The sequence below is a fragment of the Triticum urartu genome, chromosome 4 (genome assembly GCF_003073215.2).
Source record: "Triticum urartu cultivar G1812 chromosome 4, Tu2.1, whole genome shotgun sequence".
Classification (NCBI taxonomy): domain Eukaryota; kingdom Viridiplantae; phylum Streptophyta; class Magnoliopsida; order Poales; family Poaceae; genus Triticum; species Triticum urartu.
Window position 1 is genome coordinate 182,320,525 of NC_053025.1, and position 72,089 is coordinate 182,392,613.

Sequence of the window (72,089 nt, forward strand, 5' to 3'; positions counted from 1 at the left end):
CTCACGTAGAGGGTGGCATCACCGTCAAACTTGAAGTGCAGGGTGCACCGACGGCTCAGGCCACGCGCGCAGGTAAACGTCTGCCAACCGCTGGTCAAGGCCAGGCTCCTGGCTGCGGAGACCTCCAGTGAAGCCCATGAGGCCCGGCTGCAGCAGCCGTCTGCCTGAAGCCAGAGGCCACCCGGGGCGCCAGCCGGGAGCTCGCCGAGGAGGAAGCGAGGAAGTTGAAGCCGGGTGCTAGTCGGCTCCGCCGACCACACAACGAACTCCAGCAGCACCTCTACAGCGCGAAAGCGCGGCCTAGGGGAACGCACGACCGAAGTGCGTCCCCCGGTCGCAGCAGTCCTCCCGTCACCGTGCTGGAAATCGTCTCCACGGCCGCAGGGAGCTGCCGTGGTGGCCACAAGATGTTTGCGAGGGCGCCCTCGACCGCGCTTGGGCGGGGGAGAGGCAGGCTCAACCTGGTGAGCCTTCCCCTTCTCTGCGGCCGAGAACCTCCTCAACGGGGCCATGAAGAAGAAGGAGAAGCAAGGGGGAATGAACTGGAAGGGCGCGCGCTGATCCGTACTTATAACCGGTGAGGGCCAACCGTCGCCCCCACGATCGCAGGTAATCAAGACCCGCTTTGCATGCAGGGACTTGTCCAATCCGTGCAGTTGCCGAGGCGCCATGGGGAAGTGGAGACGCCGACGTCCAATCAACCTCCACGCGACGCCCAAGGCCACAGGCTGTTAGGGCCTGCGGCGCTTCGCACTTGCCCCTTCGCCTCCCTGCATGGCCAAGTCCGGGCGCGCCTTGGGCCCGGGGGCTACTGTCGGTGTTCTGGGAACGGGGGTCCCCAGAGTTGCCTGCCTGCGGCCTGCGGTGTGGCTCGAGGAGGGGCCAGCACGGCCCATCTTCATCAACACAGACCCAAGACCCCCGCGAGGGGTCAAGCCTCACGGGGCGGACGACATAGAGCTTCCTCAGGCATGGCCTCATCAGGCTGGCTCGCGAGGAGGCGGAGAGATCAACGCGGGGTACCTCACGATGTGCCCGTGACACAAGCCATGACGACCAAGGGTGCCAGGCGGGCGCCAGCCCGCGCAGTGTCCTCCTTTCCTCTTTGGTGCAAAGGGAGCAAGCGCAGGCGAGAGCATCAAGCAAAGGCACCCGTTTCGGTGCAATGAGACCAAGACCAGCCCAACGGCAGGGAGGAAGTCATTGTGGAGCCCAAGCCATCGTCACCACCAGAGCCTTTGGCAGGCGAGGACCAACTTTAGTCAGGATAAGTGTACCAGATGTCCCCCTTCGAAATGGCCAATTGTTGGCGCCCTTCCCGCTCAATATTTGGGAAGAGGCCCAGGGCCTTTGCCTATAAAATAGGACTAGCCACCCCCAGGGTAGAGGGAGAGAGAATCGAGAAGAGAGAGAGAGAAGGGTGACTGAACTCCTCCTAGCAGTTCATCCCCCAGCCAAGAACAGACCCTCGCGAGGCTGTTCTTCCTTGTATTGCTCATCATCATCAGCCCACGAGGCAATCCACCATACCACACACTAGAGTATGGTATTACACCACAACGGTGGCCCGAACCAGTATAAACCCTGTGTCTCTTGTGCTGTTCTTTCCATAGCTTAGATCTTAGCGAGGCGGAGGGGTGCAGGTAGGTAGAAGGCGAAATCTCCGCGCGCACCCCAGTGTTCGAACCTCAAGGGTCTGCCGGAACCCGAAGTCCTACACCCTATGACCAGCTCCAGCCAACCAAGCATTTCTCGGGAGTGACTGACGGTTCCACCACACCAATAGGGCAAGTACGCCTGCCTGTCACCTTCAGGGAGCGGAAGAATTACCGCACCGAGCTCATCGACTTCGACGTCGCACACATCTGCCTGCCGTACAACGCCATCCTCGGGTACCCAGCCCTGCCCAAGTTCATGGTGGTCACTCACCACGGCTACAACGTCCTCAAGATGCCAGGAAGCGGGGGAGTCATCACTGTCCCATGTGAAGAAAGGGATGTGGTGTGCTCCCTTGAGCGCGCCTTCCAAGCCGCGGCAATCGACAACCCTGATAGCAGAAGTGAAGGCCCTCTAGAGACCTTCCCCAAGAAGAAGCTACTGCGTCGTGCAGGACCCCAAGAATATGGCGTCGCATCAGGAGCCTCGTCAGAATTGGCTCCCGCTCTAGGGGTGCCTCCCTCCACCGCATAGGAAAGCGCGCCCGGCGCCCTCCTCAGGCAAAGCTCAGGGGCTCTCTTCTGGAGGGCCTCAAACGTTGCCAATCTCACAAGGGAGGTGCTTGGGCACCACTTGGAAGCGTGCTTCACGACACGTGTTCCTCGGGAGAGCACGGGGCAAGGAATGCCCACCACCCAGGAGTTCATCACCAAGACCACCCACGAGCTACAAGACGCAAGAGCCATGCGTGGTGACAGCCGCTAACAGAGTGTGGCTCACCACCCAGGCGAGGGTGCTGAGCTGCGTGCCTGCATCAACATCCCAGGGCTCAACAGGGCCGCATCTCAGGAACGCTTCTGGCCATCACGCGCGGGCCGCTGTGAGGGTCCACCACACAGCTCCGTTCGCATGCCCCTCGGCTTGCCTAACATGGCGTCGGCCCATCAGCGCCATGTGCGGCAAGTCCAGGTGGCTCAGGAGGCCAGGTTCCACGCCGTTCGGGAGGAGATGGGGGCGGCCTTCCGGCAACCTCCTGAGCCCCCAGAGCCTCCCAAGGCTCAGGGTCCCGGTGGCTCATGAGGAGTCATTCCTTCGATGCGTGGCTTCAGCTGCACCAGCTCTACTTCATCTACAGACCCAGGTGATATCTTCCAAGTTCATTTAAGCTGGGAGCGCCCCTCGGGCTGCACTATTCCCAGGCCACGTGGGTCCGTCCATGTGGCATGTATCCCTTTTGCTTATGTTCCTAAGTTCACCTCGTTGGGGGCGACCCTCGGGCTGCATCATCCCCACGCCGCTCGGCAAGACCCGGTGGCATGTACCTTCCTGCGTTTACCTCATGCAATCTACTCTCCATGCTTAACCTGCCAACTACTATCACCTGCCAACTGCTATCACCTGCCAACTGCTATCACCCGCTCGATCATCACCCTCCTCGGGGCCCCTACACAGGCACGGCGCTGGTGCACGGGTCCCTCCCTGCCATGACTGACAAATCTGAGTGGTCGAGCTCTGGCTCGCGGCACGCGCCGTGCACGTCACCTCATCAGGCCCTCAGTGCCTTCACTTCATCCGGACCAACCAGCGGCAGGCAGGCGGCAGTAACGGCAAACCATGTTTCTCCTTATGCCAATTCACAGGACCCCCGCAGGAAGGGTAGCAGGCGGCTCCGCGAGTCTCTTTTTCTCTCATGCGACACGCCTGCGCGTTAAAGGGGGGGTCTCCTGAGCATCGCGACTCAGGAGCTCTTACTAGCTCTCCAGCCCTCACCCACTGGCCTTGACCACGACATCGCGACCTGGCATACCAGCGGCGGCTGAGCTCGCTCGAGGGCCGAGACCTGAGGACGTAGAGCATTAAGAGGAGCTCGGGAGAAGGAAAACTCGCATGGGCCGGCCTAGCTATGTCGCGTGAGTTGACGCGCAGCCCTAGCGCAACATCGGGAATCACCGCGAAGTCATCAAGATAAGTTTCACCCTCAGATCAGCAAAACATTTGGGCCTAATAGTCGCTCACCCCATGCCGCAACCCCGTTGCGGCCAAGTCATCTTCCTTTCTTCCCTTGCCATGGCCGCTTGGGCTCTAAGGGGGACCTCCTAAGCATCGCGCCTCAGGGGCTCTTACTGTACCTCGAGCCGCGCACCTCCTGGCCTTGACCACGACATCACGACCTGGCATAACAGCGACGGCTGTAGCTGCCTTGGGACCGGGACCCGTCAGCGTAGAGCAACAAGCTATCGCGAGGAAAGAAAGGGGAGGCCGAGCCTTAATGGGACGCGCGTTCGTCAAATCTTCATAACAAGGAAAATAGGTACAAAGGCATTGCAGATCCTTACATGCCCCACGGGGTGATTCATGATCCTTCGCAAGAAACAAAAGCTGATGCTAAGGGGGATCCTATCTACATCCTCCCACGGAGGACGCCATCATCAACAGTAGGCCACAGGAGGCTGGCGCCGACCCCATCTAGATCAGCGGCGGCGGCGGCCGGACGCCGCAGCCTTGCCCCGGGCACGACGAGAGCTCGGGGGGACATAGTTGTCGTCACTCGTCTCCGGGGTGTCGTAGAGCTCAGGAGAACTGCTGGACTCCCAAGGGCTGCTGCTTTTGGAGTAGTCGCGGGCGGAGCGCGCATCAGCCTCGCGCTCTTCTTCAGAGTAGCACTCCAGGCGGCAGCCCTCGGCGTCGAGGACCTTGAAGAGAAGCGTGGAGGCGCCGTCGTACTCGAAGTGGATAGCGAGGGCACCCCTCGCGCGATAGATCCATGCAATCTTGCCCCTGTCGCAAGTCATGAAGATTTTGCCAATGGGGACCGCTTCGATCTTCGCTCTGATCACCGAAGCACCACAATCAGCATGCTGCAGCCAGAGCTCGAGAGGCCCCCTCAGCGCATCACATCGGAGAAGAACCGTGGGAAGCGGATCCAGGAGTTCGGAGGCGTCGGCGTCCACAGCACCAGCTCGCGCAAGGAGTCCGCCGCGTGGACGGCCTGCGTCGCCGAGGCGCGGCGACCCCGGGTGCGGTGTGGGTGACGCTGCTCGCCACTTCGTCCTCCTGAGCCTACGGCTTAGGCGTACAAGGGTAGTGGGTACCCCGGTGGAGGCCGCTCGCACAAAGGCCTCGCCACCACCTGCAACGCCGCCTCGTCACGGCGATAGCTTCTCCGACCAGAGTGGCCCCGGGGCATCCAGGGGGGCTTTCCCCTTCTCCTCGGTGGAGAATCTTCTGATGGGCGCCGTTGTAGCAAGCAGTGGAGCGATTAGGAGGAAGCAAGCAAGGAAGAGATGGGCAATGGGGGCTCCGCCCCCCTCTCCATTTATAGCGAGAGAAGGCCAACTGGTGTCTCCCACGATCACAGGTAATGATGGTTTCCCTTGCATGTCGCAGACACTTGTCAAGTCGTGCAGTTGCCGAAACAACATGGGGAAGCGGAGACGCCCACGTCCAATCAACCGCCACGCGTCAACCGAGGCCCCAGGCTTTTGGGGCAAGCGGCGCTTCGAGCTTGACCCTTGGCTTCGCCGTGAAGCCAAGCCCGCGCGCACCTTAGGCCCGGGGGCTACTGTTGGCGTCCTGGGAATGGGGGTCCCCAGACATGCCTGCCTGCGGCCCGCGGCGTGGCTGAGCCAGCAGGCCGTACGACCCATCTTCAACAACAAAGCACCCAAGACCCTCGCGAGGGGCCAAGCCTCGCGAGGCGGACGATGCAAGACCTCCTCTGGAATGGCCTAGCTAGGCAAGCTCACGAGGAGCGGAGAGATCAAGGCGAGGCGAACCTCATGAGGTTCTCGTGATGTGAGTTGTGGCGATCGACACCAGGCGGGCGCCAGCGCGCACAACATCCTTGTTTCCTCTTTGGTGCAAAGGGGGCAAGCGCAGCCGCGGAGTACCGAGGCATCAGGCAAAGGTTGCCATTTCGGTGCAACAAGACCAAGACCAAGGAATGCAAGACGGAGGTCATCATGGAGCCCAGAATAGCGTCACCACCAGAACTTTGTGCAGGCGAAGACTACTCTTGTCAGGATAGCTCGTACTAGCTGTCCCCCTTAAAATTAGCCCGCCATTGTTGGCTCCCTTCCCGCTTGATATTTGAGAAGAGGACCAGGGCCTCTATAAATTGGACTAGCCACCAAAGTGGAGAAGAGGGGGAGAAGAGTGAGAGAGAGGACGAGATCATCTTAGCTCGAGAGAGACCACCTCACACACAAGCTCACCGAGCACAAGAACGCCTTAACCTCAGGAGGCCGTTCTACCCGTGTATTGTTCATCATCAGCCCAAGAGGATATCCACCACCACCACACTGGAGTAGGGTATTACACCACAACGGTGGCCCGAACCAGTATAAACCCTGTGTCCATCTGTGTTGTGAGTTCGTCGAGTTCGTCCATGAGATCCTAGCAAGCTAGAGCGTAGATCAGTTCAAGGGAAAGACTTCACGCGCACCCCAGTGTTCGAACCTTAAGGGTTTGCCGGGATCCCATACCCCGACACTCGAGTGCGGCTATCACGAGCTACAACGACGGTGACAACCAAGATGCTGGCGGTGAGCTCATGGGAATGGTGAGGGCCTAGCTACAACACGCGTGAGATGAAGGGAAAAGAGGGGAAATGCATGGAAGCTCACTAAGGTTCGAACGGCACTGTTGTTAAGGTCGGGGAGGCGCTGGACGAGGTGAATCGATAGCGAGGATCTCTGGGCACTGGGGTTGAAGAAAATGTTGGGGAGGGCGTTGTGGTTCTTCCCCGGTTTCTTGGCTCAGCGTGGATGAAGAAGAGGACGATGCGGAGCTTGGAGACTCATCAGCAGGGAGTGGAATGGCCAGTGGCCATGGCTACGGCGAGCGACGGCTCCGGTTGCGTGCGGTGGTCGCGTGGGTGAGATCTGGGTAGGTGGAGAGTGAGCGAGAGAGAGAGGGGAAAAGATCCAAGGGGTGCGTGGCGATGTCTCGTGTGACGAGGAGGAGCCAAGCAGGCACCTGCCGGCGTGGCACATCACGGAGTCATGCTCGGCCTTGCCTCTGCTAGTAGGTAGAGGTTGAAGACTAAGATGCCCCTGTTGGGCTGGGCTGGTAGGTTGGGCTGCTAGGTAAGGTCAGTTAAGTTTCTGACTTTGTTTTATTTATTTACTTCTATTTTTTTCTTTTTATTTATTCATTTTTCCACTGATTCAAATTCAAAAGAATTTCAGAACATGGCAAAACCTTCTGATATTTTTATGATGCCAGATGGACTTTTCCAACAGCACGTAAAACATATAAAAGTTATTTGAAAATATATCCCATATATTATGAATATAATTCCAAATTCAAATACAATAATGATTTAAATTCAGTGCCCAAAATATTCCTCAAAAAATTTCATTATTTTTGGTTTGGCGCAAAAGCCTTGCCAAAAATATCAAACAATTAATAAGAACATTTTGGAAAACATTGAATGCAATTTTCCAGGGTTCTTTGCCTTTCTTGAAATAAATTTTGAGGCTTCCAAATTTCCTCAATTAAAGTTTCTTGGATTTAAACATGATGCATGATGCAACAACTAGCCTAGAGCACTACCGGACTAGGGATGTGACACGGTATATGTCGGTACATTGGGAGGTCTTGCTGGTTTTGTTTTACCATTGTCGAAATGTCTTGTGCACCTGGATTCTGAGTCAGATCGGAGGGGCTTGCCATGGAGGATTGTCTCCATGGATCAAGAGCTTGTCATGGGCTCAGTTGGGACACCCCTGCAGGGTTTAAACTTTCAAGAGCCGTGCCCGCAGTGTTGTGGCGAATGGGAATTTGTTAATATCCGGTTGTAGCGAACTTGAAGTAAACTCAATTAAAATACACCAACCGCGTGCGTAACCGTGACTGTCTCTTTTCTGGGAAGTTCGAGAGGAGAACACGGTTGGGTTATGTTTTAACGTAAGTAGTTTAGGATCACTTCTTGATCATTACTAGTTGGCGACCTTTTGCATAGTTTCTCATCCTACTCTTGTACTCGTAAGTTAGCCACCATATATTGCTTAGTCGCTTGCTAAAACCTCGCCACTTATCCTTTCCATACCCTTTAAGCATTGCTAATTTTGATACCCATGGTAATGGGATTGCTGCGTCCTCGTGGCTCACAGATTACTACAACAACTGTTGCAGGTACAGGTAATGTGATGATCATGACGCGAGTGCGATGCTTGCTTGTTTTGGAGTTCTTCTTCTCCTTCTTCTTCGATCAAGGGATAGGTTCCAGGTCGGGGAGCCTGGGCTAGCAGGGTGGATGTCATTCTTCTTTTTCGTTTGACTTCATCCGTAGTCGGATCTTGCTCTTTTGTATGATGGTTGCTATGTATTTATGTATTGTTGTATGAATGTTGTAACTTGTGGCGAGTGTAAGCCTTTATCTTGTATTCTCATCTATTCAGTACATGGTATGTTGTAATAATATCCACCTTGCTATGTGCTCAAAATGCGGTTGTGCCCCAATCATGAATTCATCACATGATTGGGAAAGAATCGCATCTTGGGTGCTACTGCAGGCCGGTGACGCACCTGCATGACATTCTTTGGGCCGTCCATGAAGAAAAAATCATGGTCAAAGCGAGGGCGAGGAAAATTTCAGGGAGATCCCGGTTACGGTGGGTGGTCGGGGCTGAACGATGCACGGAGGTTTGCGTGTTTCTCTCATACGCCTATACGCATGTGTGGGAGGCGTTGGGTTCTAACTGAACTTGAGCGAGACGTTCACTTACTAAACCCAAGCGATTGCACTGGCTATGTTACTGGACCATTGCGATTGATCCCTGGCTGTTAACTGAACCCGAGCGACTCCTTCGCTACTCCTGTTAACTGAAGCCGATCGAACATGCTGCCTCTTGATGAATAGTGAGCGTTTGTTGGGGTTGGATGAACAGTTCCCGAGAGGGGTTGGATGAACATGACCCGTGGTAGTAGAGGTCGTTGCCGCAGGATGAACAGGACCCTGATCGAGCCGGTTGAGGGTGGATGAACATGACCCCGTGGAGGGCTGGATGAAAATCTGCCGGTGGAGGGTTGGTTGAGCAATAGCTGGTGGAGGGCTGGATGAGCAGTATCCCTATGGAGGGCTAGTTGAGAAGGACCCCATGGAGAATGCTGGTGGAATAGTAGCCGGTGGAGGCTAGATGAACAGGACCCCGTGGTGAATAGTAGCTGGTGGAGGCTGGAGGAAGTCGACGGTGGATGAACAGTAGCCCGTGGAGGCTGGAGCGAGGTAGTAGACGGTGGATGAATAGTAGCCCATGGAGTCCTGCTTTGTGGTACGCCACACCCCTCTCGGTGAAAAGGACCCACATTTCGACCGTATGCGCTCCAACACAAGTCCGATTCCTCCATTTTGCGGTACGCCACACCCCTACCGATCAACATCACACAGTTTCGACCGTAGGAGCTCGAACACAAGTCCGTTTCCTCAGTTTTGCGGTACGCCAGACCCTTCCCGATCAACAGGACCCCATTTCGACCGTACGCGGTCAAACACTAGGCCGTTTTCCTCTGTTTTGTAGTACGCTAGACCCTGTTTCAGCTGTTTCGTCCAAGCCAGTTGGCTCCCATTGAACACGACCCATTCTGACCCAGCCTGTTGCCTCTCGATGAACAGGACATGTTCCGACCCAGCCCGTGAGATGAAGATGAATAGTACAACATCACTACCGTTCATTGCCTCTCCATGTACACGAGCCGTGGCCGTCCATATGTGCAAGTAAGCGTTTTGAGACCCCTTGTATATACACACGTGGCCATACTTTTTGGTGTGTGGCTGTATGTACGTGTACACCATTTAGATGGGTCAGCCTGAACTGCTATGTGGGGAGCTCTACTATGACATGTGCCACTACTTAATCGTCCATGGTTCATCATTGCAGAGCGACCAATCGACGAGTATGTACGTACACGTTCGTGACAAGATAGACAATGCTACGTACGCTTCAAACAGGTGGGAATCGACCGTAAAGGAGGATAAGGACGCACTTCCTTGCGTGTGAATATATAGCTGATGGGTCACAGCTGTCGGGGGGGTCATTTTTTTGCCCGTAAAAAGGACACACTTCCTTGCTGCGAAGATGTAGCTGGTGGGTCCCAACTGTCAGGGGGAGAACAAATTATTTTTCAGGGTAAAAAAGGATGCGGTTGCATGCATGCGTCTATAGGGCTGGTGCGTCCCCACTTTCAGCCTCTCACGTACAGTCATCTTCTGATGTGTCGGTGTCCTGGGACCGGGGGTGCCCAGACTTGCCTTCCTGTGGCCCATGACGTGGCTCCATCGATGACCTGGTACGGCCCAGCTTCAGGATCAACAACCCAAGACCCTCGCGAGGGGCCAGGCCTCGCGAGGCGGACGACACCAAGACCTCCTCGAGGGACGGCCCCCTAGGTTGGCTCCCGAGGAGCGGAGATATCTATGCAAGGTGCACCTCACGAGGTTCGGATGATGTGAGCCATGACGAACAGGGCCAGGCGGGCTCCAGCTGGCGTAGTTTACCAGTTTCCTCTTTGGTGCCAACAAGGAGGCAAGCGCAGGCACGAAGTCCCGAGGAATCAAGCAAAGGTTTCCATTTCAGTGCAACAAGACCAAAACTGCCAAGATGGCATAGCGGAGGTTATCGTCGAGCCCACCACGACATCAAGACCAGGAGCCTTTGGCAGGCGAAGACTACTTTTGTTAGGATAGCATGTACTAGTTGTCTTCTTTAAAATTTGGCCGTTGTGGGAGCCCTTCCCACCTTACATTTTGGAAGAGGACCAAGGCCACTACAAATAGGACTTAGCCACCACCATAGAAGGGGGGGTCATTTCAAATCATCCTCTCTCACACCAGATCATCAAGCTCAAGAACTCCTCACCTCCTGAGGCTATTCTCCACTATACTAGTACATCCTTAGCTCTTCGAGGCGAATCCACCATAAAGCAGGAGTAGGGTTTTACACCCAAGGTGGCCCAGACCTGGGTAAACTGCCGTGTGTTTTGTTCATCTAGTTTATCAAGCCACGCAGTGAGATTAGCGAGTAGGAAGACTGGGGAGGACGAGTTCTTCGCATGCACCCCCGAGTTCAAACCTGAAAGTGCGTTATATCGACTAGAGGGGGGGTGAATAGGCGATTTTTATGAAAGTCTTCAAAACTTGGGAGTTATGAAGACAAACAGTGAAGATTATGCCAATTACTATGCAGCGGAAGTTAGATTACACTAGGCCAGCCATGGTCATGTATTCAATAGAGTGAAAGCACAGTGACAAACAGCTTCAGTGTAATAAGGATCAAGTAGGAAGAAGTTATGAAGCCAAACAGATCATGCATTCACGTTGTGAAGACAAATGATAAAGCAAGCACGCAATGACTTCACAATGAGTAACAGCAAGAGAAGGAAGTGAAGATGAAACCAGTGACTCATTGAAGACAATGATATGTTGGACCAGTTCCAGTTGCTGTGACAACTGTACGTCTGGTTGGAGCGGCTAGGTATTTAAACCTTAGGACACACAGTCCCGGACACCCAGTCCTGAACACACAGTTCAGGACACCAAGTCCTCACCGTAATCTCCTTGAGCTAAGGTCACTTAGTCCTCACCCAATCACTCTGGTAAGTCTTCAAGGTAGACTCCCAAACCTTCACAGACTTCGTTCACTGGCAATCCACAATGTCTCTTGGATGCTCTGAACGCGACGCCTAACCGTCTGGAGGATTCACAATCCCCAAGTGTAATAAGTCTTCAGATCACACAGACAAGAAGACTTAAGTGATGCCCAATTTACTCTAGCTCTGGGTGGTTAGGGCTTTTCTCCTCACTAGGAATTTTCTCTCAAAGGCTTCGAGGTGGGTTGCTCTCAAACGACAAAAGCCGTGCACTGAAATCTGAGCAGCCAACTGTTTATGGTTGTGGGGGTGGGCTATTTATAGCCACTTGGCAACCCGACCTGATTTGTCCGAAATGACCCTGGGTCACTAAGGAACTGACACGTGTCTCAACGGTCAGATTTCGAACTCTCATGGCAACTTTACTTGGGCTACAAGCAAAGCTGACTTGTCCGGCTCTGGACAAGATTTGCTCTCATTGTCTTCACTCGAAGACATAGGTTTTTGATTTAGGCATCACTTAAGTCATTCTGACTTATTCTCCTGGACCCCACTTAACAGTTGGTGGTTCCTATGACTCAACAAAAATAAAAAGAACTATGAAAGATCTAAGTCTTCGAGTTCCATAGGCTTCATAACGTGTCTTCTGCTGTCATAGTCATCAATGTGAATATCTTCATATACCACCTTTGACTTCAATGTCTTCATTCATTTTTAGGGGTCATCTCTGGTAGTAAACCGAATCAATGAGGGACTTCTACCTGTGTTTTCCTGCAATTCTCACAAACACATTAGTCCCTCAACTAGGTTTGTCGTCAATACTCCAAAACCAACTAGGGGTGGCACTAGATGCACTTACAATCTCCCCCTTTTTGGTGATTGATGACAAACTAGTTGAAGTTTTCAACGGGGAATATAAAGTGTGAAGTCTGTAAAGGAATTGTCATCATAAGTTGCAAGTGCTCCCCCTGAAGATGTGCATATAAGTTAATTTGCTTTTGGAATGCAAATGCACATGGCAGGTTGTACTTGTGGAGATCAGCTTCAGCTTATGATGACAATCTACTATGCATGTGAAAGTATATGAAGATAATAACATGCATAATGGAAAATGGACGTCTGCAGAATGAGATGAGTGCGGAATTTATCGTCGCACATGCAGAATTTATCTTCGCAAAAGGAGTGGTAAAACAAGTAGCAGACGACCATCGAGTTTTAGTGTTTACAACTCCAAAGAACCAAATGAAGCAAAACAAGATTTGCAAACACGAAGCAAGTATAACAAAACAAGGCACCCGCCCATATTGACCCGCTTAAAGACTATAAACATCATATGCTTCTCCCCCTTTTGTCAGGAATGACCAAAAAGGTTTGAAGACATAGAGTTTTCTACGCGTTCCCAGGCGCAGCAGGGTCGGTGGAGTTGTTTGGCGGTGCTGAGCTTTGAGGTGCTGAAGCGGGTGGTGGTGAAGTAGCATCATCATCTTCATCAATGATCCTCGCAGTGACGGTGGCAGCAGATGAGGAATACTCAGAGTCTTCAAGTGACGGTGTGTTGCGCATCACAGCCCTCCTAGGAGGTGTGGTGTCAAATTTGAAGCGCTCTGTGAAGCCATCCTCTTCAAGTTCAGATTCAGTGCAGATCATTGAGAGCCCGTTCCACGTACGACGGCAAGTCTCATGCGTAACGAAGGCATTCTTGGTGGCCAGGTTTCAAAGACGGTTGACATCCACCAAGAGGCTCTTCATCTAACGTTTCAGCCAGTCGTGATGCCTATCTTGCTTTTGGTGAAGGGCCACAAGAAGCTCTCGGTAAGTGAGGACACGAGCACGCTTCTTGGGTCTTGGAGCGTTTGTGCTATCTGTGGCTTCAGTTGATGCTGGTGCACGTGTAGTGCCAGGCATAGGATAGACCCTGGACATGGCCCCCTTCAACATTCTGCGTGAAGCTCTGGTGTTCGGCATTCTTAAGACTTATTGGTTGCTTGGCAGGCTCAGGGTATATTGCTTCAGCAGAGATATCCACATCTGGCAGGAAGATGCGATGGTTTCGGGCTGAGGGCTGATACAAAATTGTAGAGTGCAGTTTGATCAGCCTCATCACCCAAGGGGCATAGATTTTTAGACCAAATAAGTCCGAGCCTGATGCAGCAAGTTGTCGTATGAAAAGATCCTGTGCATTGAAGCATTTGCCATGCATGATATAGAATATGAGAGTCTTCATTGCACCCTCAATCTTGGCATGTGGAGAGTGTCCCTTAATGGTCCAGAGAGTCCGCCGGATAATATGATATATGGTCCTGGGCAGGTACTCTAGGTCTTCAACGAAGAACTCATTTGGATAGGGTGCATCTTGAGGCAATGGCTTCATCATTGAGAGCATCTGACTCATATTGGGTTCAGGTCTCTGAAATATGCTCTCAATAGCTTCAGAATGAAGTTGACACCCTTCCTCGAAGAATTCACCTGGAGTGGGCAGGCTAGTGAGCTCAATGATATTGAATGCATTGGCTTCATGATGGACATTTCCGGTCATCCACTCCAGGATCCAAGTCTTAGGATCTCTATTGTAGCCTTTGATGTGGAGAGTGGCATAAAACTGAAGCAGAAGCTCTTCATTCCAGTGCTCTTCATCAGTCACGAACGGCAGCAGACCCACTTGCCTGAAGCAGTCCAAAGCTTCCTCAAGACATGGCAGACCAACAATAGCTTCAACCTCAAGGCGCTTGTGTGGGAAGATGCGACCTTGGTTGTATAAGATTCAATAATAATAGCTGCGCTGTGAATAGCTCCAGAACCTGTCTGATACAATCCTTTCCCTTGAATAGGGGTTCTTGGAGCTATCGAAAAATGTGTTGTCTGCCTTGAAGCTATTTACATCAAAGGAGCCAGGTGCTGATGCAGGACCTGGGAACCTTGGAAGCCTTGGGACTGGCTTCTGGACATGAGGCCTGTGCTCTATGTGATAGTCAAATTGTGGACCTGTAGCAGAGTCAGGAACTGAAGTGTCTGGCTCAGTGGCTTCGCTGTCCGCTGAAGCATTTGGTGGGGCGGGCTCCACATTGGCTTCAGTGTTAGTAGTTTGAGGGACATCTTCAGGCATGTTCTCTTGGGGAACTGCATCTTGATGGAGCGAGGGAGTGAGTTCTGGAGGTGCTTCTTCATTGTCTTCGGCTGATGCAGCCGGAATTTCTGCAGACTGGACTTGAGGCCGTGGACCTTTGCGAAGCCTACGGAATGCAGACGACGCTTGTGGTGTCGGAGTGGGCTGGGCCTGAATGTCTTCTTCCTCCTGAGGGCGATCCGCCCATGACTCATCTTGTGCCATTGGCGTCAGAGGACGACCAATGCTGATGGGTTCGCTTGTTTCAAGATGAGGAAGGGCTGCGTCACCTTGCACATTGTCCTGATGACCAATGTCTTCAGCAGCTAGTGGGTCGGCTGCTGGAATATCTTCAGCGTCAGGTGCCTCTGTGGGAGCAGGCTCATGAACTATTAGTCTTCTTTCTGCATTGGGGTGAATGACAGAAAGGGGTTCAACCATCAAGGGCTCTGTGGGAGCAGCCCTAGATTTCTTAGTCTTGCGCTTCTTTTTACTGGGGGCAGAAGGAGAGGCTTCAGAGCTCTTCCTTTTTCTGGCTTCAGCTTCTGCAGCTCGTCTTCTTTAGCTCTGAAGCTATTGACCGGCTCTTTGGCTTCGAGCCAGTCATGGCGGTTGGGAAGACAATGGAAGTGGCTGCTTGTCTTGATGCCTCTGGTTCACTCACAGCAGGCTGCTTCTTCTTCTTTGCGGCCATCTTGGGGTCGATGCCTGGACGCCCAAGTGCCTTGCGCTTTTCAGCCTCGTTGTAGGCTTGAACACATTTGTCAGCCAATGACTTCATCCTTTCACGCGAGCCTTGAGCTTCAGCACGCTTCTTCAGAAAGTTTTCTTTGAGATCATGCAGCATGATTTTGAAGCTTCTGACTTCCTGCACGCTGAGACTGGCCATGTGCTTCTTGAACTGAGCTTTTTCGTGATCAATTTTCTGCTTCAGCTCAACAATGCGCTGAGCAATGGCCAGTTCTGAAGCAATTGCGCCTTGGAAGGCGACGCTAAGTCCAACAGGCAGCTGCAGATCATTGAAGCTTATATCTGGTGTGTCAAACCATTCATCGATGAAGCTGTGGATGATGGCGACAGGCAGCTGAGTCCAACAGGCAGCTGCAGATCATTGAAGCTTATATCTGGTGTGTCAAACCATTCTGCGCAGAGAGGCAGATTGTTGAAGATTTCCGCTTCCTCCTTGCTTTTGATGAGCTGTTCTAGTGCGTCATCGCCCAGATCTTCATCGCTTGATAGATCAATGGCTTCACTGCGCAGAATGGCAGCAGCAGTGAGCTCTTTGCCTGTGTGTTGCTGGGGCTCCTTATCCTTCAGGGGCTTGGAGATGCGGGATACATCTTCAGACTGCACACTGACTTCAGGAGGTGCAGTTTTCAATGGCTTCGCCCTTGAGATTTTTGAGGCAGGGGCCGGCTTCGAAGCTTTTGGTTTCTTTTTCTGCTTTGGCTTCGGCACAGCTGGAGCTTCATCAGACTCAGAATCAGCTGGAGGGTCATTCACAGCAGTCCCTTGGACTAAGATGTGGGTGATCAGGCCCTCAAGATTGGCAAACGGACCGATGATATTGGGTTCCGCATCGCGTGTGCCATCTGCCCTTGGTGAGGAGGGACCAGGATTGAAGTCAAGCCCAAATTTCTTCTTGTTTAGCTTCGCAGACTGTTGAGCAAACTGAAAGTTGCGTTTGAAGAGATTGTCGTCACGACACCAGAGAGGTGACGACGGATGTGCATCATCAGGCTGTGGTCCTCGGACCATGCATGGGTAGAAGCCTTGAGCAATGGCTTCATCTCTGGTTCTGGGTACAAGGTTCTTGTATAATATATCCCCCCATGGACTCTTGATTGCATTCTTTTCAGCATACTCCTGGGTGACGAAGCGGTATTTGAACCACTGTTCTGCCCAATAGCGTCGAATCCATTGGATTCGGGTTTTGCGCTGCCCATAGCTCTCTTCTGGATCTGTTTTGTACATTTCTGCCAAGTCTTCAGGCAGATCCTTGGAAGTTCCCTCACGTCTCTGTCTGCCCCCCTTTCTTGCTGCTGCAACTGAAGCCATAAACTTTAACATGAAAGGCTTCAAAACTTTCAAAGGCTTCAAAGGCTTTCTTTTTCTGGACAAACAGGAACTGGCTTCAGGAGAGTTTATGTGATGCTGTAGGAATTCTGCAAATGAATGCAGACTATGAGAACCGAAGGATTCTCCCACGGGCATGTACCTGTGACAGCATTAAGGTGCGAGGGAAGGGGAAGAGGTCATATGCATTCTCAGAAGGTTTTGAAGATTAATCAGTTTAGAAGACATTGACCTCATTGTGCGAAGACATTCACTTATAGATAAGAAGTTGGTTCCAGATTTGTACGAACCCATAGATCAGTACAAGTGAGGAATCTAACTACTTTATGAAGCACAAGTGAATATACTAGGCATGTTATGAGATGCAGCGAGAGATCTAATTGGTGTGAAGAGAAACTTCTTATGGTTGAAAGTGACAGAACCAAGAGATCAAAAGAGGCTATAAAAAGAAGCTTTATTTACCACACTGGAACTGCTAGACGGAAGGAAATTGATGCCGAGCAGTTCAGTCCTCCGTGCCCTAACTTGGCAACGGAAAACACCTACGGCGACGGCGGAGAGGACGATGTCCGCGGTCGGCGTGAGGACGGCGTTGGAGAGGTTGCGGCAGCGAAGCGCTTCGTCTCCGGCGTCGTCGAGTGCTAGCGGTGGCTCTAGGGTTCGTGTGAGGATGGAAGAAGGAGATAATGACTGCGGTAAGTGTGAATTTATAGACTCAGAGGCGGCACTGTGCTATTACGCAGGTGCCCCTGGCGGTTCGCATTTGAGGCACGCGTGGCCAGTTAGTGGAAGTTTGGGGTTTGTTCCACGTCCCACGCACGCCTAAATTGTCGGGCGGTCGTTCCTGCTTCTCCGGATCTTATGTGGAGGAATGAGCATTAAAAACGGACTTTTATGGTTGTCTCTATGTCTTCAGCTGACAAGGACACAGTGAAGACATTCGACAGTTTCAACAGAATGCATATGACTTGGAGAGATAGAGTTTGAGATAGAAAGCATAGAGAGGTTAGGGTCCGATCACATTCACTTAATTCAAAAGATTCAACCAAGAAGACATAGCTATAAGTGAATGCTGTAGAGGACAGAACACTTAGAGCATATATATATATATAATCATCGTAGTGAAGATAATCATGAAGACATGTTAAGTTCGAAGCCAAGCCAATGTGAAGATATTGCAAGGTAACGCCATGAGTTAAACACTTCAAAATGGAACGTTTGGTGGTGGCGTTACCCACCGTATAGGAAGTATTAGACCCAGACACGGCGCACAATTATTGTGGCGCTCCGAAGTCAAATTCCACATTAATGTATTCACACTTAGAATGTATGTCTTCATCGATTGAAGATATACTTTACTTTGTGCGTTGCACATCTAAGTCATCAATATGCATAAGTGTTAGGATGTGTGCCTGATCACAGGACATTTGAGGATTCCAAGATATTTAGCTCACACCGTAACTTGCAAAACCTCTTCTCATCCAAGGGCTTGGTGAAGATATCTGCCAATTGCTCTTCAGTGTTGACGTGTATGATATCAATGTCTTCCTTCACAACATGATCTCTGAGAAAGTGATGGCGAATTTCAATGTGCTTTGTCTTCGAGTGCTGAACTGGGTTGTTGGCAATCTTGATGGCGCTTTCGTTGTCGCAGTAAATTGGCACTTGCTTCAGATGAATGCCATAATCCTTGAGTGTTTGCTTCATCCACAGAAGCTGAGCGCAGCAAGATCCAGCAGCAATGTATTCAGATTCAGCAGTGGAGAGAGATACACAGTTCTGCTTCTTTGAAGACCAACATACAAGTGATCGTCCCAGAAAGTGACATGTGCCTGATGTAGACTTGCGATCAACTTTGTCACCAGCATAATCAGCATCCGAAAATCCAACCAAATCAAACTCTGAGCCCTTTGGATACCATAATCCTAGAGTTGGGGTGTGAGCCAAATATCGAAGAATTCGCTTCACAGCTAAGTGATGCGACTCCTTTGGTGCCGCTTGAAATCGAGCACACATGCAAACACTAAGCATGATATCTGGCCTAGATGCACATAAATAAAGCAAAGACCCAATCATGGAGCGGTATACCTTTTGATCAAACTCTTTACCATTGTCGTCAGGACCTAGATGATGTTTGGCTGGCATTGGTGTTGTGAAGCCTTTGCAGTCTTGCATACCGAACTTCTTCAGGAAATCTTTGAGATACTTCTCTTGAGATATGAAGATGCCATTCCGCTGTTGTCGGATTTGAAGACCAAGAAAGAACTTCAGCTCCCCCATCATGGACATCTGATATTGCTCTTGCATCATATATCCAAACTCTTCACTGTACTTCCGATTGGTGCAGCCGAAGATAATGTCATCCACATATATTTGGCACACAAACAGTTCACCATCGTATGTCTTCGTGAAAAGAGTGGGATCCAGGGAACCAGGTATGAAGCCTTTGCTCTTCAGAAAGTACTTGAGTGTATCATACCAGGCCCTAGGGGCTTGTTTGAGGCCATACAGTGCCTTGTTGAGCTTGTATACCATATCAGGATGTTTTGGATTTTCAAAACCAGGTGGTTGTGCAACATACACTTCTTCTTCAATCTTGCCATTGAGAAAGGCACTTTTCACATCCATTTGATATAGAAGTATGTTATGATGATTTGCATAGGCCAGCAGTATGCGTATGGCTTCAAGCCTAGCCACAGGAGCAAAAGTTTCATCGAAGTCAATGCCCTCTACTTGAGTATATCCTTGAGCAACGAGACGAGCTTTGTTTCTGACAACTTGACCATGTTGCAACACGAGGATGTATAGGGCGAAGAATTTGCTCTTGCTGATCTGCGTTGTTGTTTGGAGGAATGTCTTCATGCTAAGCATTGTCTTCATGTTGATCAGGTGCTGAGATGATGAGTTCTTCTTCAGGATGAGCTTTAGAAGGCACAATCTCTCCAGTTCCCATAAGCTTGATTGATTCACTAGCTGGGACTTCATCTAGCACATTTGGCAGTTGCTCTCTTTGTGAACCATTTGTTTCATCAAACCGCACATCCACTGTTTTGACCACTTTGTAATGGAAGAGATTGAAGACTCTGTAGGAGTGTGAATCCTTTCCATATCCAAGCATAAAGCCCTCATGTGCTTTTGGTGCAAACTTTGAGGTGTGATGTGGGTCCTTGATCCAGCACTTTGCGCCAAATACTCTGAAGTAACTGACATTTGGCTTCTTGCCAGTTAGGAGTTCATAAGATGTCTTGTTCAGAAGCTTGTGAAGATAAACACGATTGATTGTATGGCATGCAGTATCAATGGCTTCAGTCTAGAATTTTCTTGGAGTCTTGTATTCATCTAGCATTGTTCTGGCCATTTCAATGAGTGTTCTATTCTTGCGTTCGACGACGCCATTCTACTGTGGCGTGTACGGAGCTGAGAATTCATGTGTGATGCCCAAGGTATCAAGATATGTATCAAGGCCAGTGTTCTTGAATTCAGTGCCATTGTCACTTCTAATGTGCTTTATCTTGGCACCAAAATTGTTCATAACTCGATTGGCGAAGCGTCTGAAGACATCCTGCACTTCAGTCTTGTAAAGGATTATGTGTACCCAAGTATATCTAGAGTAATCATCAACAATGACGAAGCCATAGAGGCAAGCAGTAGTAGTAAAAGTTGAGTAGTGAGTGGGACCGAAAAGATCCATGTGGAGCAGTTCGAAGGGTTGTGTAGTAGTCATGATTGTCTTCGAAGGATGTTTTGCCCTTGTCATCTTCCTTGCTTCACAGGCACCGCATAAATGATCTTTCTTGAAGTTGACGCCCTCGATGCATATGACATGCTTCTTCTTCGCAAGGGTGTGGAGGTTCCTCATGCCAGCATGCCCAAGCCTCCGATGCCAAAGCCAGCATTCTGAAGCTTTTGCAAGAAGGCATGCCGCAAGTTGTGGTCCTGCTGAGAAATCTACCACGTACAAATCACCTTTCCGATACCTTTCAAACACTAGAGATTTATCAGATTCCATTAGCACCAGGCAACGATATTTTCCAAACATTACAATCATACTCAGATCGCAAAGCATTGAGACAGACATTAAGTTGAAGCCAAGGGATTCAACAAGCATGACTTTATCCATGTGTTGATCCTTTGAGATTGCAACTCTACCTAGACCCAATACCTTACTTTTACCAGTGTCAGCAAATGTGATGTGGCTCTTGTCGGATGGACGTAATGTTGAGTCCATAAGAAGGCTTCTTCTGCCAGTCATGTGATTTATACACCCACTGTCAATAATCCATTCTGAAGATTTTGAAGTCGCTGGTGTCGTACCCTACAGTACAGTTAGGGGGATAGGCTTCACGAAGAGAATTGTGAAGCATAAACATTTGACGAACCAGTGGGTTATGAAAACTTAAATCCAGATTAGGACTAATAGGGAGAGTAGCATGCGATTCAGGAACGAAGTACATATTGATCCCATTCGGGCATTTTATCTTGCGCCCTACAAGATTTTTAAGGTCCCCAGCAATAGCATCAGAAGATTTTGTTTTTCTGCTGGAGACCTTTCCCTGCAAAAGGGAGTTAAGCTTTCTTAACCACCCCCATCTTCAAGGGTGGCTTAGAAGCAATAAGTCTAAGTGCAGCATCTGAGAATTTTGGCTTTGAAGCCTTAGCAAACAGTCTAGCAGGTGGACAATAATACTCATAGGAATAAGCAGAATAATTTTTGGTCACATGAACACGGTTCGATGAACCGCTCTCATACTCATGTGCCTGAGTATGGTTTCCTTGCAAAACATTTGTGTTAGTGTGACTCAGGTGAGTCCTCTGTTTGTATGAAGCCATTGGACCGTATGAAGCCTTTGGTCTGAGATTTGTCTTCTTCAAGTGAGGTGTCATGAAGACATTCACAGGAAGATTTTCCAGACACTTTTTGGAAACCCAGATCTTCTTCATAGGCGGTCCATTCCTGCAGTTAGTACCAATGTACCTGGCAAACACTTCACCATTCTGATTCTTAAACAGTTTACAGTTTGCATCAAAGGATTCATCAATGATAATGGGGTTAGCACAAGTGAAGCCAGATAAGTTGGATGGATCTGCTAAAAGTTCCTTTGCAGCAACCCATGTGGTTTTGGGGTACTGCTTAGGTTTCCAGTACGAGCCATCTGCATTGATTTTCCTCACAAATCCAACACCCTCTTTCCTAGGGTTTCGATTCAGGATCTGCTTCTTGAGGACATCACATAGTGTCTGATGTCCTTTAAGACTTTTGTACATCCCTGTTTCAAGCAATGTCTTCAACATAGCATTCTCATCAGCAATAGCAGTGGTATCCTCAGCAGAGGGGTTAGTTACCACGTCAACAGTTGAAGATATTGCAACAGCAGTAGAAGTGGAACATTCAGCAACAGAATTAGCATTATCACGCTCAATGCATTTAAGACATGGTGGTTCAAATCCTTCCTGAGCGGGACTGATCTGTTCGGAGCGAAGTGACTCGTTTTCCTTTTGAAGATCTTCATGAGCCACCCTCAATTTCTCAAGTTCTTGCTTCCTTTGAAGATAATCATAGGAAAGCTTTTCATGAGTTGTTGAGAGAGTATCATGACGATCTTCAAGTTCCTGATACTTAACGTGAAGGTTTTTTATGTCTTCAATTAAGGATTCAGATCGAGTCATTTCAGCACCCAACAGATCATCGCTTCTGTCTAACAGTTTTTGAAAATGTTCCATAGCTTTCTGTTGTTCAGTTGCAATTTTAGCAAGTGTTTTGTAGCTAGGTTTTGAATCACATTCAGAGTCATCGTCACTAGATGTTTCATAGCGAGTAGTTCGTGTGTTTACCTTGGCACCGCGTGCCATGAAGCAGTAGGTAGGAGTGGAGTCGTTCTTGTCATTTGCGTTTGTGTCGGTGATGCAGTCATTGTCTTCAGTGTTGAAGATGGACTTGGCGACGTATGTTGTAGCCAGACTCGCAATGCCAGAATCAGACTCCTCCTCAGACTCCACCTCTGCCTCCTCAGATGCGGACTCCTCCTCTGAATCCATCTCCTTTCCAACAAACGCACGTGCCTTGCCAGATGAGCTCTTCTTGTGTGATGAAGACTTTGATGAAGACTTAGAAGAAGACTTTGAGTATTTCTTCTTCTTCTTCTTCTTGTCGTCAGAATCATATTCCTTGCTCTTCTTCTTCCTTCTGTTCTCATTGTCCCACTGTGGACACTCAGAGATGAAGTGTCCAGTTTTCTTGCACTTGTGACATGTTTTCTTCTTGTAGTCATGAGCAGAAGCTTCATCATTCCTTGAGCTTGATCGTGAAGATTTTCTGAAGCCTTCTTCTTGGTGAATTTTTGGAACTTCTTCACTAGCATTGCAAGTTCTCTTCCAATGTCTTCAGGATCATCAGAACTGCAGTCAGATTCTTCTTCAGATGAGGAGACAGCTTTTGCCTTCAAGGCGCGAGTTCGCCCATAGTTTGGACCGTAGATATCTCTTTTCTCAGAAAGCTGAAACTCGTGTGTGTTGAGCCTCTCAAGTATGTCAGACGGATCGAGTGTCTTGAAATCAGGACGTTCTTGAATCATCAGGGCCAGGATGTCAAACAAACTATCAAGTGATCTCAGCAGCATTTTGACGATTTCATGTTTGGTGATTTCAGTGGCGCCGAGGGCTTGAAGCTCATTTGTGATGTCAGTGAGTCTATCAAATGTGTGCTGGACATTCTCATTGTCATTTCGCTTGAAGCGGTTGAAGAGATTGCGAAGGACACTGATTCGTTGATCTCTCTGGGTTGAGATGCCTTCATTGACCTTGGAGAGCCAGTCCCAGACCAGTTTGGATGTCTTCAAGGCACTCACACGACCATACTGTCCTTTGGTCAGATGACCACAGATGATGTTCTTGGCAGTAGAGTCCAGTTGAACGAATTTCTTGACATCAGCAGCAGTGACACCTTCTCCAGCCTTGGGAACGCCGTTCTCGACGACATACCATAGGTCGACGTCAATGGCTTCAAGATGCATGCGCATCTTATTCTTCCAGTAGGGATATTCAGTTCCATCGAAGACGGGGCACGCAGCGGAGACTTTGATTATCCCTGCAGTCGACATAGCTAAAACTCCAGGTGGTTAAACCGAATCACACAGAACAAGGGAGCACCTAGCTCTGATACCAATTGAAAGTGCGTTATATCGACTAGAGGGGGGGTGAATAGGCGATTTTTATGAAAGTCTTCAAAACTTGGGAGTTATGAAGACAAACAGTGAAGATTATGCCTATTACTATGCAGCAGAAGTTAGATTACACTAGGCCAGCCATGGTCATGTATTCAATAGAGTGAAAGCACAGTGAAAAACAGCTTCAGTGTAATAAGGATCAAGTAGGAAGAAGTTATGAAGCCAAACAGATCATGCATTCACGTTGTGAAGACAAATGATAAAGCAAGCACGCAATGACTTCACAATGAGTAACAACAAGAGAAGGAAGTGAAGATGAAACCAGTGACTCGTTGAAGACAATGATATGTTGGACCAGTTCCAGTTGCTGTGACAACTGTACGTCTGGTTGGAGCGGCTAGGTATTTAAACCTTAGGACACACAGTCCCGGACACCCAGTCCTGAACACACAGTTCAGGACACCAAGTCCTCACCGTAATCTCCTTGAGCTAAGGTCACTTAGTCCTCGCACAATCACTCTGGTAAGTCTTCAAGGTAGACTCCCAAACCTTCACAGACTTCGTTCACTGGCAATCCACAATGTCTCTTGGATGCTCTGAACACGACGCCTAACCGTCTGGAGGATTCACAGTCCTCAAGTGTAATAAGTCTTCAGATCACACAGACAAGAAGACTTAAGTGATGCCCAATTTACTCTGGCTCTAGGTGGTTAGGGCTTTTCTCCTCACTAGGAATTTTCTCTCAAAGGCTTCGAGGTGGGTTTCTCTCAAACGACAAAAGCCGTGCACTGAAATCTGAGCAGCCAACTGTTTATGGTTGTGGGGGTGGGCTATTTATAGCCACTTGGCAACCCGACCTGATTTGTCCGAAATGACCCTGGGTCACTAAGGAACTGACACGTGTCTCAACGGTCAGATTTCGAACTCTCATGCCAACTTTACTTGGGCTACAAGCAAAGCTGACTTGTCCGGCTCTGGACAAGATTTGCTCTCATTGTCTTCACTCGAAGACATAGGTTTTTGATTTAGGCATCACTTAAGTCATTCTGACTTGTTCTCCTGGCCCCACTTAACAGTACGGTGGTTCCTATGACTCAAAAAAAATAAAAAGAACTACGAAAGATCTAAGTCTTCGAGTTCCATAGGCTTCATAACGTGTCTTCTGTTGTCATAGTCTTCAATGTGAATATCTTCATATACCACCTTTGACTTCAATGTCTTCATTCATTTTTAGGGATCATCTCTGGTAGTAAACCGAATCAATGAGGGACTTCTACCTGTGTTTTCATGCAATTCTCACAAACACATTAGTCCCTCAACTAGGTTTGTCGTCAATACTCCAAAACCTACTAGGGGTGGCACTAGATGCACTTACAAAACCTCTCAAGGGTCTGCGGAACCCCGAATCCGACATTTGGCGCGCCTGGTAGGGGTGCGTCAGAGCCTCTCCTCTCCTAACCGATCCGCCACTGCCCTGTCGTCCCCATGGCTGGCAATCTGAGGGCTGATACCGAGCACTAGGCTGCTTGGCCTGCTCAGATAGTGTCGTCCGCCCAAGAAGACCTCCAGTTCGCGCTCTAGGCAGCCCGCCTGCCGCCCGCCTTTGCATCGCGACGCGCGCGCGCCACCAAATGATCTTCATGCTATGCTGTGGAAACATCGCCACACACTCGCCGGGAGCAGGCGAACATGCAAGGCACACTCATCATGGCGCGAGAGCTACTAGGTTGCAGGTTAGCGGAGGGCGGCTGCGGCGCTCTGCTGGAGAGGGTCACCGAGCTGCTGGATGTCGCTTGTAGAGGAGCAGCGCCTTTCTGCACCCTCCCTTTGTCACAGGTTGCGGCGGAGGCGCGCGCTAGGTCCTGCCGGGCCCGCGCACCCCCCGGAGTGCCCAGGGGATTCGATGTCGCAATGGGGCCTGCAGCGTCACCCGTCCTACCACGACTGCGCCACTCCCAGGCGAGGCAAGGTCGGGCGGTCCTCCCTGGGGCCCCACCGGGACGCTGCCTCGCATTCGTCAGGGCCTGGCACAAGGCCTGATGGCTCACGACGCAGGGCAACTAGGTGATGGCCCTAGTGCGGCAACTCCGAACGCCTACGTGCCCACCATGATGGACCTGATGTGCCCGGCAGAAGAAGGCCCCAGCCTGTTCCCCAAGCCAGGGTGGGCAACGGGGATGCAGGAGGCTGAGTTTTTCCACGAGCCACCCATAAGCTTCGCCGATCCCTTCAGCGACAGCAGACGTTGGGTACAACCGATATCTCAAGAGCATGCTTACGCTAACCATAGACCGCACGTGAACCAGGCCACAATAGCGGCCGGAGACCCCAGGTGATGGACCCGCTCCAGGCGGGAGAAGTGCACTGGGGGTTGCGCAGGAGGAGCCCGGAGCCAAGGCCTTCCCTGCACTACATGGAGGAAGGCGCTGCGTGGAGGTAGGTCCTCCACCGGGGATGGCGTCGGCGAGCCATCCCCCCTCCCCCCCGACAGAGTGCCCGTCATCGCCGAAGGCGCCGCTAGCGTCCCCCTTTCCCCTTGGCCCTGTCTGGGTTTCCAGACACCCCAACGGTGGTCGGGGGAGGCGCAGGGCGGGGCCCTCGCCAGGCAAGATGAAGTAAGGCACACGCCTATGAAGGTCTCCGCCGGTCACACTCTCACATAATAATGAGTGGGGCTGTACACGCCCCGGAGTCTCCTGACTGGCGCCCTCGGTCTTCACGGGGGCTCCCACCCACGTCCAAGTGGAAGCACCATGCTCCACGCTGGCCATCGACACTGTCCCCCAATGACTATGCTCACGCCTAGTGAAAGCACTTAGCTCCGTGCTGGTGAGAAGACAAGAAGACTTAGTAGGTGCTGAACGCGGCCGTTTGCTTTTACTCCTTTTTCTGTAACTCGATTCACCACCTTTTTCGATTGAAATTTGAAGTTCCTTGTGTTTGTCTGAACGGGGGGAAGTCTTTCTTGATTTGTGCCGATTTCTTGCTTCCTGGTGGCGTGTTTTACTGTGAGGCTCGCACCTGCTACCCTCCCCCTGCGAGCACCCCGCGAGCGAGGGCTGGGCATGGTATGGCGGACCAAGCATGCTCGGGTCAGCCCGGGCGACTACAAGGCCCCACGGGCCAAGGATGCTCCCGCCGCAGGATCACGCGCACATACCCTACCGTGGTCCGGCATTCGTTCATCGCGAGGTTCTCTTGGGCGGGCCAGCAGGCCCCTTGGGAGACCTAAAACCTCGTGAGCCCCGGAGAGCTTGCCTCAGAAGGAAGGCACATCTACGACCTCAATACCCACTCAAGGCCTACTAAAATCAAGATAAGTCGCAACAACAACCCTGCTCGGGGGCTCACAAGCTTGCGATAGCACATTTCAAGTCCTACTTTAAAAGACAGGACATTAGTTTATACATTACAAGGGGCTCCCCCTCCATAATGCTTTCGCGCCTTGCGGGGTTGTGTCCAAGTTTTTGTGTACAGGTCAGGGCAAAAGGAATGTAGGCGTAACTGGACACGCTGCCTCCAGTACCATCCTGGTCGCCTTCATCCGCGCTACCTATGCTGCCACTGATGTTGTCTTCATCATCGTCATCCGTGCCATCGTCATTCGTGCCATCCTCATCCGCCACGATCACCGCCGCGTCATCCTCGGGGGCGAACTCTGTGACTAGGGCGTCCACATGATCATCCACCCAGTACGCCAGGTTGTCCTGGATGACCCCAGACATAGGGGCTATGGCGGCATCATAATCGATGTGGGGGTCATGGTTCTAGAGGTGACTGAAGACGCGTGAGAGCACGCGCCCGAGAAGGCCCAGGCTTCTCTCCACAACAAGCTCACGGGCTCTCACAGCCCCGTCCTCCATGCAGGTCACGACATCGGTGAAGAAGGAGAGGTGGCTGGCATAGTGACCATTGAGTGGGTGAGGGGCGCTCTCCATGCAGAGGGTGCTCTAGGCCCGGTTAGCCCTCTCCCTGAGGGCCTGGAGCATCAAAGCATCCTCGCGCTACAGCGTCTGGCGGTGGCCCACTTCATCCGCATTCTTCTTCACGAGGGACGCGATGCCCTCAATCTGCTGCTAGAGGGAGAGCAAGTCGGCACATGTGGAGGCCAAGTCAGCCTGGGCGGAGGTCTGAGCCGCCGTAGCGGCCTTCTCGTGCTTCTCTGCCTCGTCCATCTTTGTCCTGAGGGCGGCGGTTCTGCATTTAACCTCGGCTTCCAAGAGCTCCAGCTTCAGGCGGTGCTCGTCGGGGAGAACCGTGCGAGCCTTCACCACCCTCCGATCGACCTCCTCCTGGATCCTGGCTTCCCGTGCGATGACGACATCTTCAACCACGGCCACCTGGCGCTCCCTCACCTCCAGCCACATGTGCTCTAGGCTGTGCTCCAGGGCCTCCAATGCCAGCGTCTCCTCGTGTTTCTGGACCTCCTTCACTTTGGTAGGTGCCCCGCTCAGTGATGCGGCCAAGCGGCCCTGCACGCTTTAATCCGCTGCACAAGGGCGGCGTTCGAGGCTTGGAGTTCCCGCTCACGCTCCTTGGCAACCTCACGGCACCGGTCGGCCGCTCTGGCCTCCTCCAGGGCCCGGGCACAAGCCTCACAAGAGGTCGCAAGGGACACCGTGATGCTTGCACTGGCGCTCTTGTGTTGAAGATGCCCAAGGTTGATGGAGACCTTCAACTGGTGGCATTCGTGCACCAGGAAAAGGTCCTCCGTCTCAAGGCGGGCATCGACGTCAGTAAGCTCTTCTCCAAACCGGCTCAACGCACCCATCGCCTCCCAGAAAAGCTCGTGGAGGATGGCACTGCGCTTGTGCGTGAACTCCGGCGCGTGGCCAAGCCCATCCTTCACGCCGGGGCTGTCGGAGGGGCTTGGAGTGGCTCACCTGCCCCTGGTAGGGGGCTGGAGGCCAGAACCTTCACCGCCATCCTTCGGGCCTGGGCGGAGTTGCTGGGTGACGCAGTCTCACTGCTTGCGGACAAAGTTGAGGCTGGGATCACCCAGTCACCGGCAATGATCAATGGAGGAGCCCTCAGCACACCTTCTGCATCCCAGGCCGGACCGTGAATGAAGGACGCTGGAAACACAGGCTCATGACCCCCCAGTAGGCGCTCGCCTTCTAGACCACCCCCACACCTCGCGCAAAGGTCTGGTGCGAGGGGCTCAGAATCAAGAGTGAACATAGAACCTGCGGGGGTCGCTTCTCAGGAGATTTTGCCGCCGGAGCCGAAGTGACCCCGAGGAACCATTGTCTGGGAGGAACGCGACGCGACAAGTAGGAAAACACAAAGACAAGGTACTTACTCATCTATGGCTATGTATTTCCTCTCCTTAAGCGGCCGGTAGGCATTGCCACTGCAGCGCAGAGATCCTTTCTGCTTGTGGAGTGCTTCAAGGTCCAGGCGGAGCCGGCCAAAGCATGGGGCATGGCTGTCAGCACCTCGAGCATTCGGCGGGGCTCCTAGGGTGGCGGCATCTAGAGCATCGGGTTGCACCAACTCCACGATCGCCGTTTCAGGACCGCCCGCCCGGGCTTTGGGGGTCGTCGCCTCAAGAGCGTTGCGCAGCGCCAGCCTCTCAACGACCACCTCGGGGGCGCCAGTCAGAGCCCCGGGAGCGGCTGCCTCGGAGGCACCTATTGGCACCAGTGTAATGCCCCGAGACCGATGTGCCACGTGTCTTCCCGTTATTCACTGTTGTTGCCATGTCATTGCTTGCTTGTCATGCATCTCATATCATGTCATCATGTGCATTGCATCAGCATGTTTTAAAACTTGCATTCGTCCGGGTTCTCCGAGTTCTCTCTGTTGTCCGTTCTAAGCCCAACCACACTTGTACGCGCCCGCGGCATGTCCGAAATAGTATTTTATAAGCGGCCGGAAAATGTTCTCGGAATGGGCTGAGAGTTGGCGTGCGGTATTATTATAGTGTAGGTAGACCGCCTGCCATGTTTCATCGCGTTCAGAGTTCGTTTGATAGCCTAACCATTAAACTATAGCGGCATTATAGCCGGTATTTTTATCGGACGTTTTCGGTCTCCGGAAACAGTCGCCGGGTCTCTCTCTTCTCTTCTCTCAGCTCAAGACCGTCTACGCAGCCCACTACTCACCGTCAGGCCCTACCTAACCTCTCTCGTCAGCCCGCGACCCTCCTCGCGCGCGCCCGAAAGCTGTCCCGGACCCGACTCGGGCTGTCGCTACCGTTGCGTTCGGATCATCCCCAAACATCTATAAAACATCTCCTTTTTCCTTTCTGGACTCCCTAACTATTTTTTTTCTTGACCGTCCAATCCAAATCCAATGATCAAAATCCCCCTTCTATTACCTACATGCTATATATAGCCCCCTAACCCTAAATTTTAGGCCTCATGTCCCATCCATCCCATCATGCGCCGCCACTCCTCTTGTCTCCTTCCACCTCGAGTTCTTCCCCGATCCAAATCCTCCTCATTTTCTTTACCCAACCAACCAACAAACCGATCCAAAAATCCATCCAACCACCTACCTCCTCGTCTTGCGCAACCAGCCAGCCAGCAACAACCACATCCTCCCTGTTCGATCCAGAGGAGTGGAGCTCCTCCGCGCCCATACGCTCTCCCGCTCGAGGGATCCATGCTGCCTTCGCCAAGCTCCAGGCCGACCCCGCGCCCTCCCCCTCGGTCCTTCCTTCTCTTCTTTCTTTCTCCTGCTCTCTCAACTCTCTCTCTCTCTGCCTCGCAGGATGCCATGGATGCCCGCAGCGCACCTGCCTTCCCGAGTTCCTCCGCAGGAGACCAGCAACCAGAGCTCCCGCTCGACCCTCCGCCGCATGTCGCCGGCCTCCGACCCAGGGAGCCACCGTGGCCATGGATGTCATCTGCCGCCTCCTTCCCGAGCTGCAGTGCACCCAAGCCTCGGACATGACCGGTTCCGGCTCGAAACGCCCTCCCCAAGCCCGATCGCCGCCCAGATCCATCGAGTCCCGGCCAACTCCGTCGTTCTTAGCCGTCGCCCCGCGCCAAGTCCCTCGCCAGCCTTCCCTGCTTCGCGTCGAACCGATCCAACGCCGCTGCTTCTCTGCTTCTCCGTCGAACAGAGGGCGCCGCGCTCGTATCCTCCCCGCCTCGCCAGCTGGGCCGGCCAGCGCCAAGCCAGGCCCAGTCGGGCCAGATCCGCGCCGCCCTTGCCGGCCTTCCTCTTCACCAGCGGGCCAAGCCCATGGGTGAGGACGCGCCCAGCTCCTCCCCTGTTCCTGTTGGGCCAGGAAGTTTCGGCCCGTAGTTTTTTTCCCCGTTGCTGCGAATTTAGCTATTTTTCACAGGATTGTTGTTTTATAGAAAACCCCTTGTTGATCATGCATTTAATAACTTCACAACCGTGCATCGGATCAAAATAAATTATATATGAAAGTTGCTTAGATTTTTGTCTATTTTAACAATATGCAACTTTCATGCATGTTTGAAATGTTTAAAATGCAATTTGTTTAAACTTGCTTATATGCCGTGCTAAAATGATTTAATTCATAACTAAATAACCGTAACTCGGATTTAAATAAACTTTATATGTAAATTTGGTAGAAAAATGTCTAGTTTAACTTGGTGGCATCACTTTGCATGTTTAACAACTCTAAAATTGTGTTTAGGGCAGAACAGTACCAAACCTAATAAATGCATACGTAGATTTTCCAGAAGTGTTGTTCGTTGCTTCCGGCCTCATTTAAACTTGACTAGATAGGTAGTTTTACTTTGATTCACCCTCTTGCCATGTTTAAAAACATTTAATATTGTTGGGTACATAAACGAGATCGCACTAAATAACTTGAACGTGGTGTTTCGTCAATATGCAACGGAGTTGCATAATGAGATCCACTTAATTTGTAGGATTGTTTGTGCACTTTGCCATGCCATGCCTCATTAAACCGGACATGCATCATTCTTGTTTGCACATCATGCCATGTCTATGTGATGGTTGGTTACTATGTTGTGCTTCTTTCCGGTGTTGCTTCTTCGGGTTGGTTCCGGTAACGTCGCGTTTGTGAGGACTCGTTCGACTACGTCCGTTTGTCTTCTTCATGGACTCGTTCTTCTTCCTTGCGGGATTTCAGGTAAGATGACCATACCCTCAAAATCACTTCTATATTTGCTTTGCTAGATGCTCGCTCTTTTGCTATGCCTGTGCTGCGATACCTACCACTTGCTTATCATGCCTCCCATATTGTTAAGCGAAGCCTCTAACCCACCTTGTCCTAGCAAACCGTTGTTTGGCTATGTTACTGCTTTGCTCAGCCCCTCTTATAGCGTTGTTAGTTGCAGGTGAAGATTGAAGTTTGTTCCTTGTTGGAACATGGAGATGTTGTTCCTCGTTGGAACATGTTTACTTGTTGGGATATCACAATATATCTTATTTAATTAATGCATCTATATACTTGGTAAAGGGTGGAAGGCTCGGCCTTATGCCTGGTGTTTTGTTCCACTCTTGTCGCCCTACTTTCCGTCATATCGGCGTTATGTTCCTGGATTTTGCGTTCCATACGTGATTGGGTAATAATGGGAACCCCTTGACAGTTCGCCTTGAATAAAACTCCTCCAGCAATGCCCAACCTTGGTTTTACCATTTGCACTAACAACCTACCACCTTCCCTTGGGTTCTGCAGACTCAAGGGTCATCTTTATTTAAACCCCCCCGGGCCAGTGCTCCTCTGAGTGTTGGTCCAAACTAGAGCCCTGTGCAGCGCCCCCTCGGGGAAACTCGAGGTTTGGTTTTAGTTGTATGGAGAGCACATCTGAGTGTGCCCTGAGAACGAGATATGTGCAGCTCCTATCGGGATTTGTCGGCACATTCGGGCAGTGTTGCTGGTTTAGTTTTACCTTGTCGAAATGTCTTGTAAACGGGATTCCGAGTCTGATCGGGTCTTCCCGCTAGAAGGAATATCCTTCGTTGACCGTGAGAGCTTGTCATGGGCTAAGTTGGGACACCCCTGCAGGGATTTGAACTTTCTAAAGCCGTGCCCGCGGTTATGGGCAGATGGGAATTTGTTAATGTCCAGTTGTAGAAAACCTGCAGTTGACCTTAATTAAAATACATCAACCGCGTGTGTAACCGTGATGGTCTCTTCTCGGCGGGGTCCGGGAAGTGAACACGGTGTTGGAGTTATGCTTGACGTAGGTTGTTCTAGGATCACTTCTTGATCATACTTTTATCGATCGTGCTTTGCCTTCTCTTCTCGCTCTCATTTGCGTATGTTAGCCACCATATATGCTAGTCGCTTGCTGCAGCTCCACCGCATACCTTTTTCCTTACCCATAAGCTTAAATAGTCTTGATCACGAGGGTGCGAGATTGCTGAGTCCCCGTGACTCACAAATACTTCCAAACCAGTTTGCAGGTGCCGATGAGTCCTTGCAGATGACGTAACCAAGCTCAGGAGGAGCTCGATAAAGATCTTGTCCTTTGTGTTGTTTTGTTCTAGTTGATCAGTAGTGGAGCCCAGTTGGGGTCGATCGGGGATCTGTGTAGCATTTGGGGTAGTCTTCTTTTATTTTGGCTCCGTAGTTGGGCCTTGATTGTATTTGGATGATGTAATGTTTTATTCATGTATTTTGTGAAGTGGAGATTGTAAGCCAACTATGTATCTCTTTTCCCTTATGTATGACATGGGTTGTGTGAAGATTACCTCACTTGCGACACTGCTTTCAATGCGGTTATGCCTCTAAGTCGTGCTTCGACATGGGGGAGATATAGCCGCATCGAGGGCGTTACAAGTTGGTAATCAGAGCCTTCCCTGACCTTAGGAGCCCCCACTGCTTGATCGAATTAGCTGACGAGTTGAGTCTAGAAAAAAGTTTTTAGTCATTTAGGATTTATATATATCGGAGAGTTAGGAATTCTTTTTACTCCCCAGTCCCTTCATCGCTCTGGTAAGGCATCCTGACGTAGAGTTTTGACTCTTCTCTTCTCAAATTTCACAAAAAAAATAATTTTAGGATCACGCGGGTATCTTGGAATCGTTCTGATTGATTTGTGACGAGAACATTGTTCTTGGTGCCTCCTGACATTTAGGGGTTGTGGCAGTGTCCCGGGGAGTTGAGCTCCGAGGTGTTGTCGTCACAATTTTATCGTTGCAGTTCTGGAATACCTGAGTTTAGTTTCGCCGACATCAAAAATCTCTTTTATGCAGTTGTTGGTGATATAACCTCGATGCCACCCAGTACTGGGGCGGGGGTTCGGGAGTATTGCCATAACTTGTATAACGGATGCTTTTCAAAGGTTGAGGTAGACGATTTCCGAAGGTTTCATGGTTATGTGTTGAAGGATGGATACAGCTGGATGTAGGATTTGCTAGATTTGGGTGACATATTATGCTTCCCCTGTATCCCTAACACCCGATTGCATAACCGGAAAGTTTCGGGAGTTTATAAGTGGGAATTCAAGTAGCTCTTAGGATATCTTTCTGTCAGATGTATGATATGAAATTGGGGTTCGACGTCTTGTGGTCCGCCTATTCACGGTCAGTTTTACAGTGGTCTCGTTGTGTCTTAAAGAGTCCTTGGCTATGCCGACTCGGGGACGCTTCGTATGTCATGTGCACTGCCTTGTACATGATGGTGCTGTACGATCGAGCCCGTGTAGGCCCCACCACGAAAACTTCGGACGAAATCTCTATCATATGTTTGTTCCGTCTTATTCCGCAAGCCAATCCTTTGTTTTGTTTTGAGTTGTGGTATTCGAGTTGCTTCGAAGTCAAATGTTGATTCCATACCTTTCCTAAATGGTGTTCTCATATTCCTATGTGGATGCTAATCCTTCTTGATAATCGAGATTGTGTTGTCAATCCTTTTCAATCGGTGTGTTTCTCTTCAAGTGGATCCGATCATTGCAACATCCGCAAGTTTCAATCTCAGCTTTCTCAACGGTGTTCGTTTCATCCATTCCAAGTTGCATTTGTTTTCCCGCCCACCCACCCTTTTTCTTCAAGGATTCAGATTTCTTAATCACTATCCATTTTATTGATGGAAGTCTCTCCATTCTTTTCCTTCATGTTCTTATCCGGTGATTCTCATGAAGATTTTTAATGGAGCCTCAAGGTCATCACCCTTAATTCTTTTCTTCTTCGGTGGTTTCAATTCTAGTTTTTCTGTGTTGATCATATTCTTTTCCTTGCTTCAAATGCCTTCTCATACCGGTGCACCTCATAATGATTCATTTCTCGCTATTCAATTATTCCGGAGTGCTGAAGATATCTCAAAAGATTTGTGTCCCCATTATCAGTCCGTCCAAAAATCTTTCGAGGATGTTATCTCATTCAAGCCATTTAATTCAACCGGTGCAATCTCTCTTTTCAAGTAATCATTCAACGGTGTATCTTTTGAGTGGGCCCTAACCCACAGGTCTTTTCCCAGGATCTTACCTCTCTCTTCTAATTTTTCCCGGAGTTACACCCAAATTCTTTTCAAAGTTTGACGTAAGAATGAACTGTCATTAGTCAAATGTCTTTCTCCAAGGTCTGTCAAATTATTTTCATCGTTGGCTCAACTTTTCCATTCTTCATTCCGGCGTGCCTCAATAATTCACGGTGGTGTCTCTCATCGTCTTTCATAACACTTGAAGACCGAAGAAGATTTTTCCTCTCAATCTTGCTCCACTCTCCTCAAGATTCGTGGTTTTAGTTTGCTGCCATCCTCTCATAATTGGTTTTGATTGTGAGATTTCTTTTCACCCATCCGGAGCAATTCAAGAGTCTTCTCAGTTTGAGTAGCCGGAGTCCATCATTTCAGGTTTTTTTTCCTTTCTCAGCCTTCAGTTATCATCCTCCAATCTTACCGGTGCATCATTCAAATATTCTCTAATCAGTTCGTGATCCCTTCGTTCACTTGTATCGAAATTCTCTCAAGCATCTTCGTTCATTTGCAAATTCTTCCCGGTGTTTTCTTTATCTTCACTTCAATCATTTTCAATTCTTACGGTGGTTCGTTCAAGACTTCTCGTCATTCGTTTATCATATCCATTCTTTCATTGTTTCATCCTTCCGGTGGTTCGTTCAATACCTTCTCAAGTTTATGTTATATCTCTCTTAATTTTTTTCTACGAGAATAAGTAATATGCCAAATCCTTTGATTGTCATCAATTTAATTGGTGAAGGATACGCATAACGTAATTCTTATTCTTGTTCCATCCAAGTGGTCAATTCCTTTTTCTGGAGTGGTTCATCATATCACATTCTCAGTTCGAGATGCTTTATCTTTTCTTTTCCCGGAGTTCCAAGCTCTCTCAATTATATCGTCACGGAGATCCATCTAAATCATTGCAAGGATTCACCTTGTGTTTTCAATTTCTCTTTCTTTTTATTCTTTTGTTACCGGAGTTTCTTCATGGAGGCTATACATGATGGTTCATCAAAGATTAAATTCCTTCTCGAAGGGTTCATCAACATTCTTTTCAGAGGAGCTCAAGCATTCTTCATCGAGCAATCCGGAGTGCAATTCCTTCTACCGTATCATTTGAGGTGGTGCTATTTCATTCTTCATTACTTGAGTTCATGTTTCATGATTCACATGTTGTCAAGAATGAGGTATCTTAAATCCATCAATCTCTTCATTGGAGTCATCTGGGTTATATTTCACCTAAAGCTTTCCCTAAGGATTGTTGCTATTAATGGTGATAATATATGATCCTAGTGCTTCTTCTATCCTTCCAGTGAAATAAGCTTTCTCGTCTCCTTGTTCATACCAATCCAATTCTTTTTCCCGTGAGTGGCGGGTTGTCACCTCATAATTTTGAGATGTATTCCATAAGACCATATAAAGCTTATTCTTTTCCTTGTTGGTTTTTCCAACAACTCCGTTCGACCCTTCTTCTAAAGATGCTTTGTCGAGCTCTTTTGTGGCAGATGTTGACATTTTCTTCTCCATTCTCCTATTTTAATTATCTATCTTCTATTCTTTTCTTCCGGAGGCATTGTGATGTTTCTCTCTTCAACCCATCTTTTCGTTTTGTCAGGATCATGTTCTTTTCATGCCTATCCATTTAACCGGAGTGTGGTGCCATTCTTCTCAAGTTCTTTTCGCCTTATCAAGTCTTTCATCTCTTTTCAACCGGAGTGCTGCCCGAATTTGTTCTTCCTTGTTCTTTGTCGTAACGGAGTGCTTTAAACTTCGCTCATTCTTGTTGCATTCTTTCTTTCAATTTGTTCAACCTCTCAAGGCTCGTGGTTTCACTCGTTTGTCAAAGAAGCAACTTAGGTTTACCTCTCCTCTTTCTCTTCTGTTGTCCCTCCGGTGGCATTCTAGATCTCGGGACGAGATCCTCACGTATTGGTGGAGTGTTGTAACGCCCCGAGACCGATGTGCCACGTATCTTCCCATTATTCGATGTTGTTGCCATGTCATTGCTTGCTTGTCATGCATCTCATATCATGTCATCATGTGCATTGCATCATCATGTTTTAAAACTTGCATTCGTCCGGGTTCTCCGAGTTCTCTCTGTTGTCCGTTCTGAGCCCAACCACACTTGTACGCGCCCGCGGCATGTCCGAAATAGTATTTTATAAGTGGCCGAAAAATGTTCTCGGAATGGGATGAGAGTTGGCGTGCAGTCTTATTATAGTGTAGGTAGACCGCCTGCCAAGTTTCATCGCGTTCGGAGTTCGTTTGATAGCCTAACCGTTAAACTATAGCGGCATTATAGCCGGTATTTTCGTCGGACGTTTTCGGTCTCCGGAAACAGTCGCCGGGTCTCTCTCTTCTCTTCTCTCATCTCGAGACCGTCTACGCAGCCCACTACTCACCGCTAGGCCCTACCTAACCTCTCTCGTCAGCCCGCGACCCTCCTCGCGCACGCCCGAAAGCTGTCCCGGACCCGACTCGGGCTGTCGCTACCGTTGCGTCCGGATCATCCCCAAACATCTATAAAACATCTCCTTTTTCCTTTCTGGACTCCCTAACTATTTTTTTTCTCGACCGTCCGATCCCAATCCGATGATCAGAATCCCCCTTCTATTACCTACATGCTATATATAGCCCCCTAACCCTAAATTTTAGGCCTCATGTCCCATCCATCCCATCATGCGCCGCCACTCCTCTTGTCTCCTTCCACCTCGGGTTCTTCCCCGATCCAAATCCTCCTCATTTTCTTTACCCATCCAACCAACAAACCGATCCAAAAATCCATCCAACCACCTACCTCCTCGTCTTGCGCAACCAGCCAGCCAGCAACAACCACCTCCTCCCTGTTCGATCCAGAGGAGTGGAGCTCCTCCGCGCCCATACGCTCTCCTGCTCGAGGGATCCTTGCTGCCTTCGCCAAGCTCCAGGCCGACCCCGCGCCCTCCCCCTCGGTCCTTCCTTCTCTTCTTTCTTTCTCCTGCTCTCTCAACTCTCTCTCTCTCTCTGTGTGCCTCGCAGGATGCCATGGATGCCCGCAGCGCACCTGCCTTCCAGAGTTCCTCCGCAGGAGACCAGGAACCAGAGCTCCTGCTCGACCCTCCGCCGCATGTCGCCGGCCTCCGACCCAGGGAGCCACCATGGCCATGGATGTCATATGCCGCCTCCTTCCCGAGCTGCAGTGCCCCCAAGCCTCGGACGTGACCGGTTCCGGCTCGAATCGCCCTCCCCAAGCCTGATCGCCGCCCAGATCCGTTGACTCCCGGCCAACTCCGTCGTTCTTAGCCATCGCCCCGCTCCAAGTCCCTCGCCGACCTTCCCTGCTTCGCGTCGAACTGCTCCAGCGCCGCTGCTTCTCTGCTTCTCCGTCGAACAGAGGGCGCCACGCTCGTATCCTCCCCGCCTCACGAGCTGGGCCGGCGAGTGCCAAGCCAGGCCCTGTCGGGCCAGATCCGCGCCGCCCTTGCCGGCCTTCCTCTTCACCAGCGGGCCAAGCCCATGGGTGAGGACGCGCCCAGCTCCTCCCCTGTTCTTGTTGGTCCAGGAAGTTTCGGCCCGTAGTTTTTTCCCCGTTGCTGCGAATTTAGCTATTTTTCACAGGATTGTTGTTTTATAGAAAACCCCTTGTTGATCATGCATTTAATAACTTCACAACCGTGCATCGGATCAAAATAAATTATATATGAAAGTTGGTTAGATTTTTGTCTAGTTTAATAATATGCAACTTTCATGCATGTTTGAAATGTTTAAAATGCAATTTGTTTAAACTTGCTTATATGCCATGCTAAAATGATTTAATTCATAACTAAATAACCGTAACTCGGATTTAAATAAACTTTATATGTAAATGGGGTAGAAAAATGTCTAGTTTAACTTGGTGGCATCACTTTGCATGTTTAACAACTCTAAAATTGTGTTTAGGGCAGAACAGTACCAAACCTAATAAATGCACATGTGGATTTTCCAGAAGTGTTGTTCGTTGCTTCCGGCCTCATTTAAACTTGACTAGATAGGTAGTTTTACTTTGCTTCACCCTATTGCCATGTTTAACAACATTTAATATTGTTGGGTACATAAACGAGATCGAACTAAATAACTTGAACGTGGTGTTTCGTCAATATGCAATGGAGTTGCATAATGAGCTCCACTTAATTTGTAGGATTGTTTGTGCATTTTGCCATGCCATGCCTCATTAAACCAGACATGTATCATTCTTGTTTGCGCATCATGCCATGTCTATGTGATGGTTGTTTACTATGTTGTGCTTCTATCCGGTGTTGCTTCTTCGGGTTGGTTCCGGTAACGTCGCGTTTGTGAGGACCCGTTCGACTACGTCTGTTTGTCTTCTTCATGGACTCGTTCTTCTTCCTCGAAATCACTTCTATCTTTGGTTTGCTAGATGCTCGCTCTTTTGCTATGCCTGTGCTGCGATACCTACTACTTGCTTATCATGCCTCCCATATTGTTAAGCCAAGCCTCTAACCCACCTTGTCCTAGCAAACCGTTGTTTGGCTATGTTACCGCTTTGCTCAGCCCCTCTTATAGCGTTGTTAGTTGCAGGTGAAGATTGAAGTTTGTTCCTTGTTGGAACATGGAGATGTTGTTCCTCGTTGGAACATGTTTACTTGTTGGGATATCACAATATCTCTTATTTAATTAATGCATCTATATACTTGGTAAAGGGTGGAAGGCTCGGCCTTATGCCTGGTGTTTTGTTCCACTCTTGCCGCCCTAGTTTCCGTCATATCGGCGTTATGTTCCCGGATTTTGCGTTCCTTACGCGGTTGGGTAATAATGGGAACCCCTTGATAGTTCGCCTTGAATAAAACTCCTCCAGCAATGCCCAACCTTGGTTTTACCATTTGCACTAACAACCTACCACCTTCCCTTGGGTTCTGCAGACTCAAGGGTCATCTTTATTTAAAACCCCCCCCGGGCCAGTGCTCCTCTGAGTGTTGGTCCAAACTAGAGTCCTGTGCAGCGCCCCCTCGGGGAAAACTCGAGGTTTGGTTTTAGTTGTATGGAGAGATCATCTGAGTGTGCCCTGAGAACGAGATATGTGCAGCTCCTATCGGGATTTGTCGGCACATTCGGGCGGTGTTGCTAGTTTAGTTTTACCTTGTCGAAATGTCTTGTAACCGGGATTCCGAGTCTGATCGGGTCTTCCTGCTAGAAGGAATATCCTTCGTTGACCGTGAGAGCTTGTCATGGGCTACGTTGGGACACCCCTGCAGGGATTTGAACTTTCGAAAGCCGTGCCCGCGGTTATGGGCAGATGGGAATTTGTTAATGTCCGGTTGTAGAAAACCTGAAGTTGACCTTAATTAAAATACATCAACTGCGTGTGTAACCGTGATGGTCTCTTCTCGGCGGGGTCCGGGAAGTGAACACGTTGTTGGAGTTATGCTTGACGTAGGTTGTTCTAGGATCACTTCTTGATCATACTTTTATCGATCGTGCTTTGCCTTCTCTTCTCGCTCTCATTTGCGTATGTTAGCCACCATATATGCTAGTCGCTTGCTGCAGCTCCACCTCATACCTTTTTCCTTACCCATAAGCTTAAATAGTCTTGATCGCGAGGGTGCGAGATTGCTGAGTCCCCGTGACTCACAGATACTTCCAAACCAGTTTGCAGGTGCCGATGAGTCCTTGCAGATGATGCAACCAAGCTCAGGAGGAGCTCGATGAATATCTTGTCCTTTGTGTTGTTTTGTTCTAGTTGATCAGTAGTGGAGCCCAGTTGGGGTCGATCGGGGATCTGTGTAGCATTTGGGGTAGTCTTCATTTATTTTGGCTCCGTAGTCGGGCCCTGATTGTATTTGGATGATGTAATGCTTTATTCATGTATTGTGTGAAGTGGCGATTGTAAGCCAACTATGTATCTCTTTTCCCTTATGTATTACATGGGTTGTGTGAAGATTACCTCACTTGCGACATTGCTTTCAATGCGGTTATGCCTCTAAGTCGTGCTTCGACACGGGGGAGATATAGCCGCATCGAGGGCGTTACAACCAGCCCCCCAACAGTCATCTCAGCGAAACCCAGTGGCATTCGTCCCCCTGCTCCACATCCGGGGCATGCGCCACAGGGTCGGTAGGAAAGGGCTCCACGAAGATGGGGTTCTCATAGGGACCTTCAAGGCCTGTCGGGCGCAGCCCCCACTCATCAAACAGGGGCATCTGCCTCACGAATTCCTCCTTTTTCAAGCAATTGTACATGAGGCAGCCCTCCTCTGGAAGCATGACTGGCGCTGGGTCGCCCATCAGAAGCTTGAGTACTATGCGCAGTGTCTCGGAAGGAAGCGCGGGCACCTGAAGTCTCATGGGGTCCCTGCTGCCGGTGAAGGTCCACATTTGTCGAGAATGATGCTGAAGCGGGGCGATGCAACACTGTATGAACTCTTTCAACACCATTGGCATCGTGACTCCATGCTTCTTCAACCTGGTCAGCCGGCGCTAACATGGGCAAGCCGACGGTCGACAAGCTTCACGTGACCCTAGCCGGAGCTGGGTATGGCTGGCACTTGTGGAAGCAGGAGCAAGGAGTTGAGTACACCGGCGTCCACGAACACCCACCGCTTCCGGAATCCACTTACAGCTAGCGAGAGCTCGGAGGCTGATAGATTGAGGATCCAGAAGTAGCACATGGAGTTGGTAATGCGAGTGTATAGCGTTGAAGAAATCGGAGAAAGGGGGGATCAGGCCAGCCAAGAGGGCGTGAAGATGGATGGGGATCTCGGTGGTTGATACGTCTCCGTCGTATCTACTTTTCCAAACACTTTTCCCCTTGTTTTGGACTCTAACTTGCATGATTTGAATGGAACTAACCCGGACTGACGCTGTTTTCAGCCGAATTGCCATGGTGTTATTTTGGTGCAGAAATAAAAGTTCTCGGAATGACCTGAAAATCAACAGAGATTATTTTTGGAATATATAAAAAATACGGGAGGAAGAATCCACGTTAGGGGCCCACACCCTGTCCACGAGGTTGGGGGGCGCGCCTACCCCCTGGGCGCGCCCCCTTGCCTCGTGGGCCCCCTGATGCTCCACCGATGTCCACCTTGACTCCATATATTCAGTTTCAGGGAGAAAAAACCCAGAGAGAGGATTCATCGTGTTTTACGATATGGAGCCGCCGCCAAGCCCTAAACTCTCTCAGGAGGGCTGATCTAGAGTCCGTTCGGGGCTCCGGAGAGGGGAATCCATCGCCATCATCATGATCAACCTTCCTCCATCACCAATTTCATGATGCTCACTGCCGTGCGTGAGTAATTCCATCGTAGGCTTGTTGGACGGTGATGTGTTGGATGAGATTTATCATGCAATCGAGTTAGTTTTGCTAGGGTTTGATCCCTAGTATCCACTATGTTCTGAGATTGATGTTGCTATGACTTTGCTATGCTTAATGCTTGTCACTAGGGCCTGAATGCCATGATTTCAGATCTGAACCTATTATGTTTTCATGAATATATGTGAGTTCATGATCCTATCTTGCATGTCTATAGTCACCTATTATGTGTTATGATCCGTTAACCCCGAAGTGACAATAATTGGGATACTTACCGGTGATGACCGTAGTTTGAGGAGTTCATGTATTCACTATGTGTTAATGCTTTGGTCCGGTACTGTATTAAAAGGAGGCCTTAATATCCCTTAGTTTCCAATAGGACCCCACTGCCACGGGAGGGTAGGACAAAAGATGTCATGCAAGTTCTTTTCCATAAGCACGTATGACTATATTCGGAATACATGCCTACATTACATTGATGAACTAGAGCTAGTTATGTGTCGCCCTATGTTATAACTATTGCATGATTGATCACATCTGACATAATTGGCCATCACCGATCCAGTGCCTATGAGCTTTTCATATATTGATCTTCGCTTATTTACTTTTCCGTTGCTACTTTTACAATCACTACAAAACCAAAACTGCTACCATTACTTTTGCCACCGTTACCACTACTATCATATTACCTTGCTACTAAATACTTTGTTGCAGATATTAAGTTTCCAGGTGTGGTTGAATTGACAACTCAGCTACTAATACTTGAGAATATTCTTTGGCTCGCCTTGTGTCGAATCAATAAATTTGGGTTGAATACTCTACCCTTGAAAACTGTTGTGATCACCTATACTTGTGGGTTATCAGTGGCTGCCATGTCGATCATGGCCCGTGAAGCAGGCCAAGCCACTGTTGCCTTCCACTCATTGGAATCGACGGTGAGGGTCGGACGGACCTGGTCCATCCCCTCTTGATTGACCACCATCGACCGCTTGAGGGAGGGCTCGATGGCTGGTCGAGGCTCGACCAACAAGTTTTCCCTTTCTTCTTCAACCGTGGCACCATAGCGACAGGGGAAGACCGCCGCCGGCGATGAACCTGGGAAAAGGGCCACTATTTCTTGGGTAGGTGCAGGAACCAAGGGCAGGCACGACAAGCGATGAAGGCGGGGCAGCGTTGGCAACGGATGGCCACCGAGCCGATGAATATCTAGGATGCATGGGGAAGTGGGGGCGCCCACGTCTCGTCAGTAGCCACGCGTCGACCAAGGCCGCAAGCGGTTAGGGCCCGTGGTGCTCTGCACTTGCCCCTTGGCTTTGCCTGGAAGCCAAGTTCGAGTGCGCCTTGGGCCCGCGGGCTACTGTCGGCGTCTTGGGACCAGGGGTGCCCAGACTTGCCTGCCTGCGGCCCATGACATGGCTCCATCGACGGCCTGGTATAGCCCAACTTTAGGATCAACAACCCTCGAGAGGGGCCAAGCCTCACAACGCGGACGACACCAAGACCTCCTCGAGGGACAGCCCCACTAGGTTGGCTCCCGAGGAGCGGAGGTATCTATGCAAGGTGCACCTCGAGAGGTTCAGATGACGTGAGCTGTGACAACCAAGGCCAGGCGGGCTCCAGCAGGCGCAGTGTACCAGTTTCCTCTTTGGTTCCAAGGAGCCAAGCGCTGGCGCGGAGTCCCGAGGAATCAAGCAAAGGTTTCCATTTCGGGGCAACAAGACCAATACCGCCAGGACGACATAGCGGAGGTCATCGTCAAGCCCACCACAGCGTCACGACCAAGAGCCTTTGGTAGGAGAAGACTACTTTTGTTAGGATAGCATGTACTAGTTGTCTCCCTTCAAATTTGGCTATTGTGGGATCCCTTCCTGCCTTACATTTGGGAAGAGGACCAAGGCCACAATAAATAGGACTTAGCCACCACCATAGAAGGGGGGTCATTTCAGATCATCCTCTCTCACACCAGCTCATCAAGCTCAACAACACCTCACCTCCTGAGGCTGTTCTCCACTGTACTAGTTCATCCTTAGCCATTCGAGGCTAATCCACCACAAAGTAGGAGTAGGGTTTTACACCGCAAGGTGGCCCGAACCTGGGTAAACTGTTGTGTCTTTTTTTCATCCAGTTCATCGAGCCAGACAATGAGATTAGCGAGTAGGCAGACCGGGGAGGACGAGTTCTTCGCACGCACCCCAGAGTTCGAACTTCTCAAGGGTCTGCGGAACCCCGAATCCAACACGATGACTGTTGTTTGTTGACCACGTTGACCACACCGTGCCGAGCGCACCAAGGCCGCCAGGCCGGTGGACGAAGGCGAGGCCCTAGACTGGAACGACCCGGAGATGGGGAAGATGCGGCAGTGGAGTCGTGGATGCTGAGGAGTGGGAAATTTGACTGGTTTGGGTGCACGGCAGCACTGCCGCCCACCGGAGATAGGAGCAAGAACAGACGTGTACATCGTTTGTGTGGATAGCAAATCTAGTCCTAGTCATACCACCGTGTACATCGTTTCCCCTATATTTCCCTTTTCGACCAAGAGACCGGTTGGATGACCAGTTTGTACTACTTTCACACACTTTCCTTCCTGTTTGTACCAAGTCCGATGTACATACTAAATTTCCCCTATTTATTTCTTGTTTGAACCAAGTAAAAAATTCAACTCCATGAAGTAGCTTTACCTTTAACAATAGAAAAAAATTTAGGTCACGTTGGACCATCCGATCGAGAGGGGCTGAGAGGTAGAAAATGATGCACATGCAGCGACATAGCGAGATGGGGAAGTAGAGCTAGGCCGGTTTCGAAGGAAGATATACATGAAGGTCATCGGGATGTGGATAGGTGGGCGGTGGGAGGCCAGATCCGCCCACACTAGGGTAGTGGCGAAGGGGTCGAAGGACCTCCCACGCCGGCGCTCGGCCAGAGATAATGTTGTGGCCGGCAGTGGGTCTCGAACCTCGCTGTCGACGACAGCCTAAACGCTGCCCCTCTTCTCCTTCACCGTCGGAGGGGGATACGTCCGCATCAGTAACCAGCGGTGAGGATAGAAAGACAATGTTACCACCGCTATCTTCCTTTGATCTGGAGAGGATGAGAGTGTGTGAATAGAGCAACCCCAGCAAGAAAGCGTGGAGGCTCCGGCCTATATATATACGTATAGTGGGGTAGTTTTGTTTTTTCACTCCATCAAAACAATTGTTTAAAATTATGTGCATGCCAGGTCACTTTTTTTAGTTGTTGATTGTTTTTTGAGATAGCTACCCGCTTATTCCAAGTGGTGTTAGGGTATCTCCAACGCTGGCGCTTTGGAGGGCGGCAAGATCGATTTCCTACAGATTTCCCTGTCAACTGGCAGTTAGGCCTTGGAATCCTAGCACCAGACGCTATGTTGGCGCAAAGATAGGCATCAATCGCTTAGTCATTTTCCCTCCCGCAACATGCGCGTAGGCTGTTCAATTAGCACTCAATTAGCGCCGACTGTTAGCATCTCACATTGAGAGGTAAAGCGCCTAGGAATTTCCACATTAAATAATATTTACTTTTTACTCCACACACATCTACTTAAGCATCTTGCATTGAAGATGGCCTTACGGTGTGCCAGGTCGCACTTTGTATCGTTCAAGGCTGGTAATAGACCCTCCATTAAGTAAAAAACCACCGCTCGTAAAAATTGTGAACAAGCCCACGGCTAAAATTATCGGAAACGTGGGCTGCCCCAACATGCATTATTATTATTCTATTTTCTATGTGGGAGTATCCTCAAAACAAAATGTGAGAGTACAATCTTTATTGGGCCTCTTTGTAATTTTTGCTAAATTTTTACCAAAGATTTAACTGAAAAAATGTTAGTGCATGTTAACAAAAATTATATCCTTTGATTCGTATTTGAACATAGTTTTCAATGATGTATTTTTCTTTGACATGCGTGAACATTTGGTTAGTTATAAATTTATAGTCAAAATTTGGCACAGATTATCATAGGGACCAATAAACCAGGATGGATCTCTTCGTCTGTATATGACTAGCCGCTCTATCTACATGCGGGACATCAAAGCATCCGGGCCCGCGTGCCTGCAAGGTGCTATAGTCGAGACTCAACGGTCACCCCGGTGTGGCCGTCATAACTCATCATATCACAAAACCCACACCTTTACCAGCGGTGGTAAAGTGGCCTCAAAGTTGGACTGCACGAAGCAACCATCATTTCACTGGAATGCTCATTGAAGCCCTTTCTTCCCTTTAAGAAAACCTCACTCCAGGCTACTCAGTTCTGCCATTTTTCTTCTGTACCGACCGATTCTCACATCCTATTCTTTTCTAGTTTTTATTACGATTGTGGTTTCCTTTTGATTTTTTTGTTTGTCAGTTTATTGATGGATCCTGGAGCACTAGGAAAAGAGTTGCCAGTGGAGAACACACTCGAGACAGAGATCTCCAGGAAGCAAGCATCGACCAACAAGTTGTCCATGTTGGCGGGACAACCCATGGAGACAACGAACTCGAAGGGACAAGCACTAGCCAAAGAGTTGACAACATTGGTGGTCAAACTCCTCAAAGAAAGCTGGAAGAACAGCAAGGAACCCACCGTGCCTACCCTAGAAACTCTATTGGCCACCAATGAGAGGCTCAAGGCTGAGTTTGAGGAGATAGTCGCCGTTGAGAAGCAGTATTTCCCTAGCAAGGCGATGGCCCCTGGAGGGATGGGATCTCCCGGTGAGCTACACAAGGTAAAAAATGGCTTACCATAGTTGTGGTTTTTGATTATTTGCAATGTGCTTGCTAATATGTTAGGGTTGTGCAGGTGCCGGTCGACGTCCTTGAGGATTCCAATGTCGCGGTTCGTCTTGTGGACAACGCCCCAGAGATCGTATTCGATGTCGCGGTCCATCCTGGGGACATCGCCCTGGAGATCGATTCCGATGCCGCTGTCCATCCTCTGGACATTGCCCCAGAGATCAGTTCCCATGCCGCTATCCGTGTTGTGGTCATTGCCCGAGAGATCGATGACAAGAAATAGTTGGTCGTGCTAATCCTTCAAGGTAGTTTGCATTGTGTTTAATTACCAGAACAATGTGTGTTATCAAACCATCTTAGGGCTAATGAACTTCTTGTGTGGGCGGTACTTGCTACTTTTGTTTGATAGTGAATCATGCGAACCCTCTCCGAGTTATGGAAACAGATGTATCCTCACCAGCTTTTGATGTAATACATGGCATAATTAGATGTATGTTTGAACTATTTATCATATCAGCAGGGCTGGTTTGATGATTCTTGGTGTTAGTAGGCTAGCTACTGTGCGAGCTATAGTACTTGTAAAACACTCACCAAAGAGAAACCTTGGGGCTGATGAGATCGTGGTATGCTTATAGGTCTGATCCATCGTCGATCGGCCAATAGCCCAAGCTCCTAAAATTATAGGCTTAGCGATCGATCAGACAATAGTCCACAATTATAAATTAATTCACATCAAACTCAAAGAGTTGGTTCTTGGATACATTCAGGCCTCATTTGGTTCATAGGGTAGGAAAATCGTTGCAATTGAAAAGTCATAGGAAATGAGATGACATGTATTTTAAATCCTATGAGTAGGAATAGGAAAGGAGATGACCTTTGATTCACATCATAGGTTTTTTTTCATTGATTCTAGGCTAATGTTAATTTTCCTATGAAATGTGGAGGATAGGAAGACTTCCTCCATAGGAATATGATTCCATTCCTATAAACCAAAGGGCTCTACAGAAAGTTTTCCTATAGAAATCCTATCCTATGAAATTCCTACACGATTCCTCTAAACCAAAGGAAATGGTAGTGACATGCGTGAATGTCATTGGAAGCGTGAATGTGTTGTGACGTCGTACTTTCAGAGTGGCTACAGAGAGTGTGTACGTGTGCTATAGGGGTTGTGGGATGGAGAGAGATCTAGAGAAATAGAAAGACCCTCTTTCTACTCCTAATCGTTAGATTGAGAAAGGATATTTTTTGAGAACACAAAATCATAGCAGTACAGAGACGTACTCCCTCCGTTCCAAAATAGATGACTCGACTTTATACTAACTTTGAAACGGAGGGAGTACAAATCCTAGGAGGGCTAGTTTGGCCTAGTGGGTTTCAGTGATATGACGTGCTATAGTGTCGTCCAGTCTTCGGGTGTGGTAGCGGTATTGCGGATACAGTAAGTTTTCTTGAAGAAGCATAACTCAACGAAGTCATGATGGTTCCTTCATCTGACCAACTTACTGTGGGAAAGGTTTGGCCTACGTTTCAACCAGGGTCGACTAGGATAATTTTGTGCATGGTAGATGGACCAGGATGGTCGACGTCCCACATGTCGGCGGATGAAAGTATTGTTTCCGGTATCAAGGACGAGAAACGAGTATTCATTGTTTATTTTTGATGAAAGCTATTGTCTCCACTGTTACGGTGGAGGAGTGTGAAACACGGCACCCCAGTGAACTTGGCATGGGTAGGTGTACACAACTCCCTCCTTCCTCATGTACCATAGTGTTGACTATAAGGTTACAACTTTTTATCACTTTCTCTCTATCTATTTCCTCTTAAATATCTTTTACCATATTTTTTTAGACACAATTGTTTTTATACCTCTTTTTTAGAATTAGTTTTTTATACCTAGGTGCACGTGTAGAGACAGGCTCTTGCAGAGCCTACTCCCTGACTTTTTCAATGCCTCTCTCTCCTCCACATTGAAGGGCTTGCCCAGTATTGTAATAGTAGGAGAACTACTTGCTATGAATGCAGGCAACTGGCGTCTGAGGGGGGAGTGCGCGTGGGAGCGGGCAGGGGTTTTCTGGTGGGCCAGGGCGGTCAGAAGCAGGCTTAGAAGCGGTCCATACTCCCGCATGGCCCACCTCACATTATCACCATATTTCTTGGAGTCCGTGCGTGGCAGGTGGGCTATCTCGTTTCCCTCCCCCGTCTCTCTCTTCACAGCCGATGCCCCCCGAGCAATTAGATTTTGGCTATCGACGGTTTATTCAATTGTAGTCCCACATGTCAGTGAAAATGCAATACAACATGTGCCCCCTTTGGTGAGCGGCGTGCGAGCCGGACTATCGGGGGTGCGATGCGAACGCGACAGGCATGCTTTAAGTGTGCCCCTTTTCCATTTGAACTTGCAAAGCGTAACATTTTCATGCGATCGATCGATAGAAATCCAGAACAAAATGACGAGGGCGGGGCTTTCCCTTGTGTTAGGTGGGCTAGTTTAAGTGATATGACATGCTACAGTGTCGTCCACTTGCTCCATTTTTATGTAAGCAAGAGTCTACACTCTTACATGGGAGGAGTGCGAAACATGGCGGATCTGATTTTGATCGAGGGATAATTGTTCCCTATGAAATAATGGAGCACTATTAGCGATTATAGCATGATAGTTAGGGCATCTCCAACGCTGACCCACAAATTTACACCGGCATCTGTCCGAGGACATTGATGCCAGAGGATGCCATCCAATGCTGCCCACATACCTTTCGACAAATATATGAACTAATCGGATGAAATTCGTGCAATCGAAGCAAATTTCAATTAACCGGATGATGTTAATTACATTCCAAAAACTTTTCCTATGAACTGGATGAAATTCATTACATATTTTGCACAAACTGTACTAAAACCTATTGTAAACCTAATCAAACGATCACCGGCACCCGACCACCATGTCTGGCCATGAGCCTCGAGAACTGACGCTCCGGCTATTGCCTTTTCCTCCTCCTCATCTACCTCGGATTTGTCCATCTCCACCTCGATAACCTCCTCCTCTGGAGCACAAGGTTCTGAAGATTTCCGCCTCCACGTCACCGTCAAGCGGCTAATCGCCATTGATGTTTACCCCACCAAGCTTGGCGTCGACTAAGTGGAGGAGCGGTGGCCTTCCTGGGACTAGAGAGGCGGCGACCTACCATGTACTACTCTTCCTCGCTGCCGGCTGCGCCCGCGCACGCGCGCCGGCTTCGTGCTTGTGGCGGTGGTGGTCGGCCGGTGGGGAGCCGGTGATGTCCTTCATCTGCTCCTGCGACAGTACGTCCAACAGAGCTTTGGAGCACACTCGGAGCGGAGCCGCCGATGTCCTTCATCTGCTCCTACAATAGTATGTCGAAGAGAGCTTTGGAGCGCCAGGAGGCCATGGTTGGAGTGGTGCCGACAAAAGGAAGGGACCAGAGGAGAATGACTGTGGGTCTTTGGCTATGGCTGGGAGTTGGGGCTGAAGTTAATATAGCAGGCGAATGGCAATGAGCCGCGGCAGACATATGGACGACCGGCGCCGGAGTAGGTTCGTCGACGGCCGCGTGTCATTAATGTGGGCGGCGGAAGGACGGATGGTCATGGTGTTGTTAACGCGGATCAGTTGCTTGCACCGGGATGTCGTGTGGGTGGTGCTCTCTCGGCCGTCGCATTGTTGCAATGCTGGCACCAGTGAGAGGTCACGTCGGGCGTGAACGCGGATGCTGCTTCAGTGAGTTAACTGCATGTGTAGTTGGGTCACTGACATGTTGGCCCAACAGGCATCTGGCACATGTTAGTGACCCAACTGCACCTGCAGTTAAGTCACGGAAACTCAGTCCCATGAATGCGGCATTGAAGTTCTAGAGAGACGGTGACCATTTTATTCGGGAAGCGCGCGCTAGTGATGGAAGGGGTTTCTCTAGGCTAGGGCGGTCCAACGTATAGACAACTAGGCGTCCATGCAACCACTCTTATTGCCAGCTAGCCTTCGACGACCACCATTAGACACCACACAACCATGCATAACTTACAAATAATGGACGAATCAATCAAACATACACTCGTGTGCAGTGGCACTATGATCGGTCACTCACGATCCATATATAGGTACCATAGTACCCTCTCTACCTAGGCTATTTTATAGATTGTCGTTGTGATGAATGATATAGATGAGCAAGGTGCCGAGTCACGTCGTCACATTGTGTGGTGAGCCATGGCCAATGTCAAGTAGCTCGACGCCCAAGCACGAGTATGACGTTGGTGTTGAGCCAGGTGAATACATGCTCGATGTTCGTGGAGGCTGGTAGCAAACGTCTAAACAGTAATGTCAAGCACCGCCGGGGCGCGCAGGTGACGGGCTCGCCGTTTTCATGGACTTCGATTGAGAGGGCGACGTGCATGCATTAGCAAGGTTTGACAGCGTGAGCGTGAGTGTCTACACGCGTAGGTGCTACTTCCGTCTATGGATGGTGTGCGCTAATGTGTGCATCACGTATAATATAAAAAAATCAGTTCGTCAATTTACCACAAAGAATTTCATTTTCATTTGGCTGATGAGTGTGTGTTGCAGCGACGAGTCCGTGGTTTGATTCATCACATACGCATAATTTTGGTTTTTATTTATTTCTCCACCGACAGGTAGGCCCGCATAGATAGATAGATAGATAGATACAGAACACGAGCTGATGAGGCGAATGCGGACTGTTTGACTAGTCAATCGGACAAATACAGAGCTATATGCTGAGCCAGTGACCGTATAATCACCATATCTCGTATACAATGATCAAAGTGAGCTATCAAGACAAGTTCGATGACCACCAATGCATTTTACTCAGTAATAAATGACCAGGATTGAAGGGAAATCCAAATTTCCTTCCTATTCTGTCCTTGAGCTCTTAACAAACCAATGCACTATACGGTTGTCCGGCCACTCCACCCCAGAGCTCTCACCAAGCGTCGTTCATGCCACCGCGCCGCACAGTAACCAATAAGGAAGCGATGGCATTCCAGTATGTCGAGTTCATCGCCGCTCGCAACCTTACACCTACGTGGGCAGACTTTCAAGCTGCCAAGGCCGAATGGCGGTAGAGCAAGAGGCGGCCAAAGCCGCATAGAGGGAGCGGAAAAGGCAGGAAGCACTCAAGTAAATAGAGGCTCGCCGGTGCAAGAAAGAAGAGGATGCACGCATTGGTGAGGAGAGCTTGACGGAGACACAAGCACGGTGGGGTGTTGCCGACAAAGTTGGGAAGGAGAACGACGGCGTCTGGCCTGTATGTGAGAAGTAGTAGTACTAGTAGTTAGTGTGTGTGTCTGTGTCACCCGTACATTTGTTTAATTAATTACGAGCATGAACCAGTACTAGTTACTACTGTAGTTTTTGGACCAAATTACTAGTACATTATCCTAGACTCAATGAAAAAATTCCTATCCTATGCATCTAATGGCATCTCTTTCTCTATAGGAATTGAGATGAATGTCATCTCACTTCCTATGATTTTCATATTCCTGTAAAATTCCTATCCAATGGACCAAAGGAGGCCTCTACTAGAGTACAGTACTACTGTAGCTAGCAGTACTGCTGGTATAGTAGTTTTCTTCAAGAAACAGAATTCAGCAAAGTCATGATGGTTCCATCGTCCGAGTTACTTCACAATGGGAAAGGTTAGGCCTGTGATTTGATGGCTCATTAGTCATTATTACTACGGCACGACGACCGGGGTGACTCTCCCTTGGAGTTCTGCATGCATGGCAAGTGGACCAGGATGGTCGACGTCCCACATGTCGATGAACGGAAGTATTCTTTCAGATATCGAGGAGCAAGGAAATTGCGTGGTATAGTATCACTGTTGATTTATATTTATTTTTTATTTTTCATAAGAGCTAGCGTTTCAACTCTTACAAGGAAGGATGCCAAACACGGCACATGCTGGATGTCCCACACGTCAGCAAAAGGAGTGGGACATGAATAGTGTGGTAGAGCGTCTCCACTTCTTCCACTTCTAGGTCGGAGACCACATGTAGCAGTACTAGTGGTATGAACGAAACAAAGTGCTACCTGGAGAGAAAGACATGTCTAGTTGGAAGGTCTCGGGCCATACACGTAAACAAATATAAAACCTAATATGTGCCTCCAATTAATATAGTAGTAGAGTACTTTGGCACGTACATCATAACACAATTGTGCATTGCATGTACAACATTTATTGGTAGTAAGACACAAATGCCTATATGCCACGCATGTTCATAGTACTACTATTTGTGCGTTTCTACTTCACTTACTGCGCTACATTAATTAGGTTCGTACGTCCACTCCTAGGTACATGTCCATCTCGTAGTTCCAGTCCCACGTGTTCTTCATAGATGGAACGATCCATAACAGTGGACAATGGGAGTCCATATCATCGCAGCTTCTTAGTATGGCTCCCACTGATGGAGACTCATCCAAAATATGGGCAGACTCGATGCGGAGCAGTCGCGTGCACTGGGAAGCAACGCTCTCTCGGCTGTCGCGCTATTTCAAAGCCGGCACAATGAGAGGTCGCCTCCGCTCTGGCCGGGCATTAATGCCGCACTGATGCTTCGGAGCGACGCTGACCATTTCACGCTAGAAGCGCACGCCGGCAAGGGAGGGGGTTTGGGTCGACCAGGGCGGTCAGACGCGTGCGTGGCGGTGGTATTGATTTTGAACCGTTTCAGGTGTAGTACTGGTAGTTTGCAAAACTACTCAATTATTGTACTGAGTTTCCAAAGAAATTGTGCTAAAAAACATTACTTGCAATGCATGCATGTGTGACCAATGACCAATAAAAAATAGTACATGCACTCACGATTTAACGGACATTGTAATCCCAACATGTGATGGGAACTCTAAATTTGAATTTTAAACTTATAAAATGAAAAAAATCAACACAAATAAACAGGAAGAGAGGGAGTATACCGTAGGATGTGTCCCATACGAAACAAGTCCCTTGGTTTGTCATCACGAAGATGTGGTTAGAAAGGAGCACAACATCTTCGTACTCGTATGACAACATATCAGTCGCAGAAAACATGCTCCACCTTTTACCGCCGTGTGCAGGGTTCGTTAAAGCAATCGCGATGTCGAACACCGCGATGAGAGTGTAATTTTTGTTTGCGGATGACCTTATCTGGGCTTCCGGGATTGTTATATTCTTCAATCTCACCGTGGTTCCATCGTACCAATTCAGGCGGTGGCCCGTTGCATGGCTGATCCTAATGTTCGACAAAGGTTCTACGGGAATGGTGTCACCGTTGTAAATGTTGGGCAAACTGATGTTGGTACTGTCCCGTACATATGCAAACCAATCTCCACTAGCACCAAGCCTAAGCTATGAAACAGTGAGCAGCAGGGGAATTGGGAAATGGACATGGAAGTAGTCTTTAGAATGCATTTACTACGTGATCAAACTCATCACTTACCTGCTCATCGGACAAAATCCTAGTGCCCCTCAACGTCGGCATCTCAAGGGGCGTCAACTTGCAACTACAACCACGCCGCGTTGGAGAGACCCCCAAGGAAATATTCTCGTGCGTTGCACGTAACATCAAGATACATTTGTATGAGTAGTTTATTTTGTGAGAGAAAATGATAAATGAGGGAAGGCCTTATTTGCAAATGTGGAGAGGGGTGTGGGTATGTTTTTGCAAAATTGCCGTAGTTTTCTTCCTATCCGTCAGTTATAAATCGGACGGCCTATATTGCAGGATGGCAGGCACACCATCATCGCCAACTCTCTTTTTATAAGAGTAGTAGAAGAGAGATAGACATATATAGATTATTATTATTATAAGAGTAGAGATAGAGATTAGGGAGCTGGCGGGTGGTTCGTTGTACGACACGTTCACGTCCATCCACTAGCCCGAAATTAAAGCATGCACGACATTTACAGCAACTGGGAGTAGATGTTTCCCGGGTGCACGGACCATCGCGGACTAGCGGACCTGGTCGCCCTTTTCCGAGCACGCCTTCGACAAGTACGTGCATGCAAATCTTGCGTGACCAAACCGTGCGAAGCTTGGCGGTAGGCTGTCGAACTGCAGCCTGCATGTTGCAACCATGTCATTCACATGCAACCTAAAGGCCAATTCATACTCCGCTGGACTATACTGTACGACCATGCATTGTTTCGCACGAATGTTCCTTGGAGCTCATGCTGCAACTGCTGTACTCCATAGCCCGCTTCCCTTCTCCTTCCTCTTCCATCGCCCGCACATGTCCGCGGGAAGCGACCAGTTAACTCTTATATTTGAGTGCTAGCACAAAAAAATGCATGCATGACCACTAAAATTTCCTTTCTCTAATCTCTATGAAATAAAGGTGGCGTGAAACTCAAAGCCCTTTAAGTCTGAGTATATAATGGAAATCATCGTCCTTCTCCGGCTCCGCTTTTCCCGTGTCATCGTCCTCCTGTTCCGGCTCTGCGTCGTCATTCTCCTCCTCCGGCTACGCGTGCTGCTCCGCCTCCAATGCCTCCTCGTTCGGCTCATGCTAGTCCGGACTCCGAAGGCAGGGCAGCTATGAACCGGGCTTCGTGTCGCTTCCAGATTAAAACGCCGCTCTCTCGGTAGTATGGCGTATGTCGTTACCTTCGGCCGGGCCATGGCTATCGGGCGACAGCGACCAGAGAAGAGGCAGCGGGAGGGTAATGAATGCAGCTACTCTTTGGGTTCGCCGTCCGGCTTAAATAAATGCACACCATCACATGTACCCACAGGTGCATAAATTGTAACATACGGGTTTGCTTAAGGGGGCGTCACGTAACTGGTATGTGTATGAGATTCTGAGAGACAAAGTGTGTGTGTGCGACTCTACTCTTCGGACATGTAGTCAACCTTTTGCATCGGGATATAAGTATAATGGTATTACACTTTTAGCTAGTGATTTACGTGGACATGTTAACGTGGTTGCGTAAAAAAATATCACTTGCTGCTCGTGATTTGTGTTACATAATTATGAGAAGTTCGCTAACTACTAAAGTAAAGTGGAATTTGTCCATGTTATACAATTAAATTAAGGTGATTGTTTACCATACGGGTAAGGTTGGACGAATGGTGGTAGTAACAAATGCTCCGCCTAGAGCATGCGTGTGTGAGATGGAGTTTTAGTGCACCTGAGTGTGGGTGGGTGGGTGCATGTGTGTGTGTGAGTGCATGCGCGCGCGCGTGTATTTGTTTGTGTGTGAAGCAGAGTCCTCGGTGGCAAAAATATTTTAAGTGTGTGTGGCTTCACTGTAGAGAGGTGATGTGTATGGCAGAGGCCACCAACGAGGGGGCACAAGAGAGAATAGTCTTGTAGAGAGGTAAGAGAAGGCGTATACGCATGAGAGGAGTCGACATCGAGAGAATGTGTTTGTTCAAGAGACACCGAGGAAGAATACTATATATCGATGGTGCATGTAGGCGGGAATTATACGAAGGGATGGTCGTATTGGTTTCGGGGATATAGGTGAAGAGTGAGATTGGGGGTAGCTAGAAGGAGATTGTTAAGTGTGAGTGTGTGTTTTACCCATCCAGGCGGAAGTTATGTGCACATAAGAAATGAACGATTCGATGTGGGCTTAGCGCTGAGGGTAATTAACTATGTATGGAGACATAGGAGACCTTGAATGTGCATGTGCGAGAGGTATACATGTATATGTGGGATGTGTGTGTGTGCCCGCACGCATAATCGAGATAAAAGAAATAAGACATAAGCCATCAGATCAACGACATGTGAGAGACGGATTGGTATGAAAATATGCATGCATGTGAGAGTGCAGTGAAGAAGACCTGATAGCATGTGTTTTTTTCTTTAAGAGATAGTGGCGTGGGCCAGAGCATGCATCTATGGCGAGCAAAGGGAGCGAGACACAACGATTGTGCAAAAGAGATCAACAAATAGATGCATGTATGAAGATACATATACAGTGTGCATGATAGGAAGTAAGAGTGCGTGCGAGAAAGAAATGTTGACGGAGAAACTACAGAAAGATAGAGATATAGAGATGCTAGCTAGAGGGACATCGTCTAGTTTGAGTGTTGGAGATGACCGCCAAGTAGTTTAGTGGGTGAAGTTATGTATTTGAGAGAAAGATAAAAAGAGGGCACATGACTGCATGTAGAGAGAAACATATATAGTGTGTGTGATAGGAAGAAAGAGTGAGGGCGAGAAAGAAGGTTGATGGAGAAACAGATAAATAGAAAGATAAAGATGCTATCTAGTGTGTGTTAGAGATAAGAGTCGAGTGGATCAGAAGGGTAAGTTATTTGTGTGGGGGTGAGAGAGATAGAGAGAGGGTGCATGTGAGTCACATACAAACAAATATCATAGAGAAATGAGATCACGACATACAGAGTTTTGTGTTTGTGAGAGAGAAAGATATTTCACAACAAGAGTGATAGCTAGAGAGACATATAAGGGAGCGCGAGATATCTCTAGGGAAAGAGAGTGCATGTGAGCGACATACAAGAGAATGGTGTAGAGATATGAGACCTGATGACCCACAAGTATAGGGTGTAGAGAATTGAAGCTCTTTTTGATAAGTAAGTGTAACACCCTCGATGCGACTATATCTCCCACGTGTCGAGGCATGACTTAGAGGCATAATCGCATTGAAGGCATATGTCTCAAGTTAGGCAATCTTCACAACATCCCATGTAGTATAAATAATAAAGGGGAGATAACATAGTTGGCTTACACTCGCCACGTCAATCAAGTACATAAATAACATTACATCATTCAAACACTCATGGCCCGACTACGGCGCCAAAATAAAAGATAACCCAACATGCGACACGGTCCCGATCACCCCCAACTGGGCACCACTACTGATCATCAGGAAAAGACACGTAGTATCGTTGAGAGTCCTCGTCGAACTCCCACTTGAGCTCAAGCGCGTCACCTGGAGCAGAATCATCAGGCCCTGCATCTGGTGTAATAGTAATCTGTGAGCCACAGGGACTCAGCAATCTCGCACCCTCGCGATCAAGACTATTTAAGCTTAATAGGTAAGGCAAGGTAAAATATGTGGAGCTGCAGAAAGCGACTAGCATATATGGTGGCTATCCTGTTCGCAAAAGAGAGCGAGAAGAGAAGGCAAAGCGCGAACGCATAACTAAAGAGGGCAACCTGCAGCAAGCATTACTCCAACACCGTGTCCACTTCCCGGACTCCGTCGAGAAGAGGCCATCACGGTAACACACTCAGTTGATTCATTTTAATTAAGTTAAGGTTCAAGTTATCTACAACCGTACATTAAAAAATTTCCATTTGCCCATAACCACGGGCACGGATTTCGAAAGTTCAAATCCCTGCAGGGGAGTCCCAACTTAGCCCATGACAAGCTCTCACGGTCAACGAAGGAATAGACCTCCTCCCGAGATGTTCCGATCAGACTCGATATCTCGGTTCTTCAAGACACTTCGACAGGTTAAAACAAGACTAGCAACACCGCCTGAATGTGCCGACAAATCCCGATAGGAGCTGCACATATCTCGCTCTCAGGGCACACTCAGATGAGCTCTCCATACAACTAAAACCAAACCTCGAGTTTCCCCGAGGGGGCGCTGCACAGGACTCTAGTTTGGACCAACACTCAGAGGAGCCTGGCCCAGGGGGGGCTAAAATAAGATGACCCTCGGGCTCCGGAAACCCAAGGGAAAAAGAGGCTAGGTGGCAAATGGTAAAACCAAGGTTGAGCATTGCTGGAAAAGCTTTAATCAAGGCGAACTATCAAGGGGTTCCCATTATAACCCAACCGCGTAAGGAACGCAAAAATCCGGGAACATAACACCGATATGACGGAAACTAGGACGACAAGAGTGGAACAAAACACTAGGCGAGAAGCCGAGCCTTCCACCCTTTACCAAGTATATAGATGCATTAAGATAACATGGCAATATAATGATATCCCAACAAATAAAATAATGTTCCAACAAGGAACGGTCTCCAATCTCACCTGCAACTAGCAACGCTATAAGAGGGGCTAAGCAAAGCGGTAACATAGCCAATCAACGGTTTGCTAGGACATGGTGGGTTCGAGGTTTGAAATGTCAATTTAGGAGGCTTGAAAGCAAGTGGTAGGCATCGTAGCATTGTCATAGCAAAAGAGCGAGCATCTAGCATAGAAAAGATAGTAGTGATTTCGAGGGTATGATCATCTTGCCTGCAAATTTGTCAGAGTTGACTGGATCCTCAAAATCAAACTCAACGGGCTCCTCGTTAGCGAACTCGTCTCCCGGCTCTACCCAAACAAGACGAACAAGCAAACGGAACACAATCAACCATGTGCAAAGCTCAAACAATATGATGCAAAGATGGTATGCTATGCGGGATGCGATGCGGGATGCATATGCAAGATTTGACAAAGGATGCAAGAATATGGCCTCAACTTGGGAATCCAAGTGTGCCACTGGAAAGATGAGATGAAATCGCTTGAAAACGATATAAAGAACGTCGGAATCGGAGTTACGGTTTGGAAATGGCAAGCAATTCAAATATGACCACGTTCTGCGATTTACAGCAAGTAGCCATCTAAATGCAATGAGATGGACATGCTACATCATTCAAACATGACAACAAAATACATGGCAGGGATGCATTCATGATGCTTAACAAAAGTCTAGCACTGAGCTACGGCCAATTCATCAATTAACAGGTTCAAACAAGCATGGCAAAAATGCATATGACAAACAGATCTCAGACTTAGTGAAATTAACACTTGTCTGGAATTTCAGATCAGGTAGCACTCTTCGGAGCATGAAAATTATATTCTACAGGACCTGAACATGGCAAATTAAAGCATGGCATGGAGCTACTCAAAGAGCTTAACAAAAGTCCCTTAGTGACCTTGAGCCAAAATGTATCAGAAAATACAATTGCAAGCATGTGAACATGGCAAAAACATAATCAGTTCTCAGACTTGGTGAAAACTGGAACATGCTGAAACAGATATCAAGTAGGCATGTTTACGAGCTCGATGGACTCACTACGGAGCAAGTCATGACAATATGAGCATACACCCATCAAGAATACACAAAATACAAGCTATACATGGCAAGAACAATAACATAGCATGCACGGATCAACTACAACATCCTTGGCAAAATCTCTAACAAGTAGACAATCTGCCCAGATTCACGAAATAGCAAAAGTAGAGCTCAATTGACTCAAGCTAGGGTGCTCTATAATTGCAAAACAAAGACATGGATGGATAGAGCACTACAATATTAACAAAACATCCTTACTGATCATCCTCAAAAGAGGCACGGATCACTAGGAAACAACATGAACATATGGCCATATGAGATAAACAACTCAAGGACTTAGTGGAAATGCGAAGTCCCTGAAATCAGAATTACCAAGTGCCTCACTTTGCAAGCTCGTGCTAGTCACCACACACATCACAAAAATACATGGGTTGCACCTCTGGAAAGATGACAAAACCCTTAACAAAACATATGTAGAGCTCATGGGCATATCATGCACACATTAATCATGGCAAAAATGACAAATATCTAAATGGAGTAGCAGATCTGACAATTATCTCAAGTAGCATCTTCTAACAGCATTTCGGGCATCAAGATGAACTCAAATGAAAATGATGCCATGGAATGAAATGATGTACTCTCCGAGCCGAACATTTTAATATGCTATATGCCCAAAACGGAGCTACGAATGCAGTGATATAGCACGATGAACATGGCAATATGAACTAGGGTTTCAGGCAGAAAAGTCAACCGAGGCACTCTCAGATCTGGATCCAGATCGTGCACGGGAACCGATGCTTGCCGGAAATACTGTTCACTAGAGTGGACTTGCTCGCCAGAGTGGGCTTGTCGCGGGGAGGAGGACGAGGCCGGCCGGGTGGACGCCGGAGTTGGTGACGGCGGAGGCGGGCGCGGTCACCGGAGTGGCTGCGGGTGGAGAGGTGCGGCGAGGTCGACGGGCGGCAGAGATCCGGCGGCAGCTCGCGGCGGCGCCGGTGACCGGACTCGAGGGAGGAGGCGGCGCGGCGCGGGCGCGGGGAGGCGGAGGAACATGCCGCGGGGGCCTCCCGCGGGCTCGGGCGGGCTGGTGCGGCGGCGGCGATGTGGGCGCCCGCCCGGGACAGGTGGCAGCGCAGGATTGGCGGCGGCGGATTGGGCGGACGTGTCTGGTCCGGTTCGGACACGTCCGGCGGCGAGGGGAGCTAAGTTGAGGGTTTCGGGGGAGAAGGAGATCTGGATTTCGGAGGGGGTCTATTTATAGAGGTAGAGGGAACTAGGAGTGTCCAAATGGGGTGCGGTTTTCGGCCACACGATCATGATCGAACACTCTAGATGATGGAGAGGGTTTTGGTGGGTTTTGGGATAAAATGGAGGGGTGTTGGGCTGCAACACACACGAGGCCTTTCCGGTCCCTCGGTTAACCGTTGGAGCATCAAACGAAGTCCAAATGGTACGAAACTTGACAGGCGGTCTACCGGTAGTAAACCAAGGCCGCTTGGCAAGTCTCAGTCCAATCCGGAAATGTTTAATCTCCACACATGAAAGAAAGGTAGAAATGACCACCGGAGGAGAACGAAGCGCCGGAATGCAAAACGGACAACGGGGAAAATGCTCGAATGCAAGAGATGAACACGTATGCAAATGCAATGCACATGATGACATGATATGAGATGCATGACAATGATAACAACACACGGAGACAAAAAAACCCGAACCCGAGAAAATAAAATAACTTAATGCCGGAAATGGCAAGAGTTGGAGTACAAATTGGGTAAATCATATCCGGGGTGTTACAGTAAGAGTGTCGAACCCAACGAGGAGTAGAAGGAAATGACAAATGGTTTTTAGTAAGGTAGTATCTGCAAGTGCTGAAATTGTAAGTAATAGAGTAATTTGATAGCAAGATAATTTGTAACGAGCAAGTAACGATAATAGTATCAAAGGTGCAGCAAGGTAGCCCAATCCTTTTGAGGCAAAGGGCAGGCCAAAACGGTCTTTTATGATAAGCAAAGCGTTCTTGAGGGTACACGGGAATTTCATCTAGTTACTTCACCATGTTGGTTCGATTGGTGTTCGCTACTTTGATAGTTTGATATGTGGATGGACCGGTTCTTAGGTATTGTTCTTACTTGAACAACCCTCCTACTTATGAAGAACCCTCCCGCAAGCATCTGCAACTAAGAGAAAAGTATTAAGAATAAATTCTAACCATAGCATTGAACTTTTGGATCCAATTGGTCCCTTATGGAATAGCGCATAAACTGGGGTTTAAGCTTCTGTCACTCTCACAACCCATCATTTAATTGCTACTCCACAATGCATTCCCTTAGGCCCAAATATGGTGAAGTGTCATGTAGTCAATGTTCATATGACACCACTAAGGGAATCACAACATACATACTATCAAAATATCGAACACATATCAAATTCACATGATTACTTGCAACATGATTTCTCTCATGACCTCAAGAATAAAAGTTACTACTCACAAATGATAATCATGCTCAAGATCAGTGGGGTATTAAATAGCATATTGGATATGAACATATAATCTTCCGCCAAATAAACCATATAGTAATCAACTACAAGATGTAATCAACACTACTAGTGACCCATAGGCACCAATCTATAGTTTCGGTAACAAGATTGAACACAAGAGATGAACTAGGGTTTGAGATGAGATGGTGCTATTGAACATGTTGATGAAGATTGCCCTCCCCAAGATGGGAGAGTTGTTGGTGATGATGATGACGATGATTTCCCCCTCCAGGAGGGATGTTCCCCTAGCGGAATCGCTTCGCCAGAGGGCAAAAGTGCTCCTGCCCAAGTTCCACCTCGAGACGGCGGCGCTCCATCCCGAAAGTCCTCTCCTTATTTTTTCTACGTCAAAATGACTTATATACTAGAAGATGGCCACCATAGGTGGGCCTGGGTGAGTGAGGGAGTCCTGGACTAAGGGGTCCTCGGGCGTCCGGCCTGTGACCCATGGGTCGGACTAATGGGCTGTGAAGAACACGAAGACCGAAGACTGCACCCGTGTCTGGATGGGACTCACCTTCGCGTGGAAGGCAAGCTTGGTGACCAAATATGTAGATTTGTTTCTTTGTAACCGACCTTGTGTAACCCTAGATCCTCCTGGTGTCTATATAAACCGGAGGACTTAGTCCAGAGGAGAGAGAGATATTCATTACCATAGCCATACAAGCTAGACCTCTAGGGTTTAGCCATTACGGTCTCGTGGTAGATCAACCCTTGTAATACTCATATTCATCAAGATCAATCAAGAAGGACGTAGGGTATTACCTCCATAGAGAGTGCCAGAACTTGGGTAAACATCATGTCCCCTGTGTCCTGTTACCATCGACCTTAGACGCGCAGTTCGGGACCCCCTACCCGAGATCCGCCGGTTTTGACACCGACATTGGTGCTTTCATGGAGAGTTCCACTGTGCCGTCCTCAAAAGGTTTAGTGGCCTCTTCAATCGTCAACAATGACACTGTCCAAGGAGAAACCTTCCTCCCGAGACAGATTTTCGTGTTCGGCGGCTTCGCACTGCGGGCCAACTCGTTTGGCCATCTAGAGCAGATCGATAGCTACGCCCCTGGCCATCATGTCAGATTTGGGAGCTTGAACTACGTCGCAGACATCCGTGGAGATTTGATCTTCGCTGGATTCAAGACTGCGGCGATACCTCCTGGTCACCTCGATGAACATGACCCAAATCTATCATCGGACCACATTCAGGAGATAGCTCCTGTAACTGCTTTGGCCTTAGATCCGGAGCATAAGGCGCCATCTAAGGACTGGAGGTTCAACCCCACCATGGAGGCCACAGATTCCCCTGTGTTGGAGCCGCACATGGACTTAAACTCACACAATATTTGTGTCACCGGAACCACGGACTCGTCTTTGGGTGTACGTTCCGAACCATGTGAGTCCACGGATGATGAACTTGATCGTTTATCGATCTTCGAGATCAGCACCGCAGACATCTTCCAGCACTCACCCTTGGGCGATGTGCTAAGCTCGTTAAAGAACCTATCCTTGGCGGGGGACTCACAACCGAATTATATCCGTTCGAACTAGAAGTTGATGACAGGGAATTTCGCTTCCCACCCGCCACCCACTTTATAGCCACTATCGAAGACTTAACTAACAGGGAACTAGAAGTGGATAACGATGCCGGAGAAGAAGAGGCCCAGGACCCGCTGTTCACCGGACGTTGGACGGCCACTTCCTCGTACGATGTGTACATGGTGGATGCACCAAAGGAGAGTAGCGGCGATGACAAAGAAAATCTAGTTGAGAATAAACCTCCTGAGACACAGCAAAAATGCCGGCGTCCTCGGCGCCGCTCTAAGTCACGTAGTTCAAAGGACAGCAATACCGGCACCAGAGAAGACAATACTCCGGATGATGCCGAAAACAATGAAGACCTTGTCAAGGTAACATCCAAACAGGAGGAGCAAGAAAACGGGCAAGCCAGCCCCGAAAAACAGGCCAGGACCAACGACTCGGAGGATGGTAGTTATCATCCGCTCTCTGAGGATGAGGAAAGCCTCGGCAATGAAGATTTCATCGTGCCTGAGGAACCTCTCGAGCAGGAGCGCTTCAAGCGCCAGCTAATAGCCACCATAAGGAGCGTGAAAAAGAAGCAGCAACAGCTTCAAGCTAACCAAGATCTGCTTGTCGACAGGTGGACTGAGGTTCTGGCAGCCGAAGAATACGGCGTCAGACGCCCAACCAAGAGTTACCCAAAACAAAGATTGCTACCTCAGTTCAACGAAGAGGCACCGGAGCCCATATTTCCCTCGCGTAATGCGGCCCACCGAACACTACGAGGTCGGGAGAGTGCGACGGACCGACCACCTCGTGGTCGGGATAGAGCAGCAACTCCAGCCGAACAACAGCCCACCCCGCCGCCATGAAAAAACAGAGACAAAACAGTTCGGGGTCATACACACGACCTCCGGCAGACCCTGGATACTAGAGCAGGATATACCCGATCGATTTACGTATCACGAGGATGTTCCTCGACACGTGATGATGGATACCTATTCGGACGTGACAAACCTAGTCACACCCGAGCCGACAACCGCAGACGGACTCCATCGGAGCTAGTTCGCGACGCGACCCGATATAGAGGCGCCACACACCCTCTTTGCTTCACCAATGAAGTAATGGATCACGAATTTCCCGAAGGGTTCAAACCCGTTAACATTGAATCATACGACGGAACAACCGACCCCGCGGTATGGATCGAGGAATTTATTCTCCATATGCACATGGCCTGCGGAGATGACCTCCACGCTATCAAATACCTCCCACTAAAGCTCAAAGGGCCAGCTCGGACTGGTTAAATAGCCTACCTGAAAACTCTATCGGCAGCTGGGAGGACTTGGAAGAAGCCTTCCTTGACAGCTTCCAAGGTACATATGTCCGGCGACCAGATGCCGATGACTTAAGCCACATAGTCCAACAACCTGGAGAGTCATCCAGGAAATTTTGGGCTAGGTTCCTAACCAAAAAGAACCAGATCGTCGACTACCCGGATGCCGAAGGTCTAGCGGCCTTTAAACATAGCATCCGCGACGAATGGCTCGCCCGCCACCTTGGCCAAGAAAAGCCGAAATCCATGGTAGCCCTCACGGCACTTATGACCCGCTTTTGTGCAGGTGAGGATAGCTGGCTGGCCCGTAGTAAAAATACGGCCAGCGACGCATGCCCCTCTGAGGCCAAAAACGGCAACGGCAAGCTCCGACGTAACAAACACAAACACGGAAGCAATGGTAATAATACCAACGACTCTATAGTCAACGCCGGATTCAGCGGCTCCAAGTACAACTAGTGGAAGAAACCACACAAGAGAAACAATCAGTGACCATCTAGCCTAGACCGCATACTCGACCGTCCGTGCGAAAGCCATGGCAGCCCAGACAAACCAGCCAACCATTCCAATAGAGATTGCTGTGTTTTTAAGCAAGCCGGCAAGTTAAATGCCGAGAACAAGGAAAAGGGATCGCAGAGCAAGGACGGTGATGAGGATCCCCTGCAGCCAAACACAGGGGGATAGAAGAAGTTTCCACCTCAGGTCACAACGGTGAACATGATATATGCTACACACATCCCCAAGAGGGAGCGCAAGCGCGCACTCAGGGACGTCTACGGGATAGAGCCAGTCGCCCCAAAATTTAATCCATGGTCGTCATGACCGATCACTTTTGATCGCCAGGATCATCCAACCTGTATCCATCATGGCGGTTCAGCCACACATGTCTTGGACCCAATAATTGATGGGTTCCACCTGACGCGAGTCCTGATGGACGGGGTAGCAGCCTCAACTTGCTCTATCAGGATACACTGCGCAACATGGGCATTCATCCATCATGGATCAAACCCACAAAGACTACCTTCAAAGGAGTCATACCAGGTGTAGAGGCCCGCTGTACGGGCTCAATCACACTCGAGGTTGTCTTCGGATCCCCGGACAATTTCTGAAGCGAGGAGTTAATCTTCAACATAGTCCCCTTTCACAACGGCTATCACACACTGCTCGGACGGACCACATTCGCCCGATTCAACGCAGTGCCGCACTATGCTTATCTCAAGCTCAAGATGCCCGGTCCACGTGGTGTCATAACAGTCAATGGAAATACGGAAGGATCCCTCTGTACCGAAGAGCACACAGCTACCTTAGCAACAGAAGTACAGAGTGGCCTTATCAAGCAGAACCTTAATTCGGCCACCGAGCCCTCGGACACCATCAAGAGGGTCCAAACTACCCTGTAGCAGGACAGCTCGGCTCGTCAGGAGCTAGACAAGCAATTCGTCCTCGGCTCAGTCCTAGTCAAGTAGTGGCATTCGCACCACGCGTACATAACTACACACTCAAAATTCCATGGGCATCGACGGAGGCATAGCTAGTTTATGATCCGCAATTTGGCTAGACCGCCTCGGACACTCATACTTTCACTATTCACCTTTTTTCTTTTATCTTCCCTTTTTTATAGGCCTTTTCTGGCGGCTTGACCATCGACTCTTTTCGAAGGATAAAAACACCAAGACAACAAGAAGCATGGACGTACTGGAAAAATCTTAGATGGTCTCTTTAACGACCCCTTTACCTATCTTCAGGACCCATACGCAACTCTCTCTTGGTGAAGGCATAGTAAATAGCCTTTCTGCTTATTTCACTACTTGTATAAATGCGCTTTAACGCACCAATGAAATTATAATAGAAACAATTTGCGGCCCTTATTTTCCCGGCTCTAGCTTACCACTTGTTATTCTTTTTCTTTATTTTTGTCTTTTCCTTTCTGGTAATCCTATCAGGTAACACCTGTACACTCGGGTGCGCTTCAATTTTGAAGGGGCTTCATAGCACCCCACACGATGGCAACAAAAGTACGAACACTTTTTATAAGTATAGTTTGGCACCCCGAATTTAGCATTATATGCATTGGCTCCGAATCATGTCTTTGGTCAATAGTTGGGTTCCCCGGCTCCTATGCTTGCTACCTTACGTTGCGCTATATCGGCTAAGGTAGTAAAGGGAGAACTACTGCGATTGTGCCTTGGTTTATAAAAGGAGCACCTCAGTAGAGAAATCTGAAAACTGACTGTCATGATGCGGCAAGAGCCGGTCAACTGTTCGGAGGATGCAAATCGTTGGAGATTTCTTCCGCATCACGCGAAGGATCGGTACTTCCCGATTAGATGCTTGCAGCACTCTAGCTCGGATACTAGGGGCTGCGCCCATGTTTTTATTGTGAAGCTCCTATGGCTAAGTGAGGGCGTTAACGCCGCATAGTCTGATTGCCTGGTTCTTTGCGCTAAACAACTCCTTCAAGGACCATATAATTGGATCAAGATTGTTTAGATTACATCCCGAACACCTCCATACTACCTACGTGGGGGCAGAAGCCAACGACTAGAAAACCATCAGATTTCTCATAACCCAGCTGCACAGGAGGAAAAATTTAAAAACATAACAAGCATTATATTGCAAACTGCTCTGTTCTATCATACAAGGTAGAAGGGACTTGAATACATTCATTCAAAGATAGTGTCCTGCACACACTATGTTGCTACAATGTGAGACCCCTCTAGGACATCTGCAAAATAGCGCTCGGGTGTGCGGTGCTCCTTGCCTCCGGCAGCCCCTTGATCAGCTCGACGGCGTCCATCTTTGCCCGCCACATCTTGCAGCGGGCGAAGGCCATGCGTGCACCTTCAATGCAGGCCGATCGCTTGTCGACATCCAGCCGAGGACAAGCATTCACCAGCCGCTTCACGAGCCCGAAGTAGCTGCCGGGCATAGCTTCGGCTGGCCATAGATCGATTATCAAATCCTTCACGGCTAGCTCGGCCACCTTATGCAGCTCCACTAGCTGTTTCAGCTGATCGGTGAAGGGCACGGGATGCTCTGGCTCAAGATACTGCGACCAGAACAATTTCTCCGTGGAGCACCCTTCTTCGGCTCGGAAGAACTCCGAGGCGTCGGACACACTGTGCGGCAGATCTGCGAAGGCCCCTGGAGAACTCCGAATCCAGTTTAGTAAGAAATACTTCTTCTTTATATCTTTGCTGTGCATTTCTAAATGCCTTACCCGCCGCGATCTTCATGGCCTCTTGGATTTCCTGGAGGGTACCCTGGGCTTCAACCCAGGCCGCTTCTGTGCTTTGAGGAGCCTTGGATAGTTCGGTCTCTTGAGTTGAAACATCACCCTCCAGGGTCTTGCACTTCTTCACCGCATCCTTCAGCTTCTTGCGAGCGGCCTGCTCCTTGACGGCTCTCTCCTCGGCTTCGGCCAGGGCCGTTTTCAGGGCCTCGACCTTGGTCGTCGCCCCTACACAAATAATGACACTATGGTGAGTATACATCATTTACTCTTTCCAAATATATCGCGAGCCATTGCATACCTTGCTGGTCTTCCAGCTGCTTCCTCGCATGGCCAAGCTCTTCTTCGGCCCGCTCCAGTTTCTGCTTTAGTCCGGAGACTTCGGCAGCATGAGAAGTCGCGGCCAGTAGCGACCCCTGCTTATTAACATCAGGCACACTTCGTTAGTTTCCTGCGAAATTTAATTGATCCTATGTCCGGCTTGTCTTTCAGAACACTAGACAATGTCTCAGGGGCTACTGCCTATGTGGAGATTTTCTCAGTTAAACGCCGCTTACCTCAAAACCTGTCAGCAAGCCACTACAGGCTTCGGTCAATCCGCTCTTGACGGACTGAACCTTCTCAATCACCGTCCCCATAAGGATACGGTGTTGTTCCATAATGGAAGAGCCTCACAGCACTTCCAACAGATTATCCGGTGCCTCTGGTTGGACAGAGGTCGCTGGTGGGACGGGCGCGCCTCCTTCTCTTGATGGAGGCTGCTTGTCGGACTCCGGGGCCATATGGGTGTCCGGATCCATTCCCAGAGGGGGGCCGAATCGAGTACGGCCCACATCATCAGTCTGCACGGGTGCTTGTTCCCCATGTGTCCGGTGGCCGAGGTATCGCCCTCCGGTGCCGCCTTGACGGCCTCCCGAACCTCTCCCTGGCCTGGTAAGGTCCTTTGGGACAGCACCTCGACGTCTCCCTGGGCCTTGGGAGAGTAAGCGGCCGGCAGTGTCTCGCTGACCATCTCCTTTGAGTCTAATGAGCCTCTTGATGAGGATCGCTGGGAGCTATCATGGGCCGGACTGCCATAGCACAATTAATCATGTCAATACGACAAAGAGGAGAGGTTAGATTTATGGGCATGTACGAGTCTTAGCACTTACGATGCGGCCCAAGGCTTACTGCGGGGGAGTCGCTCCGGACTACTGTCGACGTCCCATGCGAAGCTGCCCACGAGCGGGCCTTTCCCCTTCTTGGGAGCCTCCGCCTCCAGAATTGTGGAGGCCACCCTCTTCTTCCTCCCTCCATCAGAGGGAGAGTCGCTCTTCTCCTCCTCATTGTTGTCGTCTTCGGCGACGGAGGAATGGGTCTTGTCTTTGGATGTCGCGTCCGAAGCACCCTTGCGGCGGGGGCCACTCCGGACCCCCTTGGCCTTCCCCGTGGCCTTCTTCGCCGACGCAGTATTGGGCGCCGGCACCAGCATCTTCGCCCTCTCCATCCAGTCCTGAAGAAGCAATGATAATAATAGCTTAGATATCATCCTTGAAACAAGCAAGTAGGTGATGTGTTAAAAATAACATACCTCGTTGGCGAGGTGATTGATGTCGTTCCCGCGGTCCGAATCCATGGCCGGCGGTGTCTCGTTGCCCTTGAAGAGAAACTTCTAGGCATCTTCGTGAGAAGTTTCGAAGAGCCTCTTCAGGGTATGGTGCTTCTTCGGATTAAACTCCCATAGAGCACGGCTTCGGCTTTGGCACGGGAGAATCCGGCGAACTAGCATCACCTGAATTATATCGACAAGCTTGATATCCTTGTCCACCATACTTTGAATGCGCGTCTGCAGCGCTATCAGCTCATTTGACGATGACCAATTCGGTCTCTTCTCAACCCACGAGGTGAGCCGCTTTGGAGCGCCGGAGTTGAATTCGGCAGCGGCGGCCCAGTTTGCGCCGCAGGGTTCTGTGATGTAGAACCATTGTTTCTGCCATTCCTTGAAAGTCTCCACGAAAGTGCCTTTCGGCCAGGAGACATTAGTCAGCTTCCTCACCATGGCACCTCCGCACTCTGCGTGTTGGCCATCCACCACCTTTGGCTTCACATTGAAGACCTTGAGCCACAGCCTGAAGTGGGGTTGGATGCGGAGGAAGGCCTCACACACGACGATGAACACCGAGATGTTGAGGAAGGAGTTCGGGGATAGATCATGGAAGTCTATCCCGTAATAGTACATCAGCCCGCAGACGAAAGGGTGGAGTGGAAACCCTAGCCCACGGAGGAAATGAGGTATGAATACCACCCTCTCATTGGGCTTCAGCGTGGGGACGACTTGCCCCTGGGCTGGAAGACGGTGGGTGATTTCCTTTGCCAGGTACCCGGCCGCCTAAATCTCAGTAATATCCTCCTCCTTGACGGAGGAGACCATCCACTTTCCTTGACCTCTAGATCCAGACATGGTTGAGTGCTAGCTTGAGTGGGAAGAAGATGAGAGCTTGGGCGCTGGAGCTCAAGAGTGAAAGGTCAGAGGAAGAGAGAAGGCGTGGGAGAAGAAGGGGGAATCCTTATCCCCTTATAAAGGCAGTGAATATCGAACGCCTCCCCACTCGCCTATTCCCAAGGGCTGTGTAAACAGGCACGGTTGGGTTTCCCACGCCCGAATTGATGAAAATACCACAATAAGGGGACACAATTTTTGCTTTGACAAGACGTGCCAATGGCAACCGCGTCTCGAAACATGGAGCGGCAGACGAAAAGCGGTTCGAAACTATGACCGGGCAAATGGGATCTCATATTACAAAAAGTTGTCAGCAGATTGGACTCGTGGAAAATTATATTCCCTCTGCGATTGTGTGTTGTGCGTGTGTTACAGGTCCGGGCACAATCAATACGTCCGAAGACTATCTTGGATGTAACGCCCCAAAACCGGAGCTTCAGATGCCTTCCAGGGTTTCCGGGTTTCGTCGTGTGTTTTGTTTGGTTTGTTGCATTCATCCTTGCATCATGTGCATTGCATCATGTCATGATGCAACCCGTTTTAAAACTCAACTAAATAAATTGCATGGATCTTCGATCCATTTAAAGCGAGGGAATTCACATGGTGATTCTCTTTATAACATATCCTCCCAATATTAGGGAGATATATAAAAATATTCCATTCATGTGGAATTACCTTGACACACTTGCAACATATTTCCCCATGCCTTTGTCCCATGCATCATCTCCTTCTCATTTCCTTTTATTTCCTGTCTTTTGCAAGTCCCATTTTCCCCTTCTCTATTAATGTCCATTCTTTTCCTAAAAATTCAAGACCGTGCCAGGACCACCTCCTCCAATTTTCAGATCTTTTGGACTTGTTTTCGTTGGATTCAAAAATGGCTCAAGTTTGAATCTAATTCAAACTTGAATTATTTTTCTCTCCTGGAAAATGCCCAAACAAGTTTATTCAAATCCTTCATAATTCCTCGAGTCTAGAAATTTTCTCACTTTTTTCAAATTCATCCCCAACATCCCTGACCTTTTTCCCTTTTGAC